This window comes from Pelecanus crispus, chromosome 3 (genome assembly GCF_030463565.1).
Source record: "Pelecanus crispus isolate bPelCri1 chromosome 3, bPelCri1.pri, whole genome shotgun sequence".
Classification (NCBI taxonomy): Eukaryota; Metazoa; Chordata; class Aves; order Pelecaniformes; family Pelecanidae; genus Pelecanus; species Pelecanus crispus.
This window is the reverse complement of record NC_134645.1, coordinates 16,373,889-16,443,611: the sequence shown is the minus strand read 5'-3', so window position 1 is coordinate 16,443,611 and position 69,723 is coordinate 16,373,889. Positions and strand designations below refer to the sequence as shown.

Sequence of the window (69,723 nt, the reverse complement as noted above, 5' to 3'; positions counted from 1 at the left end):
AGGTCTTTTCCAACCTAAACGATTCTATGATTCTATGAAATAGAGAAGTTGCACTCAAAGCTGTATTCTCAGCTCACTAGCAAACAAAAAGGGAAACTTTGTTTTTATTTTTTAACTGTAAGAAATGAACTATTCCACATGCCATCAAAATTCAAGAAATAATCCTTATAACACTATTAGTCCGGCTAACAATACAAGCTTCTACAGTTCACATCCAATATCTTGTCCTAACAAAGAATTTACATTTGTAAAACTGTATGAGAAAGACCACCTACTCTGTTTACACAAGACTGTAAATGTCATCAGAATTTTTTTTAATTTTTTTTTTTTCACATGGGGTTGAACAAATTAGTTCCCTCTATTTTGAAAAATTCTAGTATGGTAAATGTTATAAAGTATCTTACTACAGCGGTGGTGAAGGGAAACACAATTGATCAGAAACAGCCAGTGCAAGACATGTATTTTCAAGTAGTGCAACTCAGAAAGAGGCAGACAACTCTGCAGCTTGCTCACCCCCTTGACAGATATGTGAAATCTCACGTATGTAGGTTTTTCATGTAGAAAAGCAAGTAAGAACTTATGAGCTTACCTTCAAAAATATTTCCATTTACAATATTCACTATTTTTGCCATATATACCTCAGACTGTAACATGTATAAAATGAAAATTTTTCCAATATATTACAGAATTTTCAAACTCTTCTTCAGTGCAAGCAAAGGCTATGCTTGGAAACCTGCCATTTGGCAAGAAGAAAACCAGCTCAGTATTTATTACTTATTTCAAAACTATGCACTTACTACAGCTTGTCCAAAGATAACTGCAAGCTGCTCAGAAGCAAGCAAGTCTCTTAGAAGGAAAGGGCAATCTTTACCAATCAGTAAATATACCTATTAAAGAAAAGCAAAACAGATTAACACCAGTAATTCAGTATACTTCTTTGTATTTCAAACATACAACTTGACTATTTCACCCAGTAACCATTTTCATTATTGTAAAAACACTAATCAGACAAAATCCTTAAAAAGGCTTTAAATTCTATAATTTCATGACAAATTAAAATTTACGGAACATATCAGGAAGGAGTGCATGTGCTACTTAATGTTCCCATAGTTAGGCTTTTCACAGTGTCCGTACACGCCCTGCTCTTCTCTTCCAAAAAAAAAAAAAAAAAAAGTAAAGCACAACAAGAACATGTAATTAAGGGAATAAACTCTACCCAGGACACCATACTTCATTCTTACCCTACAAATCTATAGAGTCTGTCATTGTAAAAGGAAGGAGACTTGTGGTTTGTCTTCTGATTCTGGCTGTTCCTTAAACTAGATTTTATCCTAGTTGGGCAATCTTAGCATCTCTAGTCTCAACTGCTATGAAGCCTTCCATTCTATGTATTCTCCCTGATGGTTTTTTCCAATCTTTGGTAATTTTTCATTACTTCAAAATTCACCATCCCCCATACTTGGGCAAATTGGTATGTCTAGGCGTGAATTAGCCCATTGTTCTTCCTCTGGCATTTCTGTCTCCAGAACTCCTCATAGAGATTTAACCACCAGCTGTTTTATCTTATCTGTGGGCAATATACCCCAGCAGCAAAGCCTTTTAAAACAGCTGCTGCACCCCTCTTCCTAACCTGCATACCCTTAAGTAGTGGTAGCATCTGTTTGTGTGTTCATGTAGTGAGGCAGATCAAGGAACTGATCCAGATGAAAAACAAAAATGGGGGTAGGGGAAAAAGGTGGAAGGGCACCTGGACCAGTTCATCAATCTAGCTTGCTACTAGGCCTTCAAATATTTGCACTCACGTAACGTACAGAGTACCAGCAAACAAGGCAGATGGCTGTGAAGACTGATTAAAACAAACTTAAGCAGCGCGGCCACCAAACGTTGAACCATAGCCTAATTCACGTTCTATCTAAAATGACTCACAATACAAATTTCTTAATACCAGTCAGAATTCCTAAGTCTAATTTATCTCACATATGCACTCCTTGCCTCATGCTGGTCACGGAACTCCTGCAGCATTACTCTTTAAACTTAACAAGAGTGCATACCTTTACTGTCTACTACAGGGTAAAAGAAAGAGGGAATGTCTTAACAAGACAAACATTCAGAACTACAAGATGGATCCCAGATCTGTCCAGCTGATCAGCTAGATCTGGAATTTCAGTAGTTAGCTGACTTCTAGATGTTTTTGCAGCACAAGACTCATGTTGAAGCATTTAAACAGACAGACACTCTGCGAACAGAGCTCTGAGGAAAGAAGTTATCTAGCAGCCCATTTCCAGGTGAATGCTCCTGCCTCTCCTCACATCATCATATCTTCTGTGGAAGGTATGCTGCTCGCTGTTTCAGTTAAATAAATCAGAGTAACAAAGACCTACTACTATATGTACACTGATTAAGCAAACTTTGCTCTTTTTAAATGAAATTGGTTAGTAACAGCACTCACACATGCAACTCTACCAGCACAGGTGAAGGAGCCCCAGAAGATGTTTCCATTAGCACAACTGGATCCAGAAGAGAACATCTCTCCACCTCAAAATGCAGCTGGGCTATTTGTGTACTACTACAGTACAGGGTAATCTCACATTTTCAGCATGCAATTAAATCCGAGAGCTCATTCCCATCTTAGAAAACCAAATCTGCAATAGACTCTTCATGATGGCACTTACATCACCCAAGGCTCGCTCCAAGCATGATGTCAGTTTCATTAAGCCAAGAGCAACTTCTGTAGTTTGTGTATATTGTAGAACATCAAATACTTCAAGAAATAACTGTATGATCAGGGAGAGAAAGAGTGTTGTGTTAAATATTCAGAAAGAAAAAACAGATTGTCAAAAGCACACAGAAACCTAAACATTCCTCTGTGATAGTTGCTATGCAAGTGTAGAAAGAAAACCATGCCAAGGAGATAAAACTGTAGATGCCTGGAAAGAAACTGCCCTAGAGCACCTCTTGTATTTTTAGTTGCAATGCATCTAGTGCCTTACATCTATAAAAATTATCAACAATAACTTTACACAGTAAAACATGGTATTAAGCATAGATCATTAGAAAAACAAAATCCTACCATCTTAGGTTAGAACAGGTCTGAAGCACCTCATGTCCTCTTTGTGATAACTTATATAAAATCTAATTACAAAGTCAGGAAAATTAGAAGCAACTACATATCAGACAAGGACAATTAGTTACAAATTCTAAGCATTTTGGTTCATTGATATCTCTCGTGTGTTCTTACATTAAACTTCTGCAAAGGGTTCACATGCCAAAATACAAGTTGTCAACAGACATTTCCATACCTCTGTATAGTTTGTCCAGTGGAACCACAATGCATACTGAATGACAAATTGCTCCTTGGTCAGAGATTTGAAGTGCAAATTAACAGATTCACATACAGGTCCTAATGATCGTATGCTTTTGATATAATCCACACTGTGATCTTAAATTGAAAAACAGAAGGTGATTAGAGCACCAAACTTCCTGAAGGTCCAATATTTTAAAACTCACAAGGAGTAAAACCTGCTACAGCTTGTGTACATTTTTAGCATAGAGAATTTTATCCAGACTATTTTAGCATAACTAATACACTACAATTTACTGTCCAAAAGACCACACAGATAAGATATAGAAAAGTAAAAGTGCAGCATGAAACCAGATAAGATCGAGTACCTTCTTGAAAAAAAAAAAAAAAACCAAAAACAAAAAACACCTTAATGCAAGAAAATATGGAAGTAAAGATGATTATTATGTTCTGGTTTTGTTGAAATGGGAAGAACCTACTAGAGTGCATAAATTCCACATAACCAAGCCGGAAGCTAGTGCAGGCTCAGTCAAGTTGCACCACTTACACCATTTAAAGAACACAGATGGATGTGGTACCTTACAGAGTGGTATCACTGCTCCTCTTTGGTGGGAGACTTTTATAGGAAAATTATTTCTGCTGATTTACTAAAAGATATTGCTTGAGGCAGAAACATGTATCATTTTTACCATCTCTGGAAACTATTAACAGAGCTTGCATGACGCAATTTGGCAAATTGAAATTCGTTGAATTCACCAGAGCATAAATACATTGTTTTGGTTAAAAAACAATTATAAACTGTTCTACATACAGAAGGAAAACCAAGCAGTACTTCTGTACAAGCTAAAGTTGGGGAAACAAAACCAGAAGCAACAGTAGGAATACTGACGGCCCCAGAGTGTTTTAAATTTACTGCAAAAGGAATACAAAGAACACAGAAGAAAGCAATTATGAGGTAGGAAAGAAGCAGAACAGGTATATGAAGTTGGGAACCAAGATGAGTGAGAAAGCAAAGGAGCAGCTACTTATGCAGCACAGATTACACGAATCTTAGGAGCCAGCAATAACCAAATACCAAACGTGGATGAAAAATCTGAAGCTCCTTGTAGATATGAACTGTACGTACTCTAATCGGCAGCAAAGCTAATGCTGTACTGTAATAAAATGTTATAAGTAAGCTAGGATTGCTATGAACTATACTGAGATTCTGCATCAGTCTTAAATGTATCACTACTACAGCAGGTAAACACCAACCTGATTCAAGGTAACACACATGCTCTGTAACAGCTTGCCAACATACTTGACCATTTTCAGACAAAATATTATTAATATCATAGGTGTCTTTTTTCTCAAATCCAAGTTTGCAAATCATATAATGCACAGGTGGAGAAAGACAAGTAGTGACTGAGTCTGACAATGCCATCTAGAACACAAAAAAAGTCCTTGCATTAAGAACGTACATGAGAACAAAGAAAATTATTATTAAAACACACCATAAGCACAGATACATAGACATTAATACAGCATCTGTAAACACGTTGCTAAGTTTTGCAATGCAACTTTCATCTATGCATATGATGAAAGGAACACTCTGAGCAGAACCATCTTGTGGAAAACTGAGGAGAAGGAGGAGGGGAAGAATTGCTCTGTTTGCATAATGGCAGGGTGGTAGGTTTCTGAATGCTTCTATCTACTAAACTGATGCCAAGACAGATTGATGCAAGAGATCTCAGTTTATATGTTCTGCCTAATCTCTGAGCTTGCAGGGGAACTGATGCTACTTCAAGTAAAACCAAGAGATTTAGACCTTATGACCAGCAAAATCATTGGCGGGGCTGGAGGGAACATGTGAATTCTGCATGAACTGGTAGTAACGGTAGAACGATCTAAGTATAAATGTTATTTGCATATTAGTCTAAACATAAAGACAGACTGATTCAGAAGCACACATTTAAAGAATTTGCAATGATAAAACTGCTCATGCTAACAAAGAGGAATATGCTTCTGATTTAGTAAAAGTCACACTTCCTCATTAATCAGAGAGACAAGAAATTGTGTGAAAATGATCACAACAAATATGAAAAGATTCCATTAAAGTTAAATTTAAAAAAAAAAGTCATCTTTAATTAGGTGGTGGAATTGACCCTCACAGTACATTATTTCTGAATTCATGGCTTCAAGGAGAGACTACATATGGGTAACAGCACAGAGCAAATATGACAGGTTCCATAATGAACTGGTATTAGATGCCATCAGGAGTATCCTACCTGCTATCACAAAAATAATCTAAAATGTTTGTAAAACATATAATTCAGTCCTTCACCTTATTTCAAGGGACCCCACGTTTCACTGTCAGAGGCAAGAGGCCAGAGCAAAACTTGAACTACCATAGCCACCCTTTATTGTCTAAAACAGACCAGACACGAAGCAGGTAGCCGACTTTTTCAGGGAGACTGCGTAACCAAGTCCCGGGTTTCCACTGGAGACGCTGCCCCCGCCCCGCCCCGCCCCGCCCCGCCCCTCCGGCCGCGGCACCAGCATTTCCCCCGGGCCGGCCGGGGCCGCCAGGAGCCGCGCAGGGCCGCGGGGGCGAGGGCGGCAGCGACCCCCAGCCCAAAGCCCCCGATCGCCCCCTCTCGCTCGCGGAAGCGGCCGGGCCGGGCCGGGCCGGGCCACCCCGCCATGGCGACCTGCTGCCGTTACCTCCGTTACTGCCGGGCCCGCCCGCTCCGACGTCACGACGCTGTGCGTCGTCACGACGTGTGGCGTCACGCCTGGCTCGCGCGGGAAGAGCCCCGCCCTGGCACGGGGCTTCCGCGGGGCGCGAAGGCGTTGTCTCCCCGCGGCCCGTCGCCGGGAGTGGGAGGGGAGGGAGGGAGGGAGGGAGGGAGGGGGCTGCGCACGCCTGCCACCCCTCGGGGCGAGCCATGGAGAACCGCTCCAAGATGCCGAAGCTCGCCGCCGCCGCCCCGGAGGGAGGAAAGCGGTGCCAGGGCCTGTTGGATAAAGACAGCGTGAGCGGCCGCCTGGGCGGGGGCGGGACGGCAGCCCCGGAGGGGGGTTTAGCTGCTGGAGGCCAGTGCCGGCGGCGCCCCCCGGGCCGGGCACGCCCGCTGTGTGGGAAAGGAACGGGTTTGAGGACGGCAGTAACGGCCGCAACGGCCGCGCCACGCGCCTGTCACGTGGCCCAAGCGCGGGCTGTTGGGGCGCAGTGGCGCCGGCCTCCCGTTCCGCCGCGGCCTTCGCGTGAGGCGAGGGCGCCGGCCCGGCGCTGGAGCGCTTTTCTTGGCGAGGGAGGGAGGGATGGGACTTGGGTCCTTAGGGAAGGATGGTACGGTGTGTGGAAGGATGTGGGGCTCGGTGCGTGATTAAAAGGTGAGTGTGATCTTGTGAAAACTTGTATCAGAAATGCTGTTCCCGCCTGTTTTATGTCCGGTTTGGGATAGCTTGTCCCCTTTCTACTTGGTCGGATGTCACGTTCACGTCCACCTTGCAGCTGGTGTGCCGCCTGTGGCATTGGGAGGCAAAGTTGTTAAAACCTTGTGAGGGTAAAAAGAAGGCAAGGGTGGTCCTCCCTTTGGTGGTGCAGTCTTTCCAACTTGGGGTGCTACTGCAAGTTCTCTAAGTTAGGAGAAGGTGTGCTCTTTTTTGAAGATACAAACAAGAACTGTTTCTTTAACTTTAAAGCAACTATTGGCTGTTAAAACAGACTTACTAACAAACAGCATTTATTTTAAATAGCAAAAGCTTTCTTCTGTTGGCACACTTGCTTCCAAGGTTAAAATGTAGTAGAGTCTGGTAACATAAAAACAGGTTTTTGTACAGTCAAATGCAAAGTTGGTTCTTAAATTTTTGAGAGACTTTCATGAAGGATGTAAATGTTATATAGAAATATAATTGCAATATTGTGCTAAAACTTGCAATCACAGTATTTGTATTGTGAAATACAAAAGTAGGTTTATTTATTAACCATTTCTGTAGAGATATCAATAAGGTTTTTGGTTGCCTCAGTAAATGCACATGAGGAGATGGTTATGAAAACTTCTGTCACTAATAATAGCAGTTAAACTTTTAAGTAACAGCATTGTTGGAAGTCGTGTGCTGTAGACATGAATTTTCTTCCATCTGTAGTGGTGCAGGCTGAAGATGTTGTGACTCATGCTGAACCATGTTAGCAAAGAATTGCCATTTGGATTGTGACCTTTTTCACAGGTTCATTTCTACTGACATGGATTGGGATGCTCACATGAGCAGCTCAGATGGCAGACTTGAGGTGGTAGGGGACCCTGTGATGAGCAAGTAGGGGCTATAGTCTATATATCTGACTTTCAGTTAGAAGATAATGAGAGTCCACAGCGTGAGTGCAAATGTGTTTGCTCCTTGCATTTTTAGTGTAGTGTAAGTACCATTCAGAGTTTGCATTGTTGGTATGGCATCAACAAACATCTGCAGCCAATTTGCACTAGGGCTGCCAGCATCACTGTTTTTAACAGAATTATCTAACAGTAAGGAACCAGAGGAGAAATGTAGGTAATGTCCGCAGTGTTGACAGGGCTAATGTGTAAGTGATTCCATAGAGAAGAAACTGCACTGCTTCCGTTATTCTCAAACTCCTCTGAAAGATTTGTGGTCCCCTGAGTAGTGCATCTTTTCACGTAATTCTCACTAGACTTATATAATTCATAAGTATTGGGGTTTTTTTTCTATACTTCTTAGTGTAAGCCTTGCACTGTGGTGTTATATCACCTTCCTGCTCTTTTTTGCCCTTTTGAGAAGGAACTGATGATTTTCTCTCACTGAAGTTCCAGCTGTAGTCAGGAAGTGGAGCAAGGGGCTGAAGAGCCAGCAAAACTTGAAAGTGGTTAGGTAGGAGGTAGCTGATATGGAATACCACTGTCTGTAGCATTTGTTATGATCTTGTTGGTTCCATGTGCTTTTCTGTCTTGTTTTGTTACCATTTTACAGTTCTGTTTTCCATGGAGGGCCGCAGGTGACATATTTTGTGTGCATCACCAGACTTGCTGCTTGCATTCACAGAGGGCTGAATTTTGTTATGTGTGTTGAAGAGAACAATAGTACACAAGCTGGATGGGGAGAAAACTTGGATCTTCAGAGTTCTGATGACAAATAAAAAGGAAGTACTACTCTGTTTCTAAGTTCCAAGCAAAATTACAAAGCTTGCAAATTGGAGCATATTTTTTCCTTTTTTTATTAATGAGCAAATTAAGTCATTAATACATAAGGCATTTGTTCAGTAGCTTCACAAGGAATGAGGACAAGTAAAATTATGTAGTAAATGAACTGAGGGTGTATTTTGAGTTTTGTGTAGGCTGTTTGAATGAAAAGCTTGAACTTGTGGTTAACAGTCTTGGAAACATTTTAATATCTGTGTGGTTTTACTTGGAAAATGGAGTGGATTCAGAGTACTAATATGGTGTGTTTGAGTTTAAATGCAGACTTCATTTGGATTTTGGTGGAAGTTAAAATTGAGTGGAGGTTAACCAGGGTTTTTTTGTTGTTTTTTTCTTTTTCAGTCAAAGTGGTAGTGTCAAAACAGCCAGAAGAAGATACCCATTTTCTAGCTTTTCTGCTTTTTTGTAACATATTCCTAGACTAATTGGTTTTTCTCTTCTTAACTGTACACCATAAAGTATTAGAGACTGTTAAATGCTAGAATATTGACATGTGATGTGGACTTTTTTTTATTATTTTGCACAGATAAAAGGAAAAAGGACACAACCAAATTTCGAAGCTTTAGGTATGGCACCAATGGAAGAAGAGTATTTTAGTGATTCAATGAAAGCTAACCTATTGGCATTCAAAGCTAATAGGGCAAAGATAAGATATGCTAATACATACAGACTGGAGTCACATAATAAATTTCGGGATTATTTAGTAAGAGACAAAGCTCAAGCAATATTAACGGTATAGTATTTTTTTAAATTAATTGTCTAATTTTATTGCAAAAGTAGTTTGTTTTGCAAAGATTATATTAATGGAACAGTGTAAGTTGCATAAACTTAAACATATGCATAAGTCTTTGCAGACTTGAAGTTTTGGCACACAAATGTAATGTGAATATGCTCTGTTTTGCAAAGTGCAGAAGGCCCTCTGCAAGGTTGCCACTGAGCATGTGCTATTAAGATGGAGCTGAAGCTTCTTAAACTCTTACCCATTTCTAAATCAAATTGAGCTATATCACAGTTCAAAGTACCCTACTCTGCAAAATGACCAGTTGTGCAAAGACCCTGACCTTGAATTTGTGGAATGCTACTCCTTCAATTGGTTCTACTAATATCACATGACCTGCATAAAATATACTTGGTGTCCTTGACAGTCTGACTGCCAGATACAAAAATTAAGCAAATATGAGGGAGAACAATCTGTTGAGATAATATGTAGCTGTTACTGATACCTTGAATTGTTATTATCAAGTCTTATAGTTCTGTTGTCTGGAAGATATGTCTCGGATATTTGGAACAGGTATTTGTGGCACTATTTTCCAGTGAACTGAGCCCAAATGATGGATAAGAATACACTCCTGTTTGACAAACATGGCCAGCCAATCTCCATTTAACAATTTCAAAAAATAGGTAAAACATTTTAGGGTAAAAATAGTGCAGCTTTTGCTGTTCGAGAGGATAATCTGCATTGACTATTCTACTCATTAGTTCATCTAATGTTCTTGTAATGGAAATGACTGTAAAAGTTTTTTTTGCAAAAGACCACCAGGGTGAAAACTAAGATCTTTCAAAATTGTTTTTTAATAGAATAAACTTCAACAAGCCAAATACGGCGGAGTTTCTAGTCCCTCCTTGTGTGCTTCAATCTCAGAAGAAATATTAAAGGCTGTGAAGGAATTGGACTTTGACCGTTATAAGTATGTGGTATCAGTACTAATTGTCGAAAAGGCAGGTCAGGCAATAAATGTGAGCAAATATATTATTCATAATATCTTTTGCAAATGGAAGAGACTTTTTAGAACTGTATGTTATCTATTAGGTGTTCACCCACATTCAGCAGCTTAACTAGTTTGAGGTGGTCTTGAAGACTTTGGGTTCTTTATGGGGAGTTGTATGCTGGGTGGCCATTTAAGGTACTGCTGTGATTCTGCCTAACACTGTAACCGTTGTCTTCTTTCTGAGTTCAGTAACAGTGGTAAGCAGCCCATGCTGCTCTTCCCTGTTCAACCAGTTATTTCTGCTGTGTACTGTGCCAGTACAATTGCATGACTGGTGTGAATTTTCTTTTTCTTCTTCCAACATGCTTTGATCTCCACAGGGTCATCATATTCAGCACAAAATGCTGTGGAGTTGTAGTGTGGGGTGACGTCGAAAGGAATGGGTGGCAAGGAAAGGGCTGAAAACTGTTTCAACCGTAGCTGCCAACAAACATGCTCCTGGGACTACAAATTAATACTAGTGATCTGAACTTGGCACACCCAAAAGAAAAGTATTCTAGACATTCCTGTGTTGCATATAAATTTACATGTATGGCAAGCTCCCATTGGCATTTGGAACGCATTTAGGTATCTTGCTGAGAGTCAGAGAGCATTTCTATTTAGGAGCATTCATCATCAGCTCTTAAAACCTGATGAAACCATACCTGCTTTCAGTGGGTTACGTGAAACAATGTTTGAAGGGTGGTCGGCTTCAGTAATGAAGCCAGTCTTGAGGGGCCCGCATCTACCTACTTTTCTGGTGCTGTCTCGCAGTACGCTGCCTCTGTGGTTGTGCTTTGGCTGAGGAGCTGTAGGTTAAAATGGATTACCAAAATGGTCTGAGTTAACTTTTTTCTTCCTGAGGAATATGTTTATTCCAGCAGTCAAGTCACACATTTTATCTTTGAAAACAGTTTTATCAAAAAAGCTGAGAGCCCAGTAAATGGTCTCAAGTAGACTGGAGTAAGCTGGAGGTGACAGAGTGGGGACGTGAATTCTTAGTTGTGTATGTTCCCAAAACTAATGTCTATTCATGTTGGTTTTGAAGGGGTGCTGTTACAGTACGCTAAAGTGCTAACAAGTCAACATGAGAGAGAACAGAGGTTTTGGTGTAGAGATTTTTTGATCTGTTGGTGTGGAAGATTTACTGTGAAGCAAGAGCATGTATTTTAACATTGAATAGGACTTGTTCATTTTCACTGTAATTTTGCAGTTGTTACTACTTGTAACTCTCATAATGCAATTATATCAGTATTTATATAATGCTGTGTGTTCTTTTAAAAAAAAAATGCAAAACCTTTGCTGTTTATAGATTCACAAATAGCTTTTTCTTTTCTTTCCTTTAGGTTGCCAGCAGATGGGTCTGGGATGTTCAAAGAGACACTTGGGTTTCGGCTAAATGTGAAACTGAAACATTTATTGCACTGGCTTTGGTAATGGCTTGTTATTATGAGTAATACTCTAAAAGCCCCACCTGGTTTTGTGCATCACAGTACCTGGTATATTTGAAAATTTTCAGAATGTCATTATTTTAGTACTAGTTTTTGTCCTAATGCTGTTGGCACATTAAAATTTACTTACAGTTGAGATAATTTTGCTCATTTTTCTCTGGTAAAAACAGGAAAAAAACAAACCCAAGAAAACACTTTTGAAATGTGTATGGTTGAGTACATATGGGCTTCATCTGTCCTAACACTCTGCTGTGGAAGTTGAAGCAGCTGGTATAAGGCCAAACTTTGCAAATTTTGAATGTTGCTGGTCTGTTGCATGCCTAGAGTTGTTAACAAATGTTTACAATAAATCACAGGTATCGATATTCGTAAAAGCATGCTCTTTGTAAGAAAAGGCAGTGTTCATTTTTTTGCTAGGTGTATCTTTGATAAAATGCTGATCTGTGTAGAAACCTGGCTGGGAGGGAAGCTGTGTTTTGCACACTTAGAAATTTGTGCAAATTTCCAATCATTTGTCTTGAATGCAGCGTGAGTTGGGTCATTTAGCTTCCCTGAGCCTTAAACTCACATTAAATACCAACTGCATGCAGGCCAGTGGCTACGGGCTGAATGGGGCAAGTTTGATCATTTCAGTGGAGCGGCTTCTGACAGCCGCGGCAGGAGGATGACAAGGCCGGCAACGAGGCTATCGATAACTGGTTCGTAATCGGCAAGGACAGCAATGACTGTGTTGTGAACAATAAAGACACTGGCAGATCTGTGAAGCGCGTAGACGTCCGCTTTCGGAGCTGCCGTGCGTGGAAGCAGCGCGCCGGTACCTTGCCCGCGCCGGCTGTGTGTTCAAGAGCTGAAAACGGGAGGGGGTGGGGCCGCTGCTGAACGCCCCCGGGGCCTGCTCGCCTCGGCCGAGCGCCGGGGACGGGGGGCAGCCCGGGGGGCGGGGGCGGGGGGGGTGAGGGGCCACCCCCCGGGGGCTCGCGCCGGGGAGCGGCTCTGCGCTTTGTTTGCCGGAGCGGGGCCCACGCGCGGCCCCGGAGCCCGGCTGCGCGCATGCGAGCGGGCGGGGGCGCGCGCCGGTCGGCGGCGGGCCGGGGTTCGTTCAGGCCGGGGAGGGCCGCGCTCCGCCTTCGCCCGGTCGTAGCGGTGGGAGCGGGACGCGGCGACGGCGGCGCAGCCGCCCGGCGCGTAGCTGGCTCGGCGCTTCCGCGCAGCGGCGGGGCTGGCTTCGAGCGCCCTCCTCGCAGGGGCGAGCGCGCTCCTGCCGGCTCCTCCGACTGAGCCCCCCGCCCCCCGTACACCCCTCCTGCGGGGGCTGATGGTTCACAAACGTAGCTCGTCCCCGGCTGACGTTCCCGGAGACGGGAGTCTGGCGGCGGAGCAGCTCAGCCCTGCTGGGTGCCAGCTTCCGCGCCGGTCAGCAGCGGCGGCGGCGCTCGGCGCCGACCACCGCGGGGGGATGCTGCCCCTCCGTCCCGCGCTGCTGCCCAAGCGCTACCGCGGCGGATCGGCTTCGCGGCCGGGCCGCGCGGCCGCCCGATCGGTGGCGGCAACAGGAGGAGGAGGAGGAGGGCGCGGCGGCGGCGGCGGCGGCGGCGGCGGGGCCCCGGCGTTGGGCCCACGCGGCGGCAGCAGCGGGGCGGGCCGCGTGCCGGTCCGGCGGCGCGGGCCGGGGTCGCCTCGGGCTGCCCGGAGGGGGGCGGAGCAGGAGCTGCACGAGCCGCCGCGCTCGTGCGCGAGCTGGCCGGTAGGGGCCGTTGCCACCCCCCGCAGGGGGAGGGGGGGCGGAGCCGGGCGCGGCGCGAGGCTGGGTCGCGCGGGGGCGGCGGCGCTTCTCCTCGCCCAGCCGGCGGCGGCCCCTGCGGCGGTGATGGCGGCCGTCCTGTCCCCGCGCCTCTGCGACAGCGACCCGGCCACGCCCGGCGCTCAGTCCTTGAAGGTGAGAGCGGAGCCGCGGGCCCAGCGCGGTGGCGGCGGCCTGGGGCTGCGGCGCAACAGCCGCCTCGGCGGGAGGCCTCGCCCGCCCCCCCCCCACTCCTGGGCGCCGTGACCTCCCCGTCCCGGGCTCGCCTCACGCCTCCCAGGGGAGCCGAGCGGCGGCAGGCGGCCTTCCGCGCCCCGGGCCGAACTTGGCGTTCGGGTCCTGGGCTGGGGTGGGGGCAGGCCCCGCTGGGTGCCCGGGGGCCGTCCCGCTTCCGAAAAAGTCCCTACGCGCCTTCCCAGCTTCGGCGCGGCAGGTCGTTCCGTACCGCGGCAGCGCCCCGGCGTCGCGGCCGGCAAAGTTTGGGTCCACTCTCAGGCTCTTCTGCGTAGGCCTGCTACGGTGTACCCGCTCGTCCCGGGCGCTGCTTGGGCTTGTCGCACCAAGTACTTGCTGCTGTTCTGCGCAGTTACTTTTTGAGAGACATCTTGGTAATTCAGGCTTTCCGATTACATAATAAGGGATCGTTACGTAGATCTTGTAATAGATAGACGTACCAGGAATTCATCATGTAGCCTTATTTCATAAGGACTGACAGGCGTTTTACAGAAACATGCATTTTCAAGGGAAGAAGGGACTTTTTTTTGGCGCTGTTTGACTTTCCCTGTAAAGAAAGCCCCAAGGCTGTCTCTAATTATTATTTTTGCTACAGTAACAGTGGTTGAACTATAGTGTGTCTTAGATTGCAATGCAAATGTTTCCACTTTTTCTGCAAAGTCCTCTGCAGCAAGCTGTCTCATTTCCTAGAGTGTTTTAGTCTGTGAGCCTGTGTGATTGAATTTGCTGAAGTTTTCAGCAAATAAGAAAGCAATGATAGAAATAGAGGACATTCATCTTTCCTGTGGTGTGGGTAGAAATAGAGGACATTCATCTTTCCTGTGGTGGGAGTGCTCATATTTTTTAACGATACTGGATTTCATAAAAAATTTCAAAGCAAAAGGACAAACTGATGCAAGGCACTTTCTCTTAACTGTCAGGTTGAGATCTATCTTTTAAAAATGTTTTGAAGCCTTGTGGTAGCTTTAATATAGTAAAGCATGGCTTTGGCCCTGTTCATGTTTTTGTCTAGTAGTTGAAAAGGTTTGGAGTGCAGTGATGTTCCCTGTGGGAAGCAGGGATGAACTGCTGATGAGACGTAGCTGTGTCACAAAATATTCTAGTGTAATACTGTTTTGACTGGGGACTGCTACTTGGTTTGTCTAAGTTTATACAGGGTATTCGCAGCAATACTAGGAAATAGTATTATTAGTAGTACTAGTGGAGATGCTTCTTACCAGATTCTTTAAGTGTAGCTCCATTAAGAAAGCGCAGTTTCATTAAATTTTGCCTTTAAGTTTTTCTTCTTATTGTATGAAAGATACTGCTCCCCGGGAAAGAAAAAAAAATTGTAAAGAATTGTGAAAAACACAAAATAAACCAGAAGTATGGGAGACAAATGGTTTTATCCCTGTGGCCTGTCTTGGTTATAGTACTGTGAAATGTTACATAAGAGAATTAATGTATTCTTACTTGCTGGAATCTTTTTTAATGATATTTCAAGTGATATGATAGGTAAAACAGACTAGAATGAAAGCCATTAGCTTTCATTTATTAGTAGACCTAATAATTGTTCTTGTCATTATTTAATACGTAAGGTATAACTGTGGGCTTGATCCATTTATTTCTGACAGGTTAATTCTTCTTAAACTTTTCACAAGAGTTATGAAATGTGATTCTTTCGTACTACTCCACTTTAGACTTTCTGTTACTTAAAGAGCTGTCTTGTTCTTGCCTCTACTACTGGTGGCAATAGGTGGTTCACTTGAATGCTTCTACCTTATCTTGCTCAACTATAATCATGCAAGGGTGATCACTAAACACTTTGAGAGTTGTTGATGATGAGCACTAGGTAGGAGTTGTACAGTGTTATTAGACAACAAAGCAGTGAGAAGCACAAGAAGGATAATGGAATCGTTGGTCTGCTAGATTTTACAGAACTCTATTTTTAAAATTTTTTTTCTTCAGCCTTTATTCCCTTTCTTTATACAGATCTCATTAAATCTGAGTAGTGACACCTGTAAGTTAACTTCTAAATGTTCCCTTGTAATAGATTTGTTCTGAAGATGAAATTTGTCTTCTGTATCTGTTGCGGTACCACTTCAGTTTTTCCTTTCTCCCCCTTCCCCCCCAAGACAAGTCTTTGCTACTTGCTGTAATCCTATCTTTTTGTAAACTGTATACCATTCCTTTTATTTTAATTGTATGTCCATAAACTCCTGTGTTGCTTTTGGTAATATTTCCATTGATTTTATAAGCATCAGCTCTCAGCAAGGACTTGGTGTTTTTACTCTGCCCTTGCTGTTGCTTTTGAGAGCTAGCCTGGTTAAGTGAATTAGTCTTGTCCCTGTCACCAGTGAGGGAAATTTGCTGGGTCTCCAGCTAGACAGCCGATGCCGTAGGTAGTTTATGTCAAGAACGATGAACTTGGAGTCAGAGCCACAGCTCTGTCTATTCAGTGCTCCACCTACTCAACAGGCGAGAAACTACCCAATTCTCCTTCTGTGCCACTATGTGTCATGCAGCTAGTTTATAGCAAAGAATAATTTGCGATGTAAACTGTCCTATGAGTTGTTTGTAAAGAGTGTTATTAAACAGCTCAGTAGTTCAGGTATATTTAAACTGTGGATTGCCTTGCAATATTTTTTGATGTTTTACATTATCCGCTGAATAGTCTTTTTCAATATTTATCTTCATTTTCGTTTCAGGATGACACAGAAGAAAATTCCAATGACGGCAGCCAGCCATCCAAAAGACGACGTATGGGCTCAGGGGACAGTTCTCGGAGCTGTGAAACTTCTGGTCAGGACCTTGGGTAATACTGTTTTTTACAATTCCCACTTTTTTTATTGCTCGTCTTATTGTATTGTTCAGTATGCTTAAGTATTAGCTCTTCTTTCTTTGCTTGTATGTTCTTCATATATCTTTCTGAATGAAGGCAACGTCCTGTGAGTAGCTAGCTGTCTTTTTCTCCCAGCATATCTTAAGACATTTTATTTTAAAACAACACAAAACGTGCTGCATCTAATTTACAAGCCAGAAGCACAGCTTACATGTTTTTAAAACATTACATATTTTTGAGTGAATTTTGACACTGTAGTACCTGCTTTTCCTGCTGTCCTATCCGCTATCATGAATATCCTTTTTTTCATGTTCTGTCCCTCAGTGTATTGATGAATGCTGGTGTGGAGGAATACTATGTGGAGTGTAACAAAGTGACTTTGAAATGGGTTAACAGGATGCAGTGTTCTAAAGTGCTTGTCCAACTTCATAGATGTTGTTCGTTGACATATAAATAGGAATTATTGACTTTCTGGAAATGTAAGTATCCCTCTTAAGGATTCTTTGATTTATTCTAACATTGTTCTTATGCTTAGATACAGCTATTTTCCTGCTGAAAACTTGATAGAATACAAGTGGCCACCAGATGAAACAGGAGAATACTATATGCTTCAGGAGCAAGTCAGTGAATATTTGGGTGTGACTTCCTTTAAAAGAAAATATCCAGGTATTTGTTTTTAAAGTTTTTCTTCTAAAAATCTCGGTCTTCGTACAGTTTGGATGTAATCTGTGTCTCTCTGACTATAGCATGAGCCAACTGATTAAAAAAAGACCCTGGCAAAAGCAGATCTGAATTATGTATGTTGTGCTTTTTATTTTTGTTACTGGCTTATTGAAAATGTATCCTATGGTTTTCAAAGTAATTTAATAATTTTTGGCATTGCTGCTGAAAATCTGTAAAGAAGTCTGATTTGCGAGTTAGATCAACAAGTACCTTTTGAACACTGACCTTAATTTTATTTTTAAGTATTTTGTTGGTGATTTCTTACTATATAGCTATATATCTGTATTATGTTTCCTGATTTGTGGTAACATTTCTGCACTGTGGAAGAATTTTAAGAAATTAATTGGGGAGGGTCTAGGACTTGATTATTCAGAATTGTCAAATTTGGTTTTTCTGTCATGGAATTTATTTTCAAAAGACATATTAAAAGAAAAAAAAGAATGTGCCTTCAGTGCTTGATAGTGTTTTCTGCATCTGAGCTCATACGTCAGGTTTCTTCAGTATTTCTGTAAATCATAACTACAGGCAAGGTACTCGGAAAAATTGACGATGTCCCTACCAGTGTATATTAAATTTAAAATTAATTTATAAAATTACCATGTTTGTAGGAATAGTAGCATAATACAGACTCTCACTGCCTGGAAATAAACAGTGTCAAAGTATTTTGACAATTTTATGGGGGAGTTAGGGTAACTGCACACATTTTTATTGCTTGTTTTTGTTTTCTTTGGAGATTTAGAAAGGCGAGATCTATCTCACAAGGAGAAACTCTACCTCAGAGAACTAAATGTTATCACAGAGACTCAGTGCACACTAGGTAAGAAAACAAATTGTTAGATTCCTTGTTACAGTATTAAAAATATGACACACTGAAAATATGATTCAGTTTGGTAGAGAAGAATTGCATCACTCTCAACTGAAAAGGTAAGTTCTGAGATGAAAACTGGTTTATTATTAATTTGTGTAAATTGGCCATGAGGTATCAGTATTCCAGATTTATTATAAAAAACATAAATTTGGGGTCTATTGTAATTACTTAGCAAAATCCCTTCTATGTTGTAAGTTAACTTTTAGAACCTTTTTTTCCTTCTAGAAAAGATACCACCATAATTTTCGAACTAAATAGTACATCAGTCTTGTTTTGCTTAGTTGGAAGTCAGCAAACATAAGTATATCATATATGGTTCAGCTTATATGTTACAAGTTAAAAGGGTGTGTATTAAAGCACTTTAATGTACTTGAAATGGAATGATGTCATTCATGTGGCTTATATTGAAAGAGCTTGAAGTATCTTTTTCTTCCTCTGCTAATACACAACTTGAAGCATGTAAGAGATTAAATGATGCCTGTCGCATTTTTTTTCTGTATATCATGGGTTTGTGCAAAAGTAATGTCATTTTATATACTATTAGTCTTTGGTATACCACCTTTATTTCTCACCTACCAGTTCTCTTCTTTTTCTTTTTTTTTTTTTTTTTAAACTTTAATACACGGGAGAGAACAGTGTCTAATTTTTATCAATAGAAGAAAAATGCTATATTCTGCCTCATATATCCTGTAGAGACATGTGTTTACTATCCCTATTTTTTAAGGTTATATTTATAGTAGTAACATAAGTCAACCTCTATTCTATTGTCAATGTTTGGAGATTAGTTGTGTTGGAACCTTTAAAGGAGGAGTTCTGTACTGTAGCTGCAAACTGAGGCATTCTGACTTCTGAACTTCAAATGCTTTAATCAGGAGTCAGGAGTCTGTGTGCAGTTTGCTGCTCTGAATTGTCCTCATAGTAACTCTTTCATGATTTGTACAGAGAGGTTATGTAAACCTCATCATTTCAGTTAAGGTTCTGCAAGTTAATGAAATTAACACTTCACCAATATTGGAAACTGAAACTAACAGTTCACCACGTTTGCTGCTTAGAGCAAAGGTTCTGCCTCACAGAGGAGTTTATGAGTCAGTGTGAAGGGGTCTGCGGCTGTAAGCAAGAAAAGAAATGAGCCTTGCCTCCTTGGGTAGAAGCAAACTCCTAATCAGCCTTGAAAGCTAAACAGCGCAAGTTCAGTCCTACTTGAGAGAAGCATTGTGCACAGCAGGTTGTTGTCTTTAGCTGCTCAAAAACTTGAGTTGATTATTGTGGGATATAAATAACTCAGTTAGTTTTGCCAGATAGCATCATTATTGCTTTTATCTATTTTAGGTCTAACAGCTTTGCGTAGTGATGAAGTAATTGATCTTATGATTAAAGAATACCCTGCCAAACATGCTGAGTATTCTGTTATACTGCAAGAGAAAGAACGTCAGCGAATAACAGATCATTATAAAGAGTACTCTGTAAGTAACTAGCATATAAGTGAACCGGATCTGTAACGTGGAGTATAAGAAAAGGCTGTTCTCAAACTGATAGTGAAATGTACGTGGATTAATAAGATTGTTTTTATTCCAGCAAATGCAGCAGCAGAATACACAGAAAGTAGAAGCCAGTAAAGTTCCAGAATATATTAAAAAAGCTGCCAAGAAAGCTGCGGAATTCAACAGCAATTTAAACCGAGAGCGGATGGAAGAAAGAAGAGCCTATTTTGATTTACAGACACACGTAGGCAGATTCAAATTTCTTGCCAATGTCAATAGGTAGCTCCTTGCTTGTTTTAGTAAAGTTGGTTTTGGTACCATTTCAACTATTATATTATCAAGGGGTTTGATTAGTCTTGTTTCAGTCATGTAGAGACTTAAACAGGTTTGCTGTTAAATGGGTAATACTGCTAAAAATAATAATCTCAAATATATTTAATGTGAAAACCTTTTTTAACTTGAAAATACTTGTCTCAGGAAGCTTTGCAAATTGCAGTGTTACTTTTGTCATGTCTTTAATCTGCTGGTAGTAGCATAAAACTAAGAGGGGTGTTTAGGTTACTAAGACGCTTCTGTTGCTGTTGTATCTATTCATATAAATGGCTAATTCTTTTTTGGAACACCTCCAAAATTTTGCCTGAACAATACCTAGAGTAAAAAAGTAAACTGTTCTCTGAAGGAGCGCTGCCTGTCAATATTATATGCTTGGTTTTGTTAGGTGTTGTATTATTTCTGTATGTGACACATTTCATGCTTTTGCATCTGATTTAAAAAAAAAAATAGCTGGTATTTTGAAGCAGGACTGTTCTGCTTGTGCAAAGACAGTAAAGCAAAAATGTTCTCTTCAAATTATTACATGGCAGTCTATTATGGAAAGTTTGTGTTACCCATGTTAGAGACAAGGTAGTGGATAATTAGTTTTATTTCTTTCTAAGGGGAAGAAAGCTTCTGTGTAAGCTTCTCCTTTCCATATATTCATATTATTAATGGGATTTTTTTAATAGTACAGTCTGGTTTCAGAATTAGATGGACATGTTCTTGCTACTCCCTACCAATATGGACCAACAATGATAATTCATGCTAAAGATGGCAGACACAAAAGTTAATGTTTACTGTTTCAATTGTTAGATTTTAATTTTTAAATTATTTTACATAATATACTGTTAGAAGTAGTCTTACCTAATACTTGTTCTGTTCACTAGATACTTAGTGACTGGACTTAAACTTTAATACTGTTTTGTGAGTGGGAACTCTTACAATTTCAATTAATTGGATTTCCCATGGGAGAACTCAGGTAGCTGTTCCAACTCAAAACTGGCTAGGTTAAAAAATGTTTTTGGGGGGGTAGATGGTGAAGAAGGCTCAAAAGTTTGTGTGTGAAACAAAAACGTCATTGTTTTGTATTAAACAATACAGATTATCCAGGTGCCTCAAGGAAAATACAAAATCTTACCTACAGAGAGAACAAAGGTTAGTCCTTATCCAGTGGCTCTCATACCCGGCCAGTTCCAGGAGTACTACAAAAGGTATTTTAAAAGCATCCTAACTGCTGATTCTGTTGCACTGATGTATTTGCTCTACATCTAGCAGATGGAAAACATTTCAGTGTGTTTACTGTAAGGTTTTGAATTAATTTTATTCTCGAGACACTTGCTAGTCTAATAGATGCATAGCATGACAGCTTTTGTCAACAAAACAGTACTGCCTGCAAGAGTGCTGTCTCTGCTGATCTATTGCAGTACCTGAGATTTGGCCTGCTCAGGTATTTACTGTGATAAAAGGAGACACTGATTTCACTCCTGCTTCCCTCGTGTTTACTTATCATCTGCCTCTGCGTGTGTGCTAAGATTAAAGTTGCTATATCAAAATGTTGTAATGCTGGCTTGTGATCACGTTTTCCGTGTGACAGTCTTGCTGTCCTTTTTTAAATTTTTAGAAAGTTCTTAATTTAAAAAAAAAAAAAGATTGGTCTTGTGGGCTAAATTTAATGTTGGATTTGTAAGTGAGAGAGAAAGGTATTGCTAGTTGGATCTTTATATTTCATGAAAAATGTGTACTTGACTGTCTACACAAATTTAAGACTTTACCAGTGGCATGCTCCCATTTGACAAATACGTACTGATTTGAAAATTTTTGCCTAAGTCTTAGCATCTGTACAACAGAGATGGTACTCATCCTATACGCGCAGTTTTTTTCTAGAAGCTGTTTATCTGCATATGCCTTGCTCGTTCCAGTGTGTGTGCCTACAGCCCACCCCAAATCTGCATGTTACAGGACATTCTTGAAGGACTTCAGTTTTATTAAATTAATTGAATTAAAAATACTAGATATCTTCTTTATTTTGCACTTACAAGCCGCAAGTGAAACTGCTTATCCTTCTTAATGAAGGACACGACCTTTCAAAATACACATCAAAACAATATCCTACTCCTTAAAATGCTTGTCCTTACTATTAAGAGGACTTTCACTTTTTGTTTTGTATTTAAGGTTAAAAAAAAAAAGGGGGGGTGGATTACGCATGTTAAGCTGTATCTGGCTATAAGCAATGTGATGAGATCTTCACATTTTTCTGAAATTATTTTTTTAGATGCATGTTTTGTTCTCCTTCAATAAGCAAGGAACTTGGACGTATAGCTCTGTTCTTTACTTTGCTTTGGACCCTAGCTGTTTGTGTGCCCTGCGTTAGACTTGCGCACATGCTATGTGGGCACTGTACATTTATAAACAAAGTATATAGTCTGTTAGGCATAGTAACGTGGATCGGTTAAAAATTTTTAGGGGTTCCACGGCCTCTTATAATTTTGTAGGTTTGGAACATTGCAAATAATACTCTTCCTGCGTTTCATGAATATCCACTATACAAAGAAGACAAGTGCTAGATGGTATCACATTTGGGAGGAGAAATGTATGTGTTTCCTATGCTTTCAGAACTGCATGTTTTTATGTGCCTTCCTGAATAAAGGGGGCTTTTCTTACTTTCTCATTGAAGTCCTTGTATGCTACGTGACTTAATATTTATGCATAAAGTACACGTGAATTAATTTTATTTATTTATTAACTTTAGATACTCTCCAGATGAACTTCGTTACTTGCCGTTAAACACAGCTCTCTATGAACCTCCTTTGGATCCAGAACTGCCTGCATTGGACAGTGATGGAGACTCAGATGATGCAGAGGAAGGGCGAGGTGATGAAAAACGGAAACCCAAAGGCAATTCGGTGAGACAAATTGAAAGTATTCTTCAACAAAAAAATCCTTCCCCTTCACTTTTGTTAGTTTCAGTTGTTTCTTAGTAGAATCTTTAACATTTGCAAAATGGAGAATCATAAACTAAAAGTGTATTCCCTTTTTTAGTACTTCTCTTTATTTTATAACATTGCTCTCCAGCTTTCTGTTTTGATCCGTTTTTAAAGTAAATCGAACAAATATTTGAGATTTCAGGCCCTTCCTTCCTTCTTTTTAAAGAAATCTTGAAGAATCTTCCCAACTGCAGCTCTTCATTATGCCCTTTTCCCCAGCAGGAAGTTGCTAGCATTTCTGAGGGGAATGAACGCTGTAGTTAGGTCACAGCGTATTTTGCTATTTAAGTTCCACAGAATCTGTCACTAAAGCAGGGGTATTGATAGCCTGACAGCTTTTTCTTCTTTTGACGTAGAAGCAGGAAGTACTCAATGCAGAAGCAGTTACTTTATTCCAATTTAAAGAGAAGGTAAAAAGCACTTGGTTTTTTGCTTTACTTACAATACATCTTTAAAAAGATGTTTATGTTCTCTCTATGCAGATGCAAAATTAACTGTTAATGGAAGTTAAGGGAAACTTTCACATACTTATTTTGATAGTATTTTAAGTATTCAAGAGCAGCTGAGCTTCGGGTGAGCTGTGGGAGTACAACTGAACCATTGGTATATTGGTGTAGTTAGTATGTTGGTGACAACCACTTTCCAGCAGTTTAACTCTAATTTTAAGAGAAATAGAATGTAAAATCGGAGGTGCATTTAACAATTTCTAGTTCAACTGATGAACATGTTAGATGGTGGGTATATATAATGCTAAATTTTGCCATATAAGCATCTGTTTTGTTTGAATATTCATAAGCTGCTTGTAACTGAAGAAGAAAGGAAGGGCTTGTTAGCTTGTAGGCTAACAAGGGAGAGCGAGCTGTTAATACACCCTTTCTGCTTGCATGTTTTGGAGAAAAAGAAATCATATAGACTTAGCATGCTAAATGTCAACTCAAAATTTTGGTTTAATCACACTCCGGCTTTTTTACAGTTGGTCTTTAACCATTTCTTCCCAGTTCCCTTTTCCACTGACTTCCATTCCCCTTAATAGTAAAGAAGAGTAACTGGACCGAGCAGGCTATCCTTTCATTTTTCACAGAAGTTCAGAAGTCTTTTTGGTGACAGAATACAGAGGGGAAGATGTCCTTGTGTTGGCAAAGCATAGGGAAAATTTAAAATGAGATTCCTGCAAAGTGGGTTTGGCTATGGGAGCAGGGGTTCTTTGCTAGTCATTGGGGCATATTTGTCGTAAGACCAACCGGAGGGGAAATCGACCAGCCTGGCTGAATAGGGAGGTTTTGCGGGGACTCAGGGAAAAAAGGAGAGTCTACCGCCTTTGGCAGAAGGGGCGGGCAGCTCAGGAGGAGTACAGGGATCTTGTTAGGTCCTGCAGGGAGGAAATTAGAAAGGCAAAAGCCCAGCTAGAACTCAATCTGGCCAGTGCGGTAAAAGACAATAAAAAATGCTTTTATAAGTACATCAGCAATAAAAGGAGAGCCAAGGAGGATCTCCATTCTTTGCTGGATGTGGGGGGGAACATTGTCATCGAGGACAAGGAAAAGGCTGAAGTACTTAACGCCTTCTTTGCCTCTGTGTTCAACAGCCAGACCGGTCATCCCCAGGGTACTCAGGCCCTTGAGCAAGAGGATAGGGATAGGGACCAGAATGGAGCCCTCATAGTCCAGGAGGAAGCAGTTAATGACCTGCTATGCCACCTGGACGCTCACAAGTCTATGGGGCCGGATGGGATCCACCCAAGAGTACTGAGGGAGCTGGCAGAGGAGCTTGCCAAGCCACTTTCCATCATCTATCAACAGTCCTGGTTAACAGGGGAGGTCCCTGATGACTGGAGGCTTGCCAATGTGACGCCCATCTACAAGAAGGGCCGGAAGGAGGACCCGGGGAACTACAGGCCTGTCAGCCTGCCCTCGGTGCCGGGGAAGATTATGGAGAGGTTCATCTTGAGCGAACTCCACAGGCAAGTACAGGTCAACCAGGGGATCAGGCCCAGCCAGCATGGGTTCACAAAAGGCAGGTCCTGCTTGACCAACCTGATCTCCTTCTATGACCTGGTGACCCGCCTGGTAGATGATGGAAAGGCTGTGGATGTCATCTACCTGGACTTTAGCAAAGCTTTTGACACCGTCTCGCATAACATCCTCCTCGGGAAGCTGGCAGCTCACGGCTTAGACAGGCATACTCTTCGCTGGGTAAAGAACTGGTTGGGTGGCCGAGCCCAGAGAGTAGTGATAAATGGTGTTAAGTCCAGTTGGCGGCCGGTCACGAGCGGTGTTCCCCAGGGCTCTGTTTTAGGGCCAGTCTTGTTCAATATCTTTATCAATGATCTGGATGAGGGGATCGAGTGCACCCTCAGTAAGTTTGCAGACGACACCAAATTGGGTGGGAGTGTCGATCTGCTGGAGGGTAGGATGGCCCTGCAGAGGGACCTGGACAGACTGGATCGATGGGCCGTGGCCAACTGTATGAGGTTCAACAAGGCCAAGTGCCGGGTCCTGCACTTCGGTCACAACAACCCCATGCAACGCTACAGGCTTGGGGAGGAGTGGCTGGAAAGCTGCCTGGCCGAAAAGGACCTGGGGGTGTTAGTAGATAGCCGGCTGAACATGAGCCAGCAGTGTGCCCAGGTGCCCAAGAAGGCCAACAGCATCCTGGCTTGTATCAGGAATGCTGTGGCCAGCAGGAGCAGGGAGGTGATTGTCCCCCTGTACTCGGCGCTGGTGAGGCCGCACCTGGAATACTGTGTCCAGTTTTGGGCCCCTCACTACAAGAAAGACATTGAGGTGCTGGAGCGTGTTCAGAGGCGGGCAACGAAGCTGGTGAAGGGTCTGGAGAACAAGTCTTATGAGGAGCGGCTGAGGGAACTGGGGTTGTTTAGCCTGGAAAAGAGGAGGCTGAGGGGAGACCTTATCGCTCTCTACAACTACCTGAAAGGAGGTTGTAGTGAGGTGGGTGTTGGTCTCTTCTCCCAAGTAGCTAGCGATAGGACAAGAGGAAATGGGCTTAAGCTGCGCCAGGGGAGGTTTAGACTGGAAATTAGGAAAAATTTCTTTACGGAAAGGGTGGTCAGGCATTGGAACAGGCTGCCCAGAGAGGTGGTGGAGTCACCATCCCTGGAGGCGTTTAAAAAACGGGTAGATGTGGCACTTCGGGATATGGTTTAGTCTGGTCTACCCTTGATTAGTCTAGAGTGGGCTTGGTAGTGTAGGTTAATGGTTGGACTGGATGATCTTAAAGGTCTTTTCCAACCTAGATGATTCTATGATTCTATATTGTTGGGGAAAAAATATCTGTTGAACACAAAGGTGGGCAGTTGTCAGGCCTCTTTTCCTGAGTTTTGGGCTACCTACCATTTGTCATATCTCCCTGGTGAGTCCTACAATATGCTTTATGCTTTTTCCTTTTTCTCCCTCCCCATTGTTGGAGTCAGGTAGCAATTTACTTGTTCTGTAGTGTTTCAATGGGCCTGTCCTAAATAACTCTTTCCCTAAAATAAGGGTGAAACATACCATTTCTTGTTGCCACATAGTTTGCTTTGCTGTTGTGTTATACTCCTCCCTTTGCACTGTGTCTGTTTTGTCTGTTTTGATTTTAGGCTCTGGGGCATAGGCCGATTACTGTTAATCTTTGTACAGAGTGCCTTTTACTGTAGGGCACTGCTGTTATTTGGCCTTTTGTTTTTTATTGTAATAAATGTGTTTAATGAGATTGCTTTCTTCTGGAGCTTTTTGGAAGCCTTTATTAACACTTTTCTGAGAAAAATCTTGTGCTGCCGCTCTTAATTATGCTTACATTGATCTCTCACCCTCTTTTGAGTGTCTTCGCCTCTTTCTTGACTCCTCATTCCTCAAAAAAAAAAAAAAAAAAACCAAAACCAAAAATGCTTTAACCGCAGCATAAATTCTGTTGTTTGGTTCTGTATTAAATATTGAAATGTGTTTTGCCTTTGATGGCATTCTTCTGCTGCAATCCAAATGAAGTATTTAGATACTCCTGGTATCCTGGTATTTAGATGCTCCTGGTGAAAACAGTAGATGAGGGTGGCAGAAAAAACCTTCATGTTTCATTCAAGGCAGTGCTATCTGGTAGTATGCTTTAAATGCATGGCAAGGGCATTTTTAACTTTTTGCTGGCCCTTTACTTTGTAAACAACATCTCGCATATAGTGGATTTCTTGCTGACTTTTAAAGGAAAACCGTTCAAAGAATTATGGTGTTGGGCTCCCCACTCTGGTGCCAAAACCAACTGGAAAACATGACTGCTATTGCTGATGCCAGTCTCTTCGCATGAAAAATAATAGATAATGAAGGTTATGAGCAAAGGTTTTCTAGATTGTGATGTACCCCTTGCTTTTGCAGAAGGAAAGATGTATCCTTCTCTTAGTTTAGTTGGCTCTAAGGGGCATAGGAAAGACTTGTCTGTCTATCCAAAAAAATAAAAAATATAGCTATGGTATTTTTATTATAGGACAATTCGTCTGGCAATGTATCTGAAGGTGATTGCGCCACAGACAACCAGGAGGATTCTTTTCAGGGAAGACAAAAAACAAGAGACAAAAGTGCTACTCCAAGAAAAGATGGTTCCAAACGTTCTGTATTATCCAAATCAGTTCCTGGGTACAAGGTAGAAGAAAAAAGCCCCTGACTGAACTTCTTTACTGACCAGCCTCTCCCTGAAATACATGTTTTTTCAATAATATGGAACTTCTGCTTGCTGTACTTCACTAGCTGCTCTCCTGTTGTGTGCTCCATTTGCTTCCTTACTTCCTTTTTGCTTTTATTTCACATGGGGCTTTCCTTTACCCTAGCTGTACAGTGGCCCCTGTTTCTGTTAACTTCTCAGATTCCCAGGCAGTAATGTCAGAAAAATCCATTGTGGATTTATCATTGGAACTCTACATCTTTCTGTCTGCTTTAACATAGCAGTCAGAATTACTTGCCAGTTCAAAACTAGTACTCGGTATCCATTATGGTTTTTTCTACTATTTAGTATGTCAGCATACAAAGAGATCAGTGCTGTAAAGTGCAGCTATGCGGCTGAACATATTGTTACGTTCATTTTAAATACAGCCTTTCATCCTGAGATGTTATGATTTATAGGGTGGAAGGCAAGAAGCTTACTACAGTTTTATAGGCAACACTATGTAACCACTTTAACAGTATATGGAAAATAGCTTTTTATGTAGTTCATACTATGTAGAAATGTTTGTGGGCTATATGCTTTTATCCAAGCTAAAAACTTGGTGAGGATGTTAAGACATTTCAGCTGGCAAGCACTGATTGCCAAACCTAAGACCCAAATCATCAGTATTACTCTATAATCATTTCAAAAATTAAGATAAAAATAAGATGAAGATAAAAATACTTTTTGGAAGAAATGGGAGTTGACATGCATTATTTATGTGTTACTTTTCTGCATAGTAAGAGAGGATCTGAATATAATGTAACACTTTTAAAGCACATTATTGCCTAGTCCTGTTCCACTGAAAGGAACGAGGATTTTTCCATTGACTTATGTGGGAGCAGGAATAGACCCGTAAAGAGGGAAAACACTACAGTAAGTTAGGGTTTAGTATTTAGCAATCAGGAATGCTTGCTAAGAGAGGTTATGGAAAAAGGAACATTTTTGTCAGTGACAGGATAGTACCTATTGAGAAACTGTCTCAGCAAAAGTGAGCTGTTGATGGCTTGCATTTTCATAAATACTTACTACCTGTATTTACCAAGTTAACATTAATTAAATATAACTTACTTTAAGAAGCTAATTTCCAGCAAGAATTGGACAGCTTTGATAAATTTTCTCTACATACAGTATCTGTACAAGTTCATAACAGCAAGCTCCAGCTGCATTTTCTCTTTTCAGGAACTTACTAAGAAATATGCAAACTATGGAGATTTAGACTGTGGGTATCATATGTATATTTTTTTATATGTAACTTTGTTGTAGACACAGAATGCATACCAATATTCCCATGAACATGAAATCCAAAGATGAAGCTTGAAATTTTTTTTTAGCGTTGTTTAACTTGACATTAGAGATTGTGTGCCACTGGTTTACAGAAGTTTCACTTAGCTGTGAGGTGCCTGAGTGTTTGATTAGTCCAACCTATTTAATGGCCTTATGAATGCACAGAGATAGGACTGATGGAGCAGAACTTTTTGCAAAGTTCTGAACTTCTAATTGTAGAAGAATAATGGTAGTCTACAGCACTGCATTTTGAAAATGGATTCCCGTAGCAATTACTTACTGGTTCAAAATCACCGATTGTTTTAGTAACAAGGTATTACTGTAAACTCAGTGTGCCACATCTTTGCAATGTCAGCATACCCTGCCTGCATCAGCCGTCAGGCTGTTGATAAGTCAAAGGTGGTGATGTTGTGTTGGGAGGGTGAGAGGATTTGCTTTCTTGTTTGTGGGAACGTTTAAATGCTTTCAGTAAACCCAATTACATAAGCTGTTTTAACTGGTAAGACACAAAGATTCTTGTTTGTTAGTCTATAAAACCACCAGATAATGATATACCATATGTGCCTATATGTTAAGGCATTTTGAGCTGAAGGCTTACCTGATATAAACTGTTGTCCCTGTGAATTCTAAGTCTTTGTAATACTTTTGTTCTGTATTGTTCTCTAATATTTGACTATTTTTGTAGGATAGTAATCTTTTGGTTACATGTAGTTAAAACTGAAGGATAATTCTATGGCATCAACACGCAAATGTATAGTTATAGCCACGTTATGAGTATTACAGGATTCACACATTTCCACTGAGTTATTTTTGAGTAAAAGAAATAATGTATTTTATATGGAGCCATTTTTATCGTCAGTTCTTTAACAAAGAACGGTTACCGTGTGTTTTACATTTCGTCATGTCACAAGTAGCCAGTCTTTGTTGCTGCAGGACTGGCTACTACAATTGAACACACAGGGTACTCTTAAAAGTACAGAAGATTTTTTGCACATAAAACTGAAATGTATTGAGAAACTGTATTTTACAACACTTCTGTTTTGGGTCACTGTATATGAAAATGGAACGCTTTGCATTCAGAATAGGACCTTATAGAAATGGTGTAGTTGGAAGACCTGCTTTGAGAGCTGCAGCACAGCAGCGTGGAAGTGAAAACTTACAGAGCAGGCAGTCATCGTTTGACCTTGCATTCGTTTTCTCTCCCTTCCTCATCCCAATGAGATGAGGACATAGAAAGCAAAATTTACTCTAATCAGATGGGGTATTGTGACTTCCCATTTGGATTTGATGGACTTTTTTCATAGCGTTTCTAAAAGCCATTTGTGGTGGTAGAACTTGAACTGATTTGAAATGTGAATAGTCTTGCTTTTTTTTATTATTATTATTTTTGTAAAAATATTTCCATACTGTTGGAACTTTATTATTATTAGGCTGTGACTCTCACCCCCCCAACATGCACAATTTCTAATGAACACAATTTAGTGAAGTAAGAATAGATGGAAGCATTGTTAATAAATGCATCTGTATCAGTGTCTTACTTTAGAATTATGTGTGTCAGAGTGTTAACTGCACATACCCTAAAGCAGGTACAGTGACCAAAAAGCAGCTCACTTTAGCTTTGCTGGAGTATGCTGCTGTACACTAAAGGCAGTAAAACACAAATCTGTAATAAACTAGAAGTCTGATTAGAAAAGTGCACTTGCTATTCTAGAAAGGCTTGGTTTACGTAGAAATAGATAAAAACACAATACAAAAATTACAATGTAGCCTAAACAACGGAAGGGTAAATGCTGCAACACTGATGAGGTTAAGCATGTGCCACTTTTGTTGGGAGGAGCAGGGTATAAAGGTATACATGTAGGACGCATAGAATAATTAACAGTAAAAGAGTTTATGTGTGGTTTTGCTCCCATTATATTTATTATTTTGTAGAGACGTTTGTGAATGTTAGACTTCTTTTATTGTTTTATTATATTTATGTATAAAACAGGTTGACTCTGCTTTTTTAAAATAAATAAGCAAAAAAAAGTCTGTATGAATGCCTCTGTCATCTTTTGAAGGAAGTTACCTATAAACATCTGGTATGGTTTGTTTTCTTAAATAAAACTCTTCAGACCAGACAATTTGAAGCAGACTGTAGCCATGTTTTAACTTAAAAAGCAGATTGAAAACGTAAAGCAATGCATCCTGACTACTTAAAAATGAGTCAAGATACTAATTATCTTGCTAGGTGCTAGAAAAAGCTAGCTGGGGAAATAGACACACTTAAAGATAAGTTGTATTGCAAAAGATCTTGGTAATTTTTATATATATGCACATATATACATATAGTTCTGTTTTCACTTTTATTTATTTTAAAATTCAACTTCATTCTTCTCCCCACATGTGGTTGGTAGTTGCCTGGGACTATTCTTGCTTGCTGACAAGCCATTCAGTTCCTTAGAAAACAGGCTATGCCTTGAACTCCCTCTGCTAGCTGCGTCTTTGCAGCAACATTTTTTTTAAAAAAACTCTGGCACTGGTTGATTTATCATCAGTGAGTACTATATTAATTTTAAACAGCATTTCTCACTAATTTAATTCTGCAGAGGTCAAAGTCCTCAACAATAGGACTACTGAAATGTGTCTGAAATTTGTAATGCCTTACTTCTTCCTTGGTTCTCATCGGGATAAAACTCTGTTGGTTTATCTCTTGGGTTGGGACACAGAATATGTACACAAATGTTACTCATTGTTAAAGCCTGCTACTTTCTCTTAAATGGATCTCATGGACCCAAATACACTCCAGATGACCACTTAGATGATGAATGTAAAACTGTAGTTAAATGCAAGGGGGTATATTTCTTACAGCGATTATGACTGGATACGAGAAAGAATGGTAAAACAGATAGCTATGTACAGCATAGCTAACCAGATCATTTGAAAGTAAAGTTACAAAAATCAAGTTTATTGCTTTTGTAATTAACTTGCTGTATTTGGGGACATCATGAAAATGGAAAATTGTATTTAATTTATTCCATAAACAGGAAATCTGCATGGAGATTCATAAAGAAGTATTCTATATTGGAAAAAAATACTGAAACTTTTAATGCTATGTCACATTTCATTTACATTGAGGGGAGTGTTAGTGATGAATTCATAGGAAGAAGCAAGTACATGCTTTTGCTCCAATTTGATTTACATATAACTCACTACACGTGCCAAATGCAAAATTTCGTGTAGTTAATCTATGATTTTTTTCAATGGCGCTGCTTGTCAGTTATTGTCCTATGTTTTAAGGTTCACACATCGTAACAGGTAGTTCATTAATTTTAAGAGTTAAGGAGATATATGACATTTCCTTTTAAACCTTTAAATTCTTCTGGAATGAATTTATAGCCCTCTTCTACCCTTCCAGCCAAAGGTCATTCCAAATGCTATATGTGGAATTTGTCTGAAGGGTAAGGAGTCCAACAAGAAAGGAAAAGCTGAAGCTCTTATACATTGCTCCCAGTGTGACAACAGTGGTAAGTATCTGCATACACTAAGCGGATTCCTAAGGGAGTTTGTCTGACAGATCTTTTTGTGGAAATACTGAGTGTACTACGCTTGCATACCAACAGTTCAGTTGTGTCCTTCATTAAGACTCCATCTCTATTTAATGTTACACGTACTAGCACATTCAGTGCACTGTGGGATCTCGCCAGGAGGTGAGCTAAGCTTCGGCTTCTGTAAAAGCAAACAGTCTAATCTTAAATTTCATTTCAGACATAAAAAGTAATAATATTGGTTTTAATCTAGGCCACCCTTCTTGCCTTGATATGACTCCGGAGCTTGTTGCTATGATTAAGACTTATCCTTGGCAATGTATGGAGTGTAAAACATGCATTATATGCGGGCAGCCTCACCATGAAGAAGAAATGATGTTTTGTGATGTATGTGACCGTGGTTATCACACATTTTGTGTGGGGCTTGACGCTATCCCTTCAGGTAATAAAGTAAGAGTTAATTGTACCCTTCCCACCTCTGAGTCCTGGGCTTTCTCTGCCAGAATTAACATATGCATTGCTTTTGACAGAATAGTTTAAAACAAGCATGAAGGGTAGGAGTATGCAATACTGCAGGAAAGCATTCATACTATAGGACCCTTTTTTTTTTAATAAGCTTTATTTCTGTATATTTGGTTGTGCACAGTTTACCCTGGCAATTCCTGTATAGGAAATATAATTGGCTTTTACAACAGAATCCAAACAGACTCACTCAGAACTAGGTGGGGTTTTTTTCCATATCCACAGAATACTGAGAATAATACTCTTTTCATAAAAGAAACCTGTAAAGAGGCTGTATTGCTGCATATTGCTGGAGTATAGCTTTCACACTAATGAAATATTTGTGCTATTATTTCAGTTTTTAAATTAAAAAGTATGCTCAATTTTGTATTTGTAAACACCTTTTTAAACCCCTTCCTTCCCATTTTTTTCTTAAACATCAAAGCTGGAAGTGAAGTACCTAGATGTCAGGCAGCCTGTACCTTTAAGTTACCTGGTCACTCATATCACCTGGCCAACTCAAGGCAGTGTGAAGAAAGCTTCAGACATAGAAATAACTGGTAGTACTGTTGCTTTTCATGTAATACTAAATCTGTGGTAAGTTAATTGATGAATAAGTATTCAGTGGCTGCAAGTTCTGCAGTGACAGTATTCCTTGTAACTGCAGTACTTCACATATACTGTACATTCCCATTTTGGGAAGCACTGGTGCTAGCTGTCACTTTAGTACAGGTTCTGTGGCCTAAGGACAGAATCAAAACAAAACAGATTATATGCCTGCAAAACTATGAAATTCCTAAAGCAGCCTTTATGATTCTAGCTCTTGTAATAAAGCAGTTAAATGTTTCTGCTCTTTGCTCAACCCTTTATTGTTACAAGGTCTGGTGATGAACCCCTGCCAGCAGTTTAATCTGTGCTGCCTAACTGCACTGAAATAGCTGGCACTGGTTTGGGGAACGGGACCCCATACCTGTGGCAGAAGAGCAACATTCCCCAACTGGCATTCATTTCTGCTCCAGCAACTGCCTGTAACCTCGAGCTGTGGTCCTTCCCATGAAAATATAATTCACAAACTCAAACACAGTTTGTCAAGCTCTTAATAACCACCTCCTTCGCAGTGCCGGCAATTCTTGGGGTCCGTAATGATTAGTGTAGCCAGCTGTTACATGTAATGAGTCTGCAGTGGAGGGTGAATTTTATATGCTGCTTTCTATACCTTTTAGAAAAAGATGCTTACATTTTAAAGAGAAGTACTGTTTTTTTACATTAAAGGAAGTATTGCAAATAGATGAGCACCTGCTAGAATAGTGAAAGGTGCATAACTAGATGAGCGAGTAACAAAGGTAGTTTCCCAATAATTGATAACTTTCTTTTCTTAGGTCGCTGGATTTGTGATTGTTGTCAGAAAGACCCTCCCGTACCCAGAAGAGGAGGAAGAAGGGGGAAAACCAGCAAGGAGGGCTAAAAACCCCAAAAAACTTGCTGTCCAAAACCTAACTGCACAAATTAAAGTGATACTTTGGTGCTATTTAACCAACCACTCTAAGAGGAACAATACCACTTTTTTTCTTTTTACTAAATAAACTGAATTTTGGCTATATAATGATTTTTTTTGTGATACAAGTGACTAATCAAGTCCTGTCAGACGTCTAGATAGAGATAGACAAGCCAAATTCCCACTTAAAAAGAGAAGGCTTTCAATAATGAAATTTAAATTGTACATGCACCATTTGTATAAAATTATAGTAACATACTTGTTTATTTCAGGGCACTCATCAGTAAGCTCTGTGAAAAGAAAATTACAGAGCAATTTAAATATACACTATTTGCATAGTAACTGGTTATTTTGAAAGACTCAACCAAAGCAGAAAATACTCCTGGAAAAACTAGCTTTCAAGGAAGAGTGGGCAAGACCTGACCTTCTTACAATGTACTGCAAATTCCTTTCAGCAGAAATTTTCTTTGCAAGCTAATGACTTACTCATGAAGATGCTAAAAAAAAAAAAGCTATAAAGGGAGGTGTAAGAAAACACCTCTCAAGTTCAAGATACTATATGCCACATTGGTTTTAACAAGGAATGAAAATATCGTATTGACAAGGAACAGCTGAAGGCTTATTCTCCCTGCAGTAATAGTGAAGAAGTGACATGCACTTGATTTAGGTCATGGATATGCAGAGGTGATGAGTGACTGGACAGACCTCTACTTGACAGATGGCTGACTTGACATAGAGCACAAGCAGCCAAAACATAGATAATCTATCCCCTCAGGCAGTCGATTGGTTTTCCCTTCCTTCACCCTAGGCTCATCAACTTGAATACACTCAAAAGCCATTGCTAATAAGTTTTACTGGAGCTACTTGCTCAGAAAAGGTAAATTTTCTTTTTAAATATGCTCTAAATTGAGAGGGGGCACTGAAGTGCAGCAGTTGGTTATTTTACTTTCCTTTATAAAAAACAATAGAAAATACTGAATTGGAGCCGATTTTCCTAAGCATCTGTTTAAAGTGAATTTAACAAGATCTCAACTGTACATTAATTTTTAAGCCCTGATCTCTGAAGAACACTGCAAATACTGTGCTTGCTGCTCATTTTACATATGGGGAGGATTTACAATATAAAATTAAATATGGCTTTTTCCCCCCCACTTCCTTTCTGGTTTAGGAAAAGTAACCTGAATACCTCTTCAGGAAACATAACAAAGAGTATTAAATATTACAGCAAGTCATTCATGTTCAATTTCACAGGCTGGTGTGATTTAGTCCAGTGTGTATCAATTTAAAAAAGAATTTCAAGTATTAATTTCAAGATTCCAATAAGTATAGTCCAGAACACAGATTCCTCATCCTGAGACTCATCTTCTGTAGACTCTGAGTGTTTCTGGTTTGCCTCTATCTCCTCAGGGTTGTAAGAAGCTTCGCCAAACGGATACTGTACAACTGTTTGATCGTAGTATACTTTCATTTCAAATTCACTCTCCAGGTGAGAGGGATGACCGTAAATCCCTATTCCCACTGGGCGGCGGAAGTGTGCAGGTACATGGACAACATCTTGGCCGCAGGTTACAGACTGTAACTCATACTCGTCAAAGCTGGGGTGAAGTGTCATATCAGATACGTACAAGTCTGCATCACCTTTTAAACTCCGCATCTTTAGTATTATCTTTCCCTCGTGATTTAGTCTCAAATAGCTGTAGTTTCCTGCTCCAATCTGACCTTGAACAACATGAAGAAGAATCCATTCTTCAGGTATATCCTCTTCTTCAAAGGTATTTACCACGAATAGTACTTGAGCTACCACAAATATTATCAGGATTCTTCTCCAGCATGCTGCCATGGTATTAAGTTATATTCAGACTCTTCCTGTGTCCTGTGCACTACCTTGTGAATACAAAACACAATTCAGATTTTAGCATATTCCATTCCTGGAAGGAATAGATCTTTTTTTTTTTTAATTTGATAATTTTTGGCCTCTAGTCCATACAAAGTTAAGCAACTTCAATTAGGTATGTTCATTAACTTTTCTTCCTTTTTAATAGTAACAAAAAACATTGCTAAGATTCAGAGCTCTGTATGGTTAAAACGGCTTGAGTTTCTTAAAGAAGTTAAACAAATTATTCAAGCAGGTGTTCTTTCATCCAGAACCGACACATAGACTTTAGCTTCATTCTACCTGCATACGTGCCAAATTTCACAGATACCCGGAAGAGATGAAACCCAGTAATGATTTTAGCCTCAATTTTAAAAAACAGAATTAAAAAAAGGCGGCTTTTGCATGCTTGAAGAAGCTTAACTTTGTATCAGGTATTTAGGCCATCCTATTTGCTCTCCCATACTCTCATCTTAACTTCAGAAGACAGTAAAGGTGCAAATCGGGATGTATGCATGAAGCAGTATGCATTCTGACTTGCACTGGGAATGGAGTTAGAAATAAAAACAAATTATCTATTGAGATAATACATTTATTTATGATTCTGCTGCATGGATTGTTTCTAGGACTAAACTTGGCATATTTTCCCTGAGAAAAAATGCATTTACTTTCCTAAAGATTTCCTTACTGTACAAATGCTCAGCTCTTTACAGCACTTCTTACAAACCAGAAAGCTGAAGTTACTGGGGCAAGGGGGACATGGGAAGGACTGCTGCAAGATTAAGGCTCTTACACCCTTTCCCTCCCTGTTGCACACACCCAGTCAGGCAGCCTGAGTGTGCCTGCAGCACTCCAGTCCTTTCAACAGCTGCACTAAGTGTCTGTGTACAAAGAAGCAAGCTCTGAACCTTGCTGAAGGCTTCCAAAGCATACAGCTGACTGAATTTGACATGCAAATCACAGTCAAGTATAGGAGCCACAAGTATACACACTTTAATATTTCAGATGAAGATTTTCATCTTATTCCTTCCATAAGGACACTACAATTATCTTCAACATGAAAGCTACCAGTAAGTTGTTTTGTACCCTGCTAGCATCAAAACAAACTGCATTACTTCCACTGAGATGGCACTTAATCCTTAGAGGTTTTGCAGTTAAACAGATCTAGGGAAAAACATGTACAAATATTTCTGTAGTTCCAAGTTTCCTGCCCCAGAGGCCTCTACACGGCACGGCCACAATTCCACAAAGACAGCAAAAAAGAAGGAAGCACAGCCTTCACAGAACCTGCCAGACTGACAAAACACCCTCCACAGCGACAGAAAAAAATGGTCTTCTGCCTTCTGTCTCCTTGTACCAGGGAACGGAATCCAGCACTTTTAAATCAAAGTGGTGATGAAATATCCGAGCGGAGGAACAGGAAAAGCTCCACATCGGAGCAGAAAATAATTGTTACCCAGGGACAAACGGAAAGCGTTCCGGCGCTGGAGCAGCACTCGGAAGGGGAGGCGATTTCAGGAGACCTTGGACAGAGCCAGAAGCGCCTCTGCCTGCCCCCGCTAACCCCCGCCTGCCCCGCCGCCACGACAGCCGCCGGAGGCAGCGGCCGGCTCCGAGGGGCGCGGAGCGACTCTGCTGCCTGCTCCCGCCGGCCCCGGGCCCCGCCAGCGGCAGAGCAGGCGGTGCGGAGAGTGGCCCCGACGGGCACGGCACCGGTTCCGGCGACTGAGGACCGGGGCAGGGCTCACCTCCGACCCGCCGCGGGGCTCCGGCAACGGCGAGCTCACGGCCAAGGCGAGGCGGAGCAGCAGGCTTCGCGGACGTGCAGCAGCGTAGCGTAGCGCAGCGCAGCGCGGCCCAGACGCCGCGGGCAGGCCCCTCCCCAGGGCGGGCTGAGGTGAGACCGGGCGGGCCCCGGGGCAGCGCGGCGGCTGAGGGGAAGCGGACAGGCGCAGAGGCCGCCCCTGAGGAGCCAGCCGGCCGGCGGGGCAGGGCAGGGCGGGGCGGGGCGGGGCGCCGGGCCGGCGGCGGCAGCGCCCCGCCGAGCCGGCCCGGCCCGGCCCGGCCCGGGCCCAGCAGCTGAGGCCGGGCGGCTCCTGCGGCAGCGGCGGGAGGGGGTGTGTGTTTGGGAGGGGACACCTCCCACCGCCCCCTCGCAGCCGAGCTAGGCGCCCGCTACTCACCACCACCACCGCCCCTCCCCCGCTCCTCCCCGCCCTCGTCCCTCCCCCTCCCCGATATCGCGAGAGCGGGCGGCGGGGGTGGGGCCGTCGTCACGGCAACGCGGAGCAGGGCGGGCACACCCGGGGCCGCTGCGGGGTGCCCGGCGCCTGAGGGAGCCGGGCCGCCCGCCCCGCCCGCAGCCTGGCGGCGTTCGCCGCGCTGTCGGAGGGGACCCGCCCCGCAGGACGGTCCGGCGGATGGTTGCGGCCATGCCCCGCCCCGCCCTGGCCCGAGGGCGGCGGGGGGGTTCGGGGGTTGTATGACCACTGGCTAAAAGCGGGCGGGCCGCGCTCTGCGTGAGCGGGCGCCTGTGCTCGGTCGGGGCGTGCTGGGAGGGCGGCGACGGCCGTTGCAGGCGGCGGCCGTGTTCCCGGGCAGCTGTGGGAGGCCGGCTTCGTGCTCCGGCCTCGGGGCACGCCTGGGGCGCGGTCCCCACGGGAAGGGCATCGGGCGGCGGCGGATCCCGCTGGCTGCGTGTGAGGGTCGGAGCGCTGCAGGCCGGGACCTACCGGCGTGGGGGGCCGGTGGGTGCTTTGCCCGGGAGCAGGCCAGGCCTGTGCTGGTCCCCGGGTCCTGCCAGGGCAGCGGTCACCCTGACTTGCAGGAGCTGCCTGGGCTACGGCCTAGGAAGGGGAATGCTTTGCTGTGCTGCCAGAGGGGGTGTGCTTGGGGGTGTGTGGCTTCAGAGCACCAGACACGTGTAAGTCCAGTAAAGCAAGTTTTGCTTAGTTGTAAATTCTCATGTGTTATGGATGACACATTCGAGGAGGGTGGTGAGACATTGAGTGACTGAATGTGTAGGTTTTTCTACAACGTGCTAAGCATTTGTCACAATGAAATCCTAAAATTAGAGAAATCTAATTTTATCTGCATGTAATACACTTAGTGGAGGATTGGTTGCCTTTCAACAATTAGTGATGGTTTATGTGACTGTCAGCATAGACTTCTAAGAACAGAAAAGCACAGTGTGAAGAGAAAAAAAATCATTGCTTTTGAATACCCATTGTTTTCAACACAGTTACCTTAACTTGACTGAGCCCTTTAAAATTGTAAGGAAGACAGATTGAAACTGAAAAAAATCTGCATGGAGTGTTACTGTGTACTGAGAGATTCAAGAGAATCTGTGTATGTACCTCAAGGGTCCTGTATTAACAGAAAGAGCTAAATGTTCTGTCTTCAAACTATAGCTCTCTACTTTGATAAAACCCATGTAACTTGTTCTGTTCATTCCTTCTTCAAACAAACAGGCTGCATAAACCTGTAAAATGTGGATTCTGTTAAATTTCAGCTTTATTAAAATCAATTTCAGTCGTATAAAACAGGCTTCTTATCAACTGCTTAAAACACATTAAAATATTAAAGCTGATCACTCTCATTACTTAAAATTGTTCTTACAATGATTGAATACTGAGACCAATAGAAATGTACTATTCGACACAAAAGCATGACATGATAAAGAACTGGTGTTTCCCTAAAACACCATAAAATTTTAACTGTCTTTTTTTTTTTTTTTTTTTTTTTTTCCCCCACATGGCTGTCCTTTCCATTTCAATGGATGGACACCCAAGGTGTGAGAACATGCTGGATCCAAGGTCTTTTGGAATTGTGTTGCATAGAAACAGGACATCCCAGGAGGTATGATTTATGGGGGTGTGGTGTGGTATAAATTTCTCACTGCACGCTTACATGTTGCCAGTGTTCCCATGCAACTGCCACCTCACCCCAACAGGGCAGAAATCTGCTTCTTGTCGTGTTACTGGATGAGCAGCATCTCAGCCACTGAGGAGCAGCAACACCCGTTGGAAGGGCAAAAACCAGTGGTGGTCCACACCTGTCTGCATTGGTCTCCATCAGATTGACTTCACTGGCTCACTCTGGCTCAGGGTCCAGCTGCAGGAAAGGAGTTGGTGTTCTAACTCCTGTTTGATCAGTCAAGACAACAGTCCAAGGTCTCCCATACTTTCTTGGATTTCTACTAGTTCCCTAGTTGTTGTGGACAGTAGGTTGTTGAAAGTATTGTAGCTACAAACATTGAAAGATGAAATAAACTACAGTGAAAAGAATTGGGATAAAAGCATACTAAACTGCATGTTTCAGAACAAATTCTTTACTCCTAGGGGTTGTTTGCCTGTCTGAACAACACCTTTTTTTCTGTGTCAGCATTTATCTTTCTTTACTGATGACTAAACTGTCATAACACGTTCATGACGGTATCACTCATGAAAATTGTCATCAGCATATTAGAATAAAATTTTTCTCTAGTATTCTCAGCCATGAGGCACAGTTCAGAAAGGAAATACTGTCATATGCAGTGCATATGCAGTGAGTGTTGAGCAGCTGGTGCTCAATACAGTGGCTTTATCCAAATTCACAAGGACGTGTGGAAGAGAATCTGGACTGGTACTTTCTCCAGGCAAAACCAATACAAAGCGATTGTGTCGTCATCTATAATATATATTAGATGCTCATATAGGGCAAAAATGCTTGTAGTGTTAATTGCAGATAGCCGCAAGAAAGACATTCCTGTAGAAATGCAGTTTGAAATGCAGCTGAGGTGCATATTGAGTCCACAGATTGATGTCCATCAAAATGGTTTAAATCGGCACAGATCAAAAACCTGATCATAGAATCATAATTTGGGTTGAAAGGGACCTCCAGACTCCTCCAGTCCAACTTCCTGTTCAAAACAGGTCTAATTAAATCAGGTTGCTCAGGGCCGTGTCCGGTTGACTCTTGCACAACTCCAGGGACAGAGATCCACAACCTCTCTTCAGAAACTTGTTCTAGTATTCAACCACCCTCATGGTGTTTAAAAAAAAAAAAAAAAAATTAAATCCTGACATCTAACTGGATTTTCCCAGGTTCCAGCTTGTCTTATCACTGCAAGCCTCTGAGAAAAGTCTAGCTCCATCTTCCCTGTATCCTCCAATTAGGTAGTTGTAGGCAACGATAAGGTCTCAGCTGTCTATTCTCCAGGCTGAAGAGGCCCAGTTCTCTCAGCCTCTCCCTGTACATCACTTTCTCCAACCTGCTGACCATCTTGGTTGCCCTCTACTAGACTCACTCCAGTATGTCAATATCCTTCTTGCACCAACAACCCCAAAACTGGACACAGTACTGTAGATGTGGTCTTACAAGTGCCAAATGGAGGGGAAGGATCACTCCCGGGACCTGCTGGCTACTATTACTAATACAGCCCAGTATGCAGTTGGCTGCCTGTGCTGCAAAGGTGCAGTGGTGGCTCATATTCAGCTTGTCCAGCAGGATCCTTGTCTGTGGAGCTGCTTCCCAGACAGCCATCTTGCAGCCTGTCCTCTTGCATGGGGTTACTCTGTGCCAGGTGAGGGACTCTGCACTTACTCGTGTTGGGCTCCATAAGATTCTCATCAGCTTGTTTCTCCTGCCTGACAAGTCCCTCTGACTGCCAGCCCTGCCCACCACTGTGGTGACCGCTCCCCCCAATTTGGTGTCGTCCACAAACTTAGTGACAAAAAGAGGTTTGTTTTTCTTTTAAGTGATGCTGCTCCATGCACTGTCATGGGCTGGTCTGTGCTGTCCCTGCTGCATCATAGAACCACAGAATAGTTTGGGTTGGAAAGGACCTTTACAACTAGTTCCAACTGCCCTGCCATGGGCAGGGACATCTTCCACTAGACTGGGCTGCTCAGAGCCCCATCCCACCTGACCTTGAATGTCTCCAGGGAGGGGACATCTACCACCTCTCTGGGCAACCTGTTCCAGTGTCTCACCACCCTCACTGTAAAAAATTTCCTCCTTATGTCCAATGCAAATCAACCCTCTTTCAGTTTAACACCATTGCTCCTTGTCTTGTCACTACAGGCCTTGGTTAAAAAGTGTCTCTCCATCTTTCTTATAAGCCCCCCTTATATATTCAGAGGCCACAAAAAGGTGTCCCTGGAGCCTTCTCTTCTCCAGGGTGAACAACTCCAACTCTCTCAGCCTTTCCTCATAGGAGAGGTGTTCGTGACCCTCCTCTGGACCTGCTCCAACAGGTCCTTGTCTGTCTTGTGCTGGTGTCCCCAGAGCTGGACACAGTGCTCCGGGTGGGGTCCCACGAGAGCAGAGCTGAGGGGGGAGAATCGCCTCCCTCGGCCTGATGGCCGCGCTGATTTCTATGCAGCCCGGGCTGCAGTTGCGGACAGCGAGCGTCCCTTGGCGAAGCCGCCATGTTTTGGAGAAAGAGAAAACCGCCCCAAGCAGCCGTTGCCGATCGCTGGGGCCGGTGCTGCGCTGGGCTTGGCGGAGGGCTTGGTGGAGCCATTAGGCTCATGCTCAGCTGTTGCCCAGGCAAGGGGACAGCCGCTGCTGTGGGCGGGAGGGCGGCCAGGCCACGTGGGGCCCTGAGGGAGACGGCTGCCCCGGGCTCGCCATGCTCTGTGGGCGAGGGAGGGTTGTCCAGCTCAGCGACCTGGCAGTGGCGCCGCTGCCCCAGTTATGGGCCGGCCGTTGGTCGGGCCTGGCTGTGGGGCCGGGCAGGGTGGGGGCCACGTTGCCTCATCCTGGGGGCGCGGAGCCTGGCAGGCCCCTCCACCTGCCCACACAAGGGTGCCCCCGCGGCAGGCTGTGTGGCCCCGGCACCCCTGCCCTGTCAGGCGGCAAGGACGCAGCCGGTGAGGTGAAGGCGGGCTCCTGTGGTGCTCCGCTGCGGGGCCCATTTAGACATAGGATGGAGAGTGACAGGGACCGTTGTTCTTCTGGAAGAAGTTGCAATCCTGACGTAGTCTGTGAAAAACACTTGTTTAAATGCAAACTGTCAGAGTCCCTTGTTCAGCTGGCATGTGTCGTGGTTTAGCCCCAGCCAGCAACTAAGCACCACGCAGCCGCTCGCTCATTCCCCCTACCCCGATGGGATGGGGGAGGGAATCAGAGGAGTAAGAGTGAGAAACACTCCTGGGTTGAGATAAGAACAGTTTAATAATTGAAATAAAGTAAAATAGTAATGCTAATAGTAACACTATAATAATGATAATAATAATAATGATATACGAAGCAAGTGATGCACAATGCAATTGTTCACCACCCGCCGACCGATACTCAGACAGTTTCCGAGCAGCGATCGCTGCTCCCTGGCCACCCCCCCCAGTTTATATACTGAGCATGACGTCATGTGGTATGGAATAGCCCTTTGGTCAGTTTGGATCAACTATTCTGGCTGTGCCCCCTCCCAGTTTCTTGTGCGCCTGGCAGAGCATGGGAAGCTGACAAGTCCTTGACTAGCATAAGCAGTACTCAGCAACAACTAAGAACATCAGCGTGTTATCAACATTCTTCTCCTACTAAATCCAAAACACAGCACTATGCCTGCTGCTAGGAAGAAAATTAACTCTATCCCAGCCGAAACCAGGACAGCATGTAGTCACCATCACTGTGCTTTCCCTCTGAATTGAAATGAGTTATGCATCTGGAATACAGCAACTGCTCAGGTAAAACCAGAATATATCCCTTCATAGGCTGCTATTTCAGAACACGACTTAAAAGGAAGATATAAACAAAATATTTGAGGGTAGTGTAGGAGTGTCAGGTTTCACTTTAATGCTGGGAAGATACTACCATTTCTAAAGAGCTTTGTTACTGTGATGAGAATAATATAAACTGTTGTGGTGGGTTGACCTCGGCTGGCAGCTAGACCACCACCCAGTCTCCTGCTCACTCGTTCCCAGCAGGGTGCGTGAGAGAATTGGATGGGCAGAAGTAAGAAGTCGTCACGGGTCAAGATAAAGATAGCTTAACAAGTGAAGGAAAGAGGAAAAAAGTGATACAAAGGCAATCACTCACCACCTCCTACAAGCAGACCCATCCCCATACAGGCTTTGAGCAACAGCCACCTTAGAAGACAACCCCTCAGCCCCCCAACACCTTCTTTATCCAATACCCCAGTCTGATTGCTGAGGACAACATCGTATGGTATGGAATGTCCCTTTGGCAGTTTTGGTCAGCTGTTCTGGCTGTGTCCCCTCCCACTGCCTCATGCACCCCCAGGCTATTTGCTGGGGGAGGTGGGAAGGGGGGACGCGGGACAGAGTAGGCAAAAGAGGAAGCCTTGATGCTGTGCAAGCGGTTCTTTGGCAACAGCCAAAAAAACCATTGGTGTGTAATCAACACTGGTTTTGTTACGAAATCCAAAGCTCTGCACCATGCAAGCCCTATGAAGAAAGTTAACTCCATCCCAGCCAAACCCAGTATAGCTACATTGTAGCCGAGTTTTGAAACAATAGAGAAAAATTAGTTATTGTTAATTGCATGTACATTATCCATTTGTAATTTTATATTGTTCATGATTTTAGTTTGAAGTGATTCATACAACTCTTCTTTATCTACATTTGTCAGACATTACATTTGTCAGGACATGATTACTCAATTTCTGCACTGTCATTTGGAAGTAAAATCAATCCTCTTCTTGTCTGCTCTGCTTCTCGTGAACATGTGATAGTGTGAAATCTTGATGAATGCACACAGAAGGTGCAATAAGGTAGAGTATTATTTATATAATACATACATCATACATATTATATACATAAAAACCGAAGTGATACAATCACTCACCACCTCCTACAAGCAGACCATTGCCCAGCCAGTCTTGAGTAACAGCCACCTTAGAAGACAACCTCCCAATACCTCCTTTTCTTCCACTACTGCTTCTATAAAAAGATTGTTATTTCTGAGTAGCATGCATTAGCCACTCAGATTCAGCAGCCCTAACAGTGCCAAATAGTGCTTTATTTCTCCGTTGCTCTTCTTCGGCAATGCCAAGCTGAATCAGGCCAGTAGTCCAGCCAGTCTGGACAACATACCTTCTCAGAAGACCCCTCATGGACAGCGGCCGCGCTCCCAAGCGCCCACCGGGCCGCAGCCCGGTGCTGCAGGCGGCAGGCGACTGGCGGCGGCCACGCCGGGGCGGCCCCGGGAGCTGGCCAAGGTGCTGTGCGGGCATGGCCGAGTGCCCGCAACCGCAGAAACGGGGACAAGCACTGGAAAGGCAGTTAAGTTCTACCACTGTGGAATGAAAGGGACGGCAAAATTTCTAATTGTCGCAGTGCTGCATAACTAAGCATGCAATGCCAAAACAACGAAATGCTATCTTTTCTGGAATATCTGTAGAGCTAGTCTTTAACATCCTGCTTTGTCTGGTCCTCCCTCTCCTCTTGCCTCTAGCTGAAACACTGTTGTCATGTGTGGGGGGGAGCAATGCCGGTATCTGATTTGGGAGGAGAGTGCATGAGTGAAAGAGAGTTATGATGACCTAACACAAAGAAAACAGAAGTTCTAGTATCCTGACCACCATCTTGGTTTGGAGCCTCAACCAATGGAGTTAGATTTTAGGGAGCAGTGCTAACTCCTCTTCAATCTTAAGTTGAATGGAAAGTAGAGGAATAATGAAAGAGAAAGAAAGAGAGCAAGACCCCCAGGGTCACGACTCACTGGAGTCCCAATGACACTGTCAAAAATATATTGTTATGGCATGATAATTGAGAGGTATTACAGTCCCCCTTTGGTGTCAATATTGAGAGTCACATGGCATTGTCCGACACTATTAAAACTTTCCTTCTTGTTACCTGTAGTTAGAGATGTGCTTATGATTAATGTGTGGGAGTGGTCTCTTGTACTCTACTCCACGCTGAATTTGCAAATCTGCATATTATGAAAATTAATGTTGTAAAGAAAAGTGAACATTTTAAGTGCTTTTGTAATAAATGTCATTATTACATTTTAATCCATGTAAAAGTAACATAGAGAATCAAAGCCCCATAAAATGGGACTATGAATTTGGAGGAAACAAAAACGGAGTTAGAAACAGAGAGTTAGTAGCAGACAGATAAAGAGTATGTGTAGTTTTAATACAAAGACATCCAAGAGCCAGATTCTCTGCCGCTGGATTTTCTTCTTTTTCTTTTTCTCTCTATCCACAGGCCCTTCAGCGAAACTGTATAGTCTTTTGCTCCCCAAACTGTGCTCTGCACAGTTCTGGCATGTTTTCTCTGACCATGTTCTTATCAACTATATCACGGTAGATAAGGGGTTCTTTGTGTGATCCATCTCTCGGCCCTGGTAGATCTTGACAGGATAATCAATTGTAAAAACACTCCACAGCATCTAGGATAAAACCTAGAAAAGGACATCTATACCTGTTGTGCCTGTATCCTAGTTAATTTATTGCCTGTAAAATCCTAAATTTGATGAGATCTCCAAAATCTCCTCACATAGTTAAAGGTAGCATCAGTAAAATAGGGATCTGCAGAAATCAGCCTGTTTGAACCACTGAGATGACCAGAATGAATCCATGAAGAGAGGGATGAAACATGAGCCTGTTCTCAAAGCTAGTCTTATCTGATTCTGTCATGATATTCAGTGGTGTACTTCCTCTTTCAGCCCTTTCCCACAGAAGAATTAAAACCAACAGAAGGAAAGTCCCCCTTGCTTGATGGCTGAGTGGATGGGATGTTCTCCTGGAAGAAGCATTTCTCAAACCCCTGTTTTGCTGGGCTTCAGTCAGGATTTCTTGCCTCCAAAATGAATGTGGCACTACTGGGTTCCTTGGGTACATCACCCTACTCCAAAAATCCTGTCCCTGGCAGTCTTCGATGGAAGTATGATTTGATGGGCACAGTTATTATTAGTATCTCAAAGAGTATCAGATCATGACTAGGCAACAAGCCTGATGGAGGAATCCTGCTGGTGCAAAGTTGTTGCAAATGCAGATTTGTGGATCCTGCCGACTATGCCAATTTGTCGCAAATACATTTTTTTTACACAGCTTTGGTTAGCAGAAATTTAAGAGTTATTAATATTTTTGAGACAGATCACAGTGTTAGGTTGTATAATCTTAACAACACTTAAGCACCAGCCAATTTGAAACAGCAATTTGATGGAATTTGTTATAATCAAGACAGTGACTTAGTTAAAGATTCGCGAATGGCAAGGGTCACAATTACTTACATGGAAGTACACAAAGGAGAATTCAGCTACACAGAGGCATTGTGGGTGCAGGGGATAAGGGGGACCCTACCGTTGAGGAGGGTCTCTTTTTCGTCATTTTGGAGAGGTGAGAGTTCATCCATGTAACCATGCTAGCCAGCCAGTGTAAGCTACTCCCCGAAAGGAAGAACAATCTGATCTAATTGCTGACGCATTAGTGTGGAGTGCAAGTTCCACGTTTTTCCGGGACCAACTAGGGTGAAAGAAAACTTGCTGTGGGCCTCTATTTTCAATTATGTAAGGGCCAGTGTTATGAATGTAAGGAGATAACTTAATAGGAGGCCAAGTTGGTAAGGATGGTTCCTTGATATCAATTTTTAATTGGAAGCCTAAACTGGAATAAAATTTGGAATTTGCCCAAAGACGCATTGTGAGTGTTGAATGGGATACAGTAAAATCATACCAACATTCGTGTCCAGAAGGGCAGATAGGTGTATTATCAGGACCATGTCCATGTTTTTCTCCAGGATAGTCCACAATAATCATAGAATCGTTTAGGTTGGGAAAGACCTTTAAGATCATCCAGTCCAACCATTAACCCACACTACCAAGTCCACACTAAACCAATCAAGGGTAGACTAGACTAAAGCATGTCCCAAAGTGCCACGTCTACCCGTTTTTTGAACGCTTCCAGGGATGGTGACTCCACCACCTCTCTGGGCAGCCTGTTCCAATGCTTGACTACCCTTTCCGTAAAGAAATTTTTTCCTAATATCCAATCTAAACCTCCCCTGGTGCAGCTTGAGCCCATTTCCTCTTGTCCTATCACTAACTTCTTGGGAGAAGAGACCAACACCCACTACAACCTCCTTTCAGGTAGTTGTAGAGAGCAATAAGGTCTCCCCTCAGCCTCCGCTTCTCCAGACTAAACCACCCCAGTTCCCTCAGCCACTCCTCATAAGGAGGAGCCTTCTAAGAGCTCATAAGACCCTTCACAAGCTTCGTTGCCCTTCTCTGAACACGCTCCAGCACCTCAAGGTCTTTCTTGTATTGAGGGACCCAAAACTGGACACAGTATTCCAGGTGCGGCCTCACCAGCACCGAGTACAGGGGGACAATCACCTCCCTGCTCCTGCTGGCCACAGCATTCCTGATACAAGCCAGGATGCTGTTGGCCTTCTTGGGCACCTGGGCACACTGCTGGCTCATGTTCAGCCGGCTGTCAACCAGCACCCCCAGGTCCTTTTCAGCCAGACAGCTTTCCAGCCACTCTTCCCCAAGCCTGTAGCGTTGCATGGGGTTGTTGTGACGCAAGTGCAGGACCCGGCACTTGGCCTTGTTAAACCTCATACAGTTGGCCTTGGCCCATCGATCCAGCCTGTCCAGGTCCCTCTGCAGGGCCATCCTACCCTCCAGCAGATCGACACTCCCACCCAACTTGGTGTCATCTGCAAACTTACTGAGGGTGCACTCAATCCCCTCATCTAGATCATTGATAAAGATATTAAACAAGACTGGCCCCAAAACAGAGCCCTGGGGAACACCGCTTGTGACCGGCCGCCAACTGGACTTAACTCCATTCACCGCTACTCTCTGGGCTCAGCCACCCAACCAGTTTTTTACCCAGCGAAGACTACTCCCGTCCAAGCCATGAGCTGCCAGCTTCCCAAGGAGAATATTATGGGAGACTGTGTCAAAGGCTTTGCTAAAGTCCACGTAGATGACATCCACAACCTTTCCACAGGCAGGTCACCAGGTCATAGAAGGAGATCAGGCTGGTCAAGCAGGACCTGCTTTTCATGAATCCATGCTGGCTGGGCCTGATCCCCCGGTTGATCTGCACTTGCCTGTTGAGTTCACTCCGTATCAACTGCTCCGTAATCTTTCCTGGCACCGAGGGCAGGCTGACAGGCCTGTAGTTCCCCGGGTCCTCCTTCCAGCCCTTCTTGTAGATGGGCGTCACATTGGCAAGCCTCCAGTCATCAGGGACTTCCCCTGTTAACTAGGACTGCTGATAGATGATGGAAAGTGGCTTGGCAAGCTCCTCTGCCAGCTCCCTCAATACTCTCGGGTGGATCCCATCCAGCCCCATAGACTTGTGAGCGTCCAGGTGGCGTAGCAGGTCATTAACTGCTTCCTCCTGGACTATGAGGGCTCCATTCTGCTCCCCGCCCCTGTCTTGCAGCACAGGGGGCTGAGTACCCTGGGGATGACTGGTCTGGCTATTAAACACAGAGGTAAAGAAGGAGTTAAGTACCTCAACCTTTTCCTTGTCCTCAGTGACAATTGTTCCCCCCCACATCCAGCAAAGGATGGAGATTCTTCTTGGCTCTCCTTTTATTGTTGATGTATTTATAAAAACATTTTTTATTATCTCTTACAACAGTGGCCAGATTGATTTCTAGCTGGGCTTTTGCTTTTCTAAATTCCTCCCTGCATGACCTAACAAGATCCCTGTACTCTTCCTGAGTTGCCTGCCCCTTCTTCCAATGGCGGTAGACTCTCCTTTTTTCCCTGAGTTCCAGCAAAAGCTCCCTATTCAGCCAGGCCGGTCGTCTTCCCCACCAGTTGGTCTTACAGCACATGGGGACAGCCCACTCCTGCGCCCTTAAGACTTCCTTCTTGAAGAAGGCCCAGCCTTCCTGGACCCCTTTGCCTTTCAGGACTGCCTCCCAAGGGACTTTCCCAACCAGCGTACTGAACAGGCCAAAGTCTGCCCTCCTGAAGTCCATGGTAACAGTTTTGCTGCCCCTCCTCTTTACAACGCCAAGAGTCGAGAACTCTATCATATCATGGTTGCTAAGCCCAAGATGGCCTCCGACCACAACATCTCCCACAAGCCCTTCTCTGTTTGTAAACAGCAGGTCAAGTGAGGCACCTCCCCTGGTAGGCTCGCTTACCAGCTGCATCAGGAAGTTATCCTCCACACACTCTAGGAACTTCCTAGTCTGTTGCCTCTCCGCTGTGTTGTATTTCCAGCAGATATCCGGCAGGTTGAAGTCCCCCACAAGAACAAGGGCTGGCGATTGAGAGACTTCTGCCAGCCACTTGTAGAACACTTTATCTATCTCTACATCCTGGTTGGGTGCTCTATAGCAGACTCCCAAAAGGACATCTGCCTTGTTGGCCCTCCCCCTCATCCTTACCCATAAGCACTCAACCTTATCATCACCACTGTCGAGCTCTATACAGTCAAAACACTCCCTAACATACAGAGCCACCCCACCACCTCTCCTTCCCTGCCTATCCCTTCTGAAGAGCTTATAGCCATCCAGTGCAGCACTCCAGTCATGAGAGTTGTCCCACCACGTTTCTGTGATGGTGACTATGTCATAGCTATCCTGCTGCACAAGGGCTTCCAGCTCCTCCTGTTTGTTGCCCATGCTATGTGCATTGGTGTACATGCACTTGAGATGGGCTATCGATTTCGCCCCCAACATTGCCACGCCGCCCCTGGGCTTCTCACTAGCAAGCCCATTCATATCCCCTTTCCCCTTCAAACCTAGTTTAAAGCCCTCTCAATGAGTCCCGACAACTCATGGACAAGAATCCTTTTCCCCTTTGGAGACAGCTGATCTCCATCAGCCGCCAGCAGGCCCGGTGCCGTGTAAACCTCCCCATGATCAAAAAACCCAAAATTCCACCGATGGCAGCAGCCTCTGAGCCACCTGTTAATCAGGTGAGTTTTCCCATTCCTTTCAGCATTCTTTGCTGCCATTGATGGGATTGAGGAAAACACTACCTGCGCTCCCGATCCTGCAACCAATCGCCCCAGTGCCCTGAAGTCCCTCTTGATTACTTTAGGACTTCTCTCTGTAATCTCATCACTGCCAACCTGTACAACCAGCAACGGGTAATAAGCGGAGGGCCTTATGAGATCAGGGAGTTTCACAGTAACGTCCCTAACCTGGGCCCCAGGGAGGCAGCAGACTTCTCTGTGGGATGGGTCCGGATGGCAGATTGGGCCCTCAGTTCCCCACAGGAGGGAATCACCTACCACAATTACCCTCCTTTTTTTCTTAACAGGGGCAGTCATAATCTGTGGGGTTGACTGACTGGCCCTCGGCACCCCCCTGGCTGGACCTTCACCTTCACCTCCCTCCCCACTTGCCTGGCCCTCAACTTCCAGAGCCCCATATCTGTTGTGTAACAGCAGCTGGGAAGGTGAGGGAGGCTGGGAGGGGATTCACCTGCCTCCCCGGGCAGGGACCTGTTTCCATTCCCCCCCATCTCTTGGAACCCCTCCTTCTGCTTGCCGGCAAGACGGTAGGGGATCCTCTGCTCCTTGTGATGCCTCCACCTGCTGCCTTGGCCCCAGGGATGGTAAGGTGCGGCTCCACCAGTCTATCTCCCTCTCACACTCCCTGATACTCCTTAGCCTTTCCACCTCCTTCTTCATCTCTGCCACCAGGTGAGGAGATCATCTACCTGGTTACAGCGAAGACATTTGCTGTCTCCGCTGCCCTCCAGTACAAGTGACAGGCTCAGGCACTCCCTGCAGCTGGTGACCTGGATGGCTGCATGTTTGTGTGGGAGCTCCGTCTGGGTTGCCGCATTCCTTCTGGTGGAGGCTTTCGGGCAAGTGGTAACCACAGCTGCCAGGTATTCTCCTGGGAGGGCGATGACCACTGCCTGAGTGTCCCTTTGTAAGTAGGAGGGGGGCACTTGGCCTTCACCGCATGCCCTGCCCATGCAAACTGACACGCCAAGCCCTTCTGACGCGCCATGCCCTGTTTGCCCGTCCTCTTTGCCACACTCCTGGTCGCTCGCGCTCCCTGGGGGCTGCTTTTATAGGTGGGGGGGTTTGGCCGCCGTCACTCCTGTCCCTGCCCACGCTGCATCAGAGCTGCCTCACATCAGCAGCTTGCCCTTTCCCACTCTTTCCCGCTCTAGGCGGGGGGCTGGGCTGCCCGCTCTCTCCCTGCGCTTTTTGCCACCTTAGCAAGGGTGCCCCGGCATGAGCATCCGCTCCAGAGCCCTTCTCCTCAGTGACTGCGTGAAACTTTCAACAAAACCACAAGCTGTTGCTTACCCTGGAAAGGGAAGGGAAGGTGAGGCCCAGCAACAGCTCTCAGCCCTTAGGCCTATGGTGTGGGAGAAATCGCTGGATGTTTGCAGTTTGGGAGCTGGTCTCTGCCGAGAGAGAGAGCGTGAGCTTGAGAATGTGTGTGTCTTGGGAGTGCTGGGAGGCAAGGCAAGGGCAGATGCCCAGAGTGTGTTTGACTGTGAAAGCGCTGTGAAGGGAAGGTGAATACCAGCAACACCTCTCAGCACTTAGGCCTATGGTGTGGGAGAAACCACAGGACATTGGGAATTCGGGACTTGGTCTCTGTTGAGAGTGAGAGTGAGCTTGAAAATGTGTGTTGGGAGTGCTGGGAGAACAACTCGCCGGACATTTGCAGTGTCGCAGCAGGGCTCTGCCAATCAGGACAGTGAGAGAGAGAGAGAGTTCTGGCAGTGTTAGGAGCTGGGCAAGCACGCAGCTGCAGTGTGTGTTTGCCTGTGAAAGCGGCGGTGAGGGAAGGTGAGGAGCGGCAGCTTTCTGTGGTGTCCCCTTGGCTATGGGCCAAAAGGCTGGACGTTTGCCCTTTGGGAGCCGAGCTGTGCCGAGAGTGAGAGTGAGCCCGAGACTGCGTATTCAGAGTGCGCGGAGGGAAAGCAAGTGCCGTTAAGCTCTATGCGCGCGTGTGTCACTAGGTAAGCGCTGGCAAAGGCAGGTGAGGAAGAGCAAGAGCTTTCCGTGCTGGTACCTTCGCTGTGGGAGAACGAGCTGGAGGTCTGCAGTGTCGGAGCAGGGCTCTGCTGATCGTGAGAGTGAGTGCAGGCAGTGCTCGGAGATAAGCGAGGAGAGAGCGCCGTTGTGCGTGATCGGCGGAGCCCTGCTCAGACACTGCACACGTCCAGCTCGTTCTCCCACACCAATAGTGCCAGCAATGAAAGTTCTGGATACTGTGGTGGCAGCACGGCAAGCTCTCATTCCTTCTCATCCCTTGCCAGCGCTTTCACAACAAAACACAATGGTGAACTGCACTCGCCTTGCCTCCCAGCGCTCTGAATACATTTCCCCAAGCTCACTCTCACTTTCGGCACAGACCAGCTCCCAAAGTGCAAACGTCCAGCCATTTCTCCCACAGCAAAGGGGACAGCACGGAAAGCCGCTGCTGCTCCTCCTCACCTTCCCTCACCACCGCTTTCGCAGCCAAACACACGCTGGAGCTGCATGCTTGCCCAGCTCCTAACACTGCCCACACTCTCTCTCACTGTCACGATCGGCAGAGCCCTGCTCTGACACTGCAAACGTCCAGAGAGTTCTCCCACAGCAAAGATCCTAGAGCACTCAAAGCTCTTGCTGCTTCTCTCCTTCCCTCGCCACCGCTTTCACAATCAAACACACACTGGGGCTCCGTGCTTGCCCAGCCTCCGCACACTGACAGCACTCTGCTTCACTCTCAGTATCCGCAGAACCCTGCTCCAACACTGCAAACGTCCAGCGATTTCTCCCACATCAAAGGAGACAGCACGCAAAGCTGCCGCTCCTCACCTTCCCTCCCCATCGCTTTCACAGCCAAACGCACACTGCAGCGGCGGTATTACCCAGCTCCTAACACTGCCGCAACTTTCTCTCTCTCGCTGTTACGATCGGCAGAGCCCTGCTCTGACACTGCAACCATCCAGCACTGTGTCCCACAGCAAAGGTACCAGCACGGAAAGCTCTCGCTCTTCCTCACCTTCCCTTGCCAGCGCTTTCACAGCAACACACACACATTGGTCAGCTGCACTTGCCATTCCTCCACGCACTCCCAATACACACTCTCAAGCTCACGCTCTCTCTCTCGGCTGAGACCGGCTGCAAAAGTGCAAACCTCCGGCAAGTTCTCCACCCCCATAATTCTAAAGCCTTAGTACTGTGAAAGCGGTGGCACGGGAAGGTGGGGAGCAGCAAGAGCTTTCAGCTCAGGCACCTTTCGTGCGGGCAAAATCACTGCACGTTTGCCGTGTCGGAGCAGGGCTCAGACAATGCGAAGTGACAAGAAGTGTGAACGCTTCAGGAAATAAGCAAGAACGGAGGGCCACCGTGTGTTCAGCTGTGAAACAACACACGAGGGAAGGTGAGCAGCAGCAAGGCCTTTCCGTGCTGTCCCCTTTGCTGTGGGAGAAATGGCTGGACGTTTGCACTCTGGGAGCTGGTCTGTGCCGAAAGTGAGAGTGAGCTTGGGGAAATGTATTCAGAGCGCTGGGAGGCAAGGCGAGTGCAGTTCACCATTGTGTTTCGCTGTGAAAGCGCTGGCAAGGGATGAGGAGGAATGAGAGCTTGCCGTGATGCCACCACAGTGAGGCGCAGTGTGGGCGCTGTCAGGAAATAAGCAAGCACGGAGGGCCACCGTGTGTTTGGCTGTGAAACAACATACGAGAGAAGGTGAGGAGAAGCAAGGGCTTTCCGTGCCGGCCCCTTTGCTGTGGGACAAATGGCTGGACGTGTGCAGCGTTGGAGCGGGGCTCTGCCCATCGCGCGCAGCGGCGCTCCCTCCTTGCTTAACTCCGAACGCTGCCAGCACTCTGTCTCACTCTCCCGATCGGCAGAGCCCTGCTGCGACACTACAAACGTGCGGCGGGTTGTTCTCCCACGGCAAAGGTGAAAGCCCTTGCTGCTCCTGGGCTGTGCTTGCCACGTCATTGACAGCCAAATAACACGCTGCGGCTCCGAGCTTGCCCAGCTCCTAGAAGTGCCGGCACTCTGTCTCACTGTCCCCACCGGCAGAGCCCTGCTCCCACGCTGCAACCGTCCAGCGCTTTCTCCCACAACAAAGGTGCGCGCGCTGAAAGCTCTTGCTGCTCCTCACCGTCCCGTGCTAGCGCTTTGGCAGAACTAAGGCATGAGAAGAAGGGCTGGGAGAAACCCACCGGTCGTTTGCCTTGTCACAGCAGGGCTCTGCCGATCAGGACAGTGAGACAGAGTGGTGGCAGGGTTCGGAGCTGGGCAAGCACGCAGCTGCAGTGTGTGTTTGCCTGTGAAAGCGGCGGTGAGGGAAGGCGAGGAGCGGCAGCTTTCTGTGGTGTCCCCTTGGCTGTGGGCCAAATGGCCGGACGTTTGCCCTTTGGGAGCCGAGCTGTGCCGAGAGTGAGAGTGAGCCCGAGACTGCGTATTCAGAGTGCGCGGAGGAACAGTAAGTGCCGTTCACCTCTGTGTGTGCGTGTGTCGCTAGGTAAGCGCTGGCAAAGGCAGGTGAGGAAGAGCGAGAGCTTTCCGGGCTGGTACCTTCGCTGCGGGAGAACGAGCTGGAGGCCTGCAGTGTCGGAGCAGGGCTCTCTCGATCGTGAGAGGGAGTGCCGGCACTTCTAGGAGCTGGGCAAGCTCGGAGCCGCAGCGTGTTATTTGGCTGTCAATGACGTGGCAAGCAAAGCCCAGGAGCAGCAAGGGCTTTCAACCTTTGCCGTGGGAGAACAACCCCGCCGCACGTTTGTAGTGTCGCAGCAGGGCTCTGCCGATCGGGAGAGTGAGACAGAGTGCTGGCAGCGTTCGGAGTTAAGCAAGGAGGGAGCGCCGCTGCGCGTGATCGGCAGAGCCCTGCTCCGACACTGCACACGTCCAGCTCCTTCTCCCACACCAATAGCGCCAGCACTGAAAGCCCCAGCACTCCCACTACACCTTCTCCAGCTCACTCTCACTCTCGGCGCAGACTAGCTGCCAAAGTGAAAACGCCGGGCAATTTCTCGCAGCCCTTCTTCTCATGCTGGGAGGCAAGGCAAGGGCAGATTCCCCCGTGCGCGTTTAGCCGTGCAAGCGCTGGTAAGGGAAGGGGAGGAACAGCAGGAGCGCTAAAGCCTGTAGAGCTCTTGTGTGGAGAAATCGCCGGTCATTTGCACTTTGGAGGCTGCTCTCTGCCGACGATGACAGGGAGCTTCAGAACATGTACTCGCAGCGCCCGGAGGAAAGGCAAGTGCCGTTCACCGTTGTGCGTTGCGCTGCGAACGCGCTGGCAAGGCAAGGTGAAGGAGCCGCCAGAACTTTCAGTGCCGGCGCTATTGGTATGGGAGAAGGAGCGGGACCACGGCAAAGGTTGAAAGCCCTTGCTGCTCCTGGGCTTTGCTTGCCACGTCATTGACAGCCAAATAACACGCTGCGGCTCCGAGCTTGCCCAGCTCCTAGAAGTGCCGGCACTCCCTCTCACGATCGAGAGAGCCCTGCTCCGACACTGCAGGCCTCCAGCTCGTTCTCCCGCAGCGAAGGTACCAGCCCGGAAAGCTCTCGCTCTTCCTCACCTGCCTTTGCCAGCACTTACCTAGTGACACACGCACACACAGAGGTGAACGGCACTTACTGTTCCTCCGCGCACTCTGAATACGCAGTCTCGGGCTCACTCTCACTCTCGGCACAGCTCGGCTCCCAAAGGGCAAACGTCCGGCCATTTGGCCCACAGCCAAGGGGACACCACAGAAAGCTGCCGCTCCTCGCCTTCCCTCACCGCCACTTTCACAGGCAAACACACACTGCAGCTGCGTGCTTGCCCAGCTCCGAACCCTGCCACCACTCTGTCTCACTGTCCTGATCGGCAGAGCCCTGCTGTGACAAGGCAAACGACCGGTGGGTTTCTCCCAGCCCTTCTTCTCATGCCTTAGTTCTGCCAAAGCGCTAGCACGGGATGGTGAGGAGCAGCAAGAGCTTTCAGCGTGCGCACCTTTGTTGTGGGAGAAAGCGCTGGACGGTTGCAGCGTGGGAGCAGGGCTCTGCCGGTGGGGACAGTGAGACAGATTGCGGGCACTTCTAGGAGCTGGGCAAGCTCGGAGCCGCAGCGTGTTATTTGGCTGTCAATGACGTGGCAAGCAAAGCCCAGGAGCAGCAAGGGCTTTCACCTTTGCCGTGGGAGAACAACCCGCCGCACGTTTGTAGTGTCGCAGCAGGGCTCTGCCGATGGGGAGAGTGAGACAGAGTGCTGGCAGCGTTCGGAGTTAAGCAAGGAGGGAGCGCCGCTGCGCGCGATGGGCAGAGCCCCGCTCCAACGCTGCACACGTCCAGCCATTTGTCCCACAGCAAAGGGGCCGGCACGGAAAGCCCTTGCTGCTCCTCACCTTCTCTCGTATGTTGTTTCACAGCCAAACACACGGTGGCCCTCCGTGCTTGCTTATTTCCTGACAGCGCCCACACTGCGCCTCACTGTGGTGGCATCACGGCAAGCTCTCATTCCTCCTCATCCCTTGCCAGCGCTTTCACAGCGAAACACAATGGTGAACTGCACTCGCCTTGCCTCCCAGCGCTCTGAATACATTTCCCCAAGCTCACTCTCACTTTCGGCACAGACCAGCTCCCAAAGTGCAAACGTCCAGCCATTTCTCCCACAGCAAAGGGGACAGCACGGAAAGCCGCTGCTGCTCCTCCTCACCTTCCCTCACCACCGCTTCCGCAGCCAAACACACGCTGGAGCTGCGTGCTTGCCCAGCTCCTAACACTGCCCACACTCTCTCTCATTGTCGCGATCGGCAGAGCCCTGCTCTGACACTGCAAACGTCCAGAGAGTTCTCCCACAGCAAAGATCCTAGAGCACTCAAAGCTCTTGCTGCTTCTCTCCTTCCCTCGCCACCGCTTTCACAATCAAACACACACTGGGGCTCCGTGCTTGCCCAGCCTCCGCACACTGACAGCACTCTGCTTCACTCTCAGTATCCGCAGAACCCTGCTCCGACACTGCAAACGTCCATCCGTTTCTTCCACAGCAAAGGTGAAAGCACTCAAAGCTCTTGCTGCTCTTCAGCTTTGCTTGCCCCTTCATTCACAGCCAAATACACACTGGGGCTCCGAGTTTGCCCAGCTCCTCAAACTGCCCAAACTCTCTCTGTCACTGTCACCATCGGCAGAGCCCTGCTCCGACACTGCAAACGTCCAGCTCCTTCTCCCACACCAATAGCGCCAGCGCTGAAAGTTCTGGCTGCTCCTTCACCTTCCCTTGCCAGCGCGTTCGCAGCGCAACGCACAACGGTGAACGGCGCTTGCCTTTCTTCCAGGCGCTGCGAGTACACGTTCTGAAGCTCCCTGTCATCGTCGGCAGAGAGCAGCCTCCAAAGTGCAAATGACCGGCGATTTCTCCACACAAGAGCTCTACAGGCTTTAGCGCTCCTGCTGTTCCTCCCCTTCCCTTACCAGCGCTTGCACGGCTAAACGCGCACGGGGGAATCTGCCCTTGCCTTGCCTCCCAGCATGAGAAGAAGGGCTGCGAGAAATTGCCCGGCGTTTTCACTTTGGCAGCTAGTCTGCGCCGAGAGTGAGAGTGAGCTGGAGAAGGTGTAGTGGGAGTGCTGGGGCTTTCAGTGCTGGCGCTATTGGTGTGGGAGAAGGAGCTGGACGTGTGCAGTGTCGGAGCAGGGCTCTGCCGATCACGCGCAGCGGCGCTCCCTCCTTGCTTAACTCCGAACGCTGCCAGCACTCTGTCTCACTCTCCCCATCGGCAGAGCCCTGCTGCGACACTACAAACGTGCGGCGGGTTGTTCTCCCACGGCAAAGGTTGAAAGCCCTTGCTGCTCCTGGGCTTTGCTTGCCACGTCATTGACAGCCAAATAACACGCTGCGGCTCCGAGCTTGCCCAGCTCCTAGAAGTGCCGGCACTCCCTCTCACGATCGAGAGAGCCCTGCTCCGACACTGCAGGCCTCCGGCTCGTTCTCCCGCAGCGAAGGTACCAGCCCGGAAAGCTCTCGCTCTTCCTCACCTGCCTTTGCCAGCGCTTACCTAGCGACACACGCACACACAGAGGTGAACGGCACTTACTGTTCCTCCGCGCACTCTGAATACGCAGTCTCGGGCTCACTCTCACTCTCGGCACAGCTCGGCTCCCAAAGGGCAAACGTCCGGCCATTTGGCCCACAGCCAAGGGGACACCACAGAAAGCTGCCGCTCCTCGCCTTCCCTCACCGCCGCTTTCACAGGCAAACACACACTGCAGCTGCGTGCTTGCCCAGCTCCGAACCCTGCCACCACTCTGTCTCACTGTCCTGATCGGCAGAGCCCTGCTGTGACAAGGCAAACGACCGGTGGGTTTCTCCCAGCCCTTCTTCTCATGCCTTAGTTCTGCCAAAGCGCTAGCACGGGATGGTGAGGACCAGCAAGAGCTTTCAGTGCGCGCACCTTTGTTGTGGGAGAAAGCGCTGGACGGTTGCAGCGTGGGAGCAGGGCTCTGCCGGTGGGGACAGTGAGACAGAGTGCCGGCACTTCTAGGAGCTGGGCAAGCTCGGAGCCGCAGCGTGTTATTTGGCTGTCAATGACGTGGCAAGCAAAGCCCAGGAGCAGCAAGGGCTTTCAACCTTTGCCGTGGGAGAACAACCCCGCCGCACGTTTGTAGTGTCGCAGCAGGGCTCTGCCGATCGGGAGAGTGAGACAGAGTGCTGGCAGCGTTCGGAGTTAAGCAAGGAGGGAGCGCCGCTGCGCGTGATCGGCAGAGCCCTGCTCCGACACTGCACACGTCCAGCTCCTTCTCCCACACCAATAGCGCCAGCGCTGAAAGTTCTGGCTGCTCCTTCACCTTGCCTTGCCAGCACGTTCGCAGCGCAACGCACAGCGGTGAACGGCGCTTGCCTTTCCTCCGGGCGCTGCGAGTACACGTTGTGAAGCTCCCTGTCATCGTCAGCAGAGAGCAGCTCCCAAAGTGCAAATGACCGGCAATTTCTCCACACAAGAGCTCTACAGGCTTTAGCGCTCCTGCTGTTCCTCCCCTTCCCATACCAGCGCTTGCACGGCTAAACGCGCACGGGGGAATCTGCCCTTGCCTTGCCTCCCAGCACTCCCACTACACCTTCTCCAGCTCACTCTCGCTCTCGGCGCAGACTAGTTGCCAAAGTGAAAACGTCGGGTAATTTCTCCCAGCCCTTCTTCTCATGCCTTAGTTCTGCCAATCACTGGCACGGGACGGTGAGGAGCAGCAAGAGCTTTCAGCGCGCGCACCTTTGTTGTGGGAGAAAGCGCTGGACGGTTGCAGCGTGGGAGCAGGGCTCTGCCGGTGGGGACAGTGAGACAGAGTGCCGGCACTTCTAGGAGCTGGGCAAGCTCGGAGCCGCAGCGTGTTATTTGGCTGTCAATGACGTGGCAAGCACAGCCCAGGAGCAGCAAGGGCTTTCACCTTTGCCGTGGGAGAACAACCCGCCGCACGTTTGTAGTGTCGCAGCAGGGCTCTGCCGATCGGGAGAGTGAGACAGAGTGCTGGCAGCGTTCGGAGTTAAGCAAGGAGGGAGCGCCGCTGCGCGTGATCGGCAGAGCCCTGCTCCGACGCTGCACACGTCCAGCTCCTTCTCCCACACCAATAGCGCCAGCACTGAAAGCCCCAGCACTCCCACTACACCTTCTCCAGCTCACTCTCACTCTCGGCGCAGACTAGCTGCCAAAGTGAAAACGCCGGGCAATTTCTCGCAGCCCTTCTTCTCATGCTGGGAGGCAAGGCAAGGGCAGATTCCCCCGTGCGCGTTTAGCCGTGCAAGCGCTGGTAAGGGAAGGGGAGGAACAGCAGGAGCGCTAAAGCCTGTAGAGCTCTTGTGTGGAGAAATCGCCGGTCATTTGCACTTTGGAGGCTGCTCTCTGCCGACGATGACAGGGAGCTTCAGAACGTGTACTCGCAGCGCCTGGAAGAAAGGCAAGCGCCGTTCACCGTTGTGCGTTGCGCTGCGAACGCGCTGGCAAGGGAAGGTGAAGGAGCAGCCAGAACTTTCAGCGCTGGCGCTATTGGTGTGGGAGAAGGAGCTGGACGTGTGCAGTGTCGGAGCAGGGCTCTGCCGATCACGCGCAGCGGCGCTCCCTCCTTGCGTAACTCCGAACGCTGGCAGCACTCTGTCTCACTCTCCCGATCGGCAGAGCTCTGCTGCGACACTACAAACGTGCGGCGGGGTTGTTCTCCCACGGCAAAGGTTGAAAGCCCTTGCTGCTCCTGGGCTTTGCTTGCCACGTCATTGACAGCCAAATAACACGCTGCGGCTCCGAGCTTGCCCAGCTCCTAGAAGTGCCGGCACTCCCTCTCACGATCGAGAGAGCCCTGCTCCGACACTGCAGGCCTCCAGCTCGTTCTCCCGCAGCGAAGGTACCAGCCCGGAAAGCTCTCGCTCTTCCTCACCTGCCTTTGCCAGCGCTTACCTAGCGACACACGCACACACAGAGGTGAACGGCACTTACTGTTCCTCCGCGCACTCTGAATACGCAGTCTCGGGCTCACTCTCACTCTCGGCACAGCTCGGCTCCCAAAGGGCAAACGTCCGGCCATTTGGCCCACAGCCAAGGGGACACCACAGAAAGCTGCCGCTCCTCGCCTTCCCTCACCGCCGCTTTCACAGGCAAACACACACTGCAGCTGCGTGCTTGCCCAGCTCCGAACCCTGCCACCACTCTGTCTCACTGTCCTGATCGGCAGAGCCCTGCTGTGACAAGGCAAACGACCAGTGGGTTTCTCTTAGGCCTTAGAGCTCTGGTGTGGGAGAAATGGCTGGATGTTTGCACTTTGTGAGCTGGTCTGTGCGAAGAGTGAGAGTGAGCTTGCGAATGTGTATTGAGAGTGCTGGGAGGCAAGGCAAAAGTACATCCGCAGTGTCTGTCTGGGTGTGAAAGTGCTGGCAAGGGAAGGTCAGAAACAGCAGGAGCTCTAAGCCCTTAGAAATATTAAGAGGGAAACATGGCTGTATGTTTTAACTTTGTGAGCTGGTCTGTGCCGCGAGTGAGAGTGAGCTTGCGAATGTGTCTTGGGAGTGGTGGGAGGCAAGGCAAGGGGAGATTCTTAGTGTATGTTTGGCTGTGAAAGCACTGGCAAGGGAAGGTCAGAAACAGCACCAGCTCTTAGGCCTTAGAGCTCTGGTGTGGGAGAAATGGCTGGATGTTTTATACTTCGGGAGCTGGTCTGTGCCGAGAGTGAGAGTGAGCTTGCGAATGTGTCTTGGGAGTGGTGGGAGGCAAGGCAAGGGGAGATTCTTAGTATATGTTTGGCTGTGAAAGCACTGGCAAGGGAAGGTCAGAAACAGCAAGAGCTCTAAGCCGTTAGAGCTCTGGTGTGGGAGAAATGGCTGTATGTTTTAACTTTGTGAGCTGGTCTGTGCCGAGAGTGAGAGGGAGCTTGCGAATGTGTCTTGGGAGTGGTGGGAGGCAAGGCAAGGGGAGATTCTTAGTGTATGTTTGGCTGTGAAAGCACTGGCAAGGGAAGGTCAGAAAGAGCAGGAGCTCTAAGCCCTTAGAGCTCTGGTGTGGGAGAAATGGCTGTATGTTTTAACTTTGTGAGCTGGTCTGTGCCGAGAGTGAGAGTGAGCTTGCGAATGTGTCTTGGGAGTGGTGGGAGGCAAGGCAAGGGGAGATTCTTAGTGTATGTTTGGCTGTGAAAGCACTGGCAAGGGAAGGTCAGAAACAGCAAGCGCTCTAAGCCCTTAGAGCTCTGGTGTGGGAGAAATGGCTGGATGTTTTAACTTTGTGAGCTGGTCTGTGCCGAGAGTGAGAGTGAGCTTGCGAATGTGTCTTGGGAGTGGTGGGAGGCAAGGCAAGGGGAGATTCTTAGTGTATGTTTGGCTGTGAAAGCACTGGCAAGGGAAGGTCAGAAAGAGCAGGAGCTCTAAGCCCTTAGAGCTCTGGTGTGGGAGAAATGGCTGTATGTTTTATACTTTGTGAGCTGGTCTGTGCCGAGAGTGAGAGTGAGCTTGAGAACGTGTCTTGGGAGTGGTGGGAGGCAAGGCAAGGGGAGATGCCAGGGGGTGTCTGGCTGTGAGTGCGGTGGGAAGGACAGATGCATACAGCACCAGCTCTTAGGCCTTAGAGCTCTGCTGTGGGAGAAATGGCTGGATGTTTGCACTTTGTGAGCTGGTCTGTGCCGAGAGTGAGAGTGAGCTTGCGAATGTGTATTGAGAGTGCTGGGAGGCAAGGCCAAAGTACATCCGCAGTGTTTGTCTGGGTGTGAAAGTGCTGGCAAGGGAAGGTGAGGACCAGCAAGAGCATTAAGCCCTTAGAAATATTAAGAGGGAAACATGGCTGTATGTTTTAACTTTGTGAGCTGGTCTGTGCCGAGAGTGAGAGTGAGCTTGCGAATGTGTCTTGGGAGTGGTGGTAGGCAAGGCAAGGGGAGATTCTTAGTGTATGTTTGGCTGTGAAAGCACTGGCAAGGGAAGGTCAGAAACAGCACCAGCTCTTAGGCCTTAGAGCTCTGGTGTGGGAGAAATGGCTGTATGTTTTAACTTTGTGAGCTGGTCTGTGCCGAGAGTGAGACGGAGCTTGCGAATGTGTCTTGGGAGTGGTGCGAGGCAAGGCAAGGGGAGATTATTAGTATATGTTTGGCTGTGAAAGCACTGGCAAGGGAAGGTCAGAAACAGCAGGAGCTCTAAGCCCTTAGAGCTCTGGTGTGGGAGAATTGGCTGTATGTTTTAACTTTGTGAGCTGGTCTGTGCCGAGAGTGAGAGTGAGCTTGCAAATGTGTATTGAGAGTGCTGGGAGGCAAGGCAAAAGTACATCCGCAGTGTCTGTCTGGGTGTGAAAGTGCTGGCAAGGGAAGGTGAGGACCAGCAAGAGCATTAAGCCCTTAGAAATATTAAGAGGGAAACATGGCTGTATGTTTTAACTTTGTGAGCTGGTCTGTGCCGCGAGTGAGAGTGAGCTTGCGAATGTGTCTTGGGAGTGGTGGGAGGCAAGGCAAGGGGAGATTCTTAGTGTATGTTTGGCTGTGAAAGCACTGGCAAGGGAAGGTCAGAAACAGCAGGAGCTCTAAGCCCTTAGAGGTCTGGTGTGGGAGAAATGGCTGTATGTTTTAACTTTGTGAGCTGGTCTGTGCCGAGAGTGAGAGTGAGCTTGAGAATGTGTCTTGGGAGTGGTGGGAGGCAAGGCAAGGGGAGATTCGTACTATATGTTTGGCTGTGAAAGCACTGGCAAGGGAAGGTCAGAAAGAGCAGGAGCTCTAAGCCCTTAGAGCTCTGGTGTGGGAGAAATGGCTGGATGTTTTATACTTCGGGAGCTGGTCTGTGCCGCGAGTGAGAGTGAGCTTGCGAATGTGTCTTGGGAGTGGTGGGAGGCAAGGCAAGGGGAGATTCTTAGTGTCTGTCTGGCTGTGAAAGCACTGGCAAGGGAAGGTCAGAAAGAGCAGGAGCTCTAAGCCCTTAGAGCTCTGGTGTGGGAGAAATGGCTGGATGTTTTCACGTTGTGAGCTGGTCTGTGCCGAGAGTGAGAGTGAGCTTGCGAATGTGTCTTGGGAGTGGTGGGAGGCAAGGCAAGGGGAGATTCTTAGTGTATGTTTGGCTGTGAAAGCACTGGCAAGGGAAGGTCAGAAACAGCAGGAGCTCTAAGCCCTTAGAGCTCTGGTGTGGGAGAAATGGCTGGATGTTTTATACTTTGGGAGTTGGTCTGTGCCGAGAGTGAGAGGGAGCTTGAGAATGTGTCTTGGGAGTTTTGGGAGGCAAGGCAAGGGGAGATTCTTAGTGTATGTTTGGCTGTGAAAGCACTGGCAAGGGAAGGTCAGAAACAGCACCAGCTCTTAGGCCTTAGAGCTCTGGTGTGGGAGAAATGGCTGGATGTTTTAACTTTGTGAGCTGGTCTGTGCCGAGAGTGAGAGGGAGCTTGCGAATGTGTCTTGGGAGTGGTGGGAGGCAAGGCAAGGGGAGATTATTAGTATATGTTTGGCTGTGAAAGCACTGGCAAGGGAAGGTCAGAAACAGCAAGCGCTCTAAGCCCTTAGAGCTCTGGTGTGGGAGAATTGGCTGCATGTTTTAACTTTGTGAGCTGGTCTGTGCCGAGAGTGAGAGTGAGCTTGCAAATGTGTATTGAGAGTGCTGGGAGGCAAGGCAAAAGTACATCCGCAGTGTCTGTCTGGGTGTGAAAGTGCTGGCAAGGGAAGGTGAGGACCAGCAAGAGCATTAAGCCCTTAGAAATATTAAGAGGGAAACATGGCTGTATGTTTTAACTTTGTGAGCTGGTCTGTGCCGCGAGTGAGAGTGAGCTTGCGAATGTGTCTTGGGAGTGGTGGGAGGCAAGGCAAGGGGAGATTCTTAGTGTATGTCTGGCTGTGAAAGCACTGGCAAGGGAAGGTCAGAAACAGCACCAGCTCTTAGGCCTTAGAGCTCTGGTGTGGGAGAAATGGCTGGATGTTTTATACTTTGTGAGCTGGTCTGTGCTGAGAGTGAGAGGCAGCTTGAGAATGTGTCTTGGGAGTGGTGGGAGGCAAGGCAAGGGGAGATTCTTAGTGTATGTTTGGCTGTGAAAGCACTGGCAAGGGAAGGTCAGAAAGAGCAGGAGCTCTAAGCCCTTAGAGCTCTGGTGTGGGAGAAATGGCTGTATGTTTTATACTTTGTGAGCTGGTCTGTGCCGAGAGTGAGAGTGAGCTTGAGAACGTGTCTTGGGAGTGGTGGGAGGCAAGGCAAGGGGAGATGCCAGGGGGTGTCTGGCTGTGAGTGCGGTGGGAAGGACAGATGCATACAGCACCAGCTCTTAGGCCTTAGAGCTCTGGTGTGGGAGAAATGGCTGGATGTTTGCACTTTGTGAGCTGGTCTGTGCCGAGAGTGAGAGTGAGCTTGCGAATGTGTATTGAGAGTGCTGGGAGGCAAGGCCAAAGTACATCCGCAGTGTTTGTCTGGGTGTGAAAGTGCTGGCAAGGGAAGGTGAGGACCAGCAAGAGCATTAAGCCCTTAGAAATATTAAGAGGGAAACATGGCTGTATGTTTTAACTTTGTGAGCTGGTCTGTGCCGAGAGTGAGAGTGAGCTTGCGAATGTGTCTTGGGAGTGGTGGTAGGCAAGGCAAGGGGAGATTCTTAGTGTATGTTTGGCTGTGAAAGCACTGGCAAGGGAAGGTCAGAAACAGCACCAGCTCTTAGGCCTTAGAGCTCTGGTGTGGGAGAAATGGCTGTATGTTTTAACTTTGTGAGCTGGTCTGTGCCGAGAGTGAGACGGAGCTTGCGAATGTGTCTTGGGAGTGGTGCGAGGCAAGGCAAGGGGAGATTATTAGTATATGTTTGGCTGTGAAAGCACTGGCAAGGGAAGGTCAGAAACAGCAGGAGCTCTAAGCCCTTAGAGCTCTGGTGTGGGAGAATTGGCTGTATGTTTTAACTTTGTGAGCTGGTCTGTGCCGAGAGTGAGAGTGAGCTTGCAAATGTGTATTGAGAGTGCTGGGAGGCAAGGCAAAAGTACATCCGCAGTGTCTGTCTGGGTGTGAAAGTGCTGGCAAGGGAAGGTGAGGACCAGCAAGAGCATTAAGCCCTTAGAAATATTAAGAGGGAAACATGGCTGTATGTTTTAACTTTGTGAGCTGGTCTGTGCCGCGAGTGAGAGTGAGCTTGCGAATGTGTCTTGGGAGTGGTGGGAGGCAAGGCAAGGGGAGATTCTTAGTGTATGTTTGGCTGTGAAAGCACTGGCAAGGGAAGGTCAGAAACAGCAGGAGCTCTAAGCCCTTAGAGGTCTGGTGTGGGAGAAATGGCTGTATGTTTTAACTTTGTGAGCTGGTCTGTGCCGAGAGTGAGAGTGAGCTTGAGAATGTGTCTTGGGAGTGGTGGGAGGCAAGGCAAGGGGAGATTCGTACTATATGTTTGGCTGTGAAAGCACTGGCAAGGGAAGGTCAGAAAGAGCAGGAGCTCTAAGCCCTTAGAGCTCTGGTGTGGGAGAAATGGCTGGATGTTTTATACTTCGGGAGCTGGTCTGTGCCGCGAGTGAGAGTGAGCTTGCGAATGTGTCTTGGGAGTGGTGGGAGGCAAGGCAAGGGGAGATTCTTAGTGTCTGTCTGGCTGTGAAAGCACTGGCAAGGGAAGGTCAGAAAGAGCAGGAGCTCTAAGCCCTTAGAGCTCTGGTGTGGGAGAAATGGCTGGATGTTTTCACGTTGTGAGCTGGTCTGTGCCGAGAGTGAGAGTGAGCTTGCGAATGTGTCTTGGGAGTGGTGGGAGGCAAGGCAAGGGGAGATTCTTAGTGTATGTTTGGCTGTGAAAGCACTGGCAAGGGAAGGTCAGAAACAGCAGGAGCTCTAAGCCCTTAGAGCTCTGGTGTGGGAGAAATGGCTGGATGTTTTATACTTTGGGAGTTGGTCTGTGCCGAGAGTGAGAGGGAGCTTGAGAATGTGTCTTGGGAGTTTTGGGAGGCAAGGCAAGGGGAGATTCTTAGTGTATGTTTGGCTGTGAAAGCACTGGCAAGGGAAGGTCAGAAACAGCACCAGCTCTTAGGCCTTAGAGCTCTGGTGTGGGAGAAATGGCTGGATGTTTTAACTTTGTGAGCTGGTCTGTGCCGAGAGTGAGAGGGAGCTTGCGAATGTGTCTTGGGAGTGGTGGGAGGCAAGGCAAGGGGAGATTATTAGTATATGTTTGGCTGTGAAAGCACTGGCAAGGGAAGGTCAGAAACAGCAAGCGCTCTAAGCCCTTAGAGCTCTGGTGTGGGAGAATTGGCTGCATGTTTTAACTTTGTGAGCTGGTCTGTGCCGAGAGTGAGAGTGAGCTTGCAAATGTGTATTGAGAGTGCTGGGAGGCAAGGCAAAAGTACATCCGCAGTGTCTGTCTGGGTGTGAAAGTGCTGGCAAGGGAAGGTGAGGACCAGCAAGAGCATTAAGCCCTTAGAAATATTAAGAGGGAAACATGGCTGTATGTTTTAACTTTGTGAGCTGGTCTGTGCCGCGAGTGAGAGTGAGCTTGCGAATGTGTCTTGGGAGTGGTGGGAGGCAAGGCAAGGGGAGATTCTTAGTGTATGTCTGGCTGTGAAAGCACTGGCAAGGGAAGGTCAGAAACAGCACCAGCTCTTAGGCCTTAGAGCTCTGGTGTGGGAGAAATGGCTGGATGTTTTATACTTTGTGAGCTGGTCTGTGCTGAGAGTGAGCTTGCGAATGTGTCTTGGGAGTGGTGGGAGGCAAGGCAAGGGGAGATTCTTAGTGTATGTTTGGCTGTGAAAGCACTGGCAAGGGAAGGTCAGAAACAGCAGGAGCTCTAAGCCCTTAGAGCTCTGGTGTGGGAGAATTGGCTGCATGTTTTAACTTTGTGAGCTGGTCTGTGCCGAGAGTGAGAGTGAGCTTGCGAATGTGTCTTGGGAGTGGTGGGAGGCAAGGCAAGGGGAGATTCTTAGTGTATGTTTGGCTGTGAAAGCACTGGCAAGGGAAGGTCAGAAACAGCACCAGCTCTTAGGCCTTAGAGCTATGGTGTGGGAGAAATGGCTGTATGTTTTAACTTTGTGAGCTGGTCTGTGCCGAGAGTGAGAGTGAGCTTGCGAATGTGTCTTGGGAGTGGTGGGAGGCAAGGCAAGGGGAGATTCTTAGTGTATGTTTGGCTGTGAAAGCACTGGCAAGGGAAGGTCAGAAACAGCAGGAGCTCTAAGCCCTTAGAGGTCTGGTGTGGGAGAAATGGCTGTATGTTTTAACTTTGTGAGCTGGTCTGTGCCGAGAGTGAGAGGGAGCTTGAGAATGTGTCTTGGGAGTGGTGGGAGGCAAGGCAAGGGGAGATTCGTACTATATGTTTGGCTGTGAAAGCACTGGCAAGGGAAGGTCAGAAAGAGCAGGAGCTCTAAGCCCTTAGAGCTCTGGTGTGGGAGAAATGGCTGGATGTTTTATACTTCGGGAGCTGGTCTGTGCCGCGAGTGAGAGTGAGCTTGCGAATGTGTCTTGGGAGTGGTGGGAGGCAAGGCAAGGGGAGATTCTTAGTGTCTGTCTGGCTGTGAAAGCACTGGCAAGGGAAGGTCAGAAAGAGCAGGAGCTCTAAGCCCTTAGAGCTCTGGTGTGGGAGAAATGGCTGGATGTTTTCACGTTGTGAGCTGGTCTGTGCCGAGAGTGAGAGTGAGCTTGCGAATGTGTCTTGGGAGTGGTGGGAGGCAAGGCAAGGGGAGATTCTTAGTGTATGTTTGGCTGTGAAAGCACTGGCAAGGGAAGGTCAGAAACAGCAGGAGCTCTAAGCCCTTAGAGCTCTGGTGTGGGAGAAATGGCTGGATGTTTTATACTTTGGGAGTTGGTCTGTGCCGAGAGTGAGAGGGAGCTTGAGAATGTGTCTTGGGAGTTTTGGGAGGCAAGGCAAGGGGAGATTCTTAGTGTATGTTTGGCTGTGAAAGCACTGGCAAGGGAAGGTCAGAAACAGCACCAGCTCTTAGGCCTTAGAGCTCTGGTGTGGGAGAAATGGCTGGATGTTTTAACTTTGTGAGCTGGTCTGTGCCGAGAGTGAGAGGGAGCTTGCGAATGTGTCTTGGGAGTGGTGGGAGGCAAGGCAAGGGGAGATTATTAGTATATGTTTGGCTGTGAAAGCACTGGCAAGGGAAGGTCAGAAACAGCAAGCGCTCTAAGCCCTTAGAGCTCTGGTGTGGGAGAATTGGCTGCATGTTTTAACTTTGTGAGCTGGTCTGTGCCGAGAGTGAGAG

At 46.5% G+C, this 69,723-nt stretch overlaps 4 protein-coding genes across 6 annotated transcripts in view; 2 read left to right on the top strand and 2 right to left on the bottom strand.

The window, feature by feature from the left end:
* ERMARD (ER membrane associated RNA degradation) overlaps positions 1-6,021 on the bottom strand; it is an 18,203-nt gene extending 12,182 nt beyond the window's left edge. Inside the window, exons 1-5 of the mRNA XM_075707680.1 lie at positions 6,005-6,021; positions 4,556-4,724; positions 3,300-3,439; positions 2,673-2,774; positions 798-887 (exon numbers count right to left, since the gene is read on the bottom strand). Of these exons, the coding sequence (XP_075563795.1) occupies positions 798-887; positions 2,673-2,774; positions 3,300-3,439; positions 4,556-4,724 (501 nt within the window). The 5' untranslated portion in view covers positions 6,005-6,021. The remainder of the gene's footprint in view (positions 1-797; positions 888-2,672; positions 2,775-3,299; positions 3,440-4,555; positions 4,725-6,004) is intronic.
* Positions 6,022-6,228: 207 nt separating this feature from the next.
* DYNLT2 (dynein light chain Tctex-type 2) lies at positions 6,229-11,698 on the top strand. The gene is made up of 4 exons (XM_075707681.1): positions 6,229-6,315; positions 9,020-9,226; positions 10,072-10,230; positions 11,588-11,698. The coding sequence occupies exons 1-4, from the start codon at positions 6,229-6,231 to the stop codon at positions 11,696-11,698; spliced, it is 564 nt and encodes a 187-aa protein (XP_075563796.1).
* A 1,309-nt stretch (positions 11,699-13,007) lies between these two features.
* On the top strand, positions 13,008-34,920 carry PHF10 (PHD finger protein 10). 3 transcript variants are annotated; one of them, XM_075708514.1, is made up of 12 exons: positions 13,572-13,628; positions 16,415-16,521; positions 17,084-17,214; positions 18,005-18,088; positions 19,469-19,602; positions 19,715-19,864; positions 21,037-21,146; positions 22,685-22,838; positions 27,387-27,542; positions 32,284-32,392; positions 32,667-32,855; positions 34,294-34,920. In XM_075708514.1, exons 2-12 carry the CDS (start codon positions 16,469-16,471, stop codon positions 34,377-34,379), a joined length of 1,356 nt encoding a protein of 451 aa, XP_075564629.1. In that variant the 5' UTR covers positions 13,572-13,628; positions 16,415-16,468; the 3' UTR covers positions 34,380-34,920. The 3 variants fall into 3 exon arrangements, with proteins under 3 accessions (XP_075564627.1, XP_075564629.1, XP_075564628.1); XM_075708512.1 differs by lacking the exon at positions 27,387-27,542 and having other exon boundaries at positions 13,008-13,628; XM_075708513.1 differs by lacking the exon at positions 13,572-13,628 and having other exon boundaries at positions 16,437-16,521; positions 18,011-18,088.
* Positions 34,915-36,907, bottom strand: C3H6orf120 (chromosome 3 C6orf120 homolog). The gene has a single exon (XM_009483307.2). The coding sequence runs from the start codon at positions 36,247-36,249 to the stop codon at positions 35,692-35,694; it is 558 nt and encodes a 185-aa protein (XP_009481582.1). The 5' UTR covers positions 36,250-36,907; the 3' UTR covers positions 34,915-35,691.
* Positions 36,908-69,723: the final 32,816 nt, after the last annotated feature.

Coding starts and splice junctions, on each gene's coding strand:
- PHF10 (XM_075708512.1), top strand. CDS start 13,008: ATGGTTCACAAACGTAGCTCGTCCCCGGCTGACGTTCCCGGAGACGGG. Junction 13,629..16,414: donor CCGGCGCTCAGTCCTTGAAG/GTGAGAGCGGAG, acceptor TTTTCGTTTCAG/GATGACACAGAAGAAAATTC. Junction 21,147..22,684: donor TTCCAGGAGTACTACAAAAG/GTATTTTAAAAG, acceptor TATTAACTTTAG/ATACTCTCCAGATGAACTTC.
- C3H6orf120 (XM_009483307.2), bottom strand. CDS start 36,249: ATGGCAGCATGCTGGAGAAGAATCCTGATAATATTTGTGGTAGCTCAA.
- DYNLT2 (XM_075707681.1), top strand. CDS start 6,229: ATGGAGAACCGCTCCAAGATGCCGAAGCTCGCCGCCGCCGCCCCGGAG. Junction 9,227..10,071: donor AAGCTCAAGCAATATTAACG/GTATAGTATTTT, acceptor GTTTTTTAATAG/AATAAACTTCAACAAGCCAA. Junction 10,231..11,587: donor AGGCAGGTCAGGCAATAAAT/GTGAGCAAATAT, acceptor TCTTTCCTTTAG/GTTGCCAGCAGATGGGTCTG.